Below are 71,729 nucleotides of genomic sequence, written 5' to 3'. Positions count from 1 at the left end.
CTAAAAAATTTGCAGCCATCACCTTTTTATTCTACGGGGCCTCTGCTTTCAGAAAATTGATAATGTTCGGGGGTGGGGGGGGGGGGGGGGCCGGGGTGTAAATAATTTGATTGCCAAAAATTAAGATTTTTTTTTAAAGTATGCGCAAAAATGTAAATAAAAATTGCTCTGGAGCCAAACTGGTTAATAAGTTGTTGGCTGAGAGTGGAAGATCTTCATTGCTGAGAGTTGGCGGCGGATCTGGAGCAGCGGATCTGGAGGAGCGGATCTGGAGGAGCGGATCTCGTAAGACGCGCAGCAATGAGATTTTCATGAAGTTGTGCGATTCTGACCTCTGCTTTTGTTTGTAGTACTAAATTGTCTCTCTATTTATTAACACCTTACGGACCGCCCGCCACAGTTTCACAGTGGCAGGTTGGCTCTCCTGCGTGAATTGCCGTCATTATACATCAGGCGTGTACATGGCGATTTGTGGGCTCACACACCGCCGGAGGCGCGCCCAATTCGCGAGCAGGGAAGCCAACCAGTGGGTTCGGCAGACTCAATGTCTGCTGGCCACCCACGATTGTTCCAGAAACAGGCAGAACGGTGATCTCTCAGTGTAAACAGACATATCCCCGTTCTGTCAGGGGAGGAGAGACAGATCTGCTGTTCCTAGTGGTTAGGAACAGCGATCTTTCTCCTCCTTCAGTCAGCCCCCCCACATTTAGAAACACCTCCCAAGGTAACACAGTTAACCCCTTGATCGCCCCCTAGTGGTAACCCCTTCCCTGCCAGTGACATTTATACAGTAATCAGTGGCTATTTTTAGCTCTGATCGCTGTATAAATGTCAATGGTTCAAAAAAAGTGTCAAAAGTGTTCAATCTGTCCGCCGCAATGTCGCAGTCCCACTAAAAATCGCAGATCGCTGCCATTACTAGTAAAAAATAAATAATAAAAATGCCATAAATCTATCCCCTATTTTGTAGATATAACTTTCGTGCAAACCAATCAATATACGCTTTTTGCGTTTTGGTTTTTTTTTACCAAAAATATGTAGCAGAATACATACCGGCCTAAACTGATGAAGAAATTTGTTTTTTTTTGCATTTTTTTTGTAGCAAAAAAGTAAAAAAATATTGTTTTTTTCTTTTCAAAATTGTCACTCTTTTTTTGTTTATAGCTCAAAAAAATAAAGTGAGGTGATCAAATACCACCAAAAGAAATCTCTATTTGTGGGGAAAAAAGGACATCAATTTTGTTTGTGTACAACGTTGCACGAACGCGCAATTGTCAAAGCGACGCAGTGCCGAATCATAAAGAATGGCCTGGTCAGGAAAGGGGTCAAATCCTTCCAGTCCTTAAGTGGTTAAAGCGGAGATCTACCCAAAAATGGAACTTCCGCTTATTCGTCTCCCCCCCCTCCGGTGCCACATTTGGCACCTTTCAGAGAGGGAGGGGGAACAGGGACCGGTTTTTCACAGGTCCCCTTCCACACTTCTGGAGACGGTGCTGCAGCGAAGCTCAGCCCCCCCCTCTCCCGCTGGACCAATTAGAAAGCACAGCGAATCACGGTAAGGAACCAGCTGTGAAGCAGAAAGACTTCACTGCCGGGTTCCCTTACCGGCAATGGGGGTGGCTGCACCCGACCTGAAGATCGGCTTCGGGTGCCGACATCGCGGGTTCCCTGGACAGGTAAGTGTCCGATTATTAAAAGGCAGCAGCTGCAGTATTTTTGTAGCTGCTGACTTTTAATTTTTTGCGTGGGGTGGGTGGACCTCCACCTTAAGCTCATGAAATCCCTTTAATGCTTCCTGTGACTCTTCAGTGTTGTTCCCCTTTAAGAGTTCAGAATAGTTAAGGCGTGGCCATCGATAAGTCCCACAGGTAGCAATGAACTGTTGGAGAGCGCCCTCTAGTTGCCGTCCCTAAGGCGTGATTGTACAAAAAAAAAAAAAAAGGGGTTTTGGACCAAAACTGATTGACACCAGCCGTTCTTTATTCACTTCATAATTCTGCTGAACCTTCCACGTTCCCCTTTGTGAATGGAACGTTTCCCTTGTCTGCTGACTTCCTGATCTGGAAGAATTCTGTCTCTTGCTGTGCCCCAACCTCCACAGAAAATGTCACGTCTTACTGTGACATTGTTATGAATGAATTAACTGGGGAACGCAGAACTCAGAACGGCACGGCACTTTGTTCCCCAGTTCACTCCCTTCTTCAAGAAATTCCGCACATTGTTCCTTCACCAGAATTTCATGTACTGAAGTGACTCACTTGCTGAGGAAGTTCCTCGGTTGTTAATCAGAGAACAATGCCGAAGTTTTGTCCCGTTCATATTTCTAATACTGCGGTACACGGACCTTTCTATCCTTCGTGCTTCATGCTGGGTACAGATTCAGTACCATATCAGCGTCCCGTCACATGATAACCCCAAGCTTGGTAAACGACATCTTCCTGTGTATGACCACACTCCCTTCTACAGACCACCAGGCCCGAACCCCTCTCAATGCCACATGCAGGAGGAAGGCACCCAACATTGACCACCCCCGAGTCACAAAACATTCATCATGTCACTAGAAATACAATGAACATTTATACATCTGTCTGCAGAGCGAACGAATGTAATACCGACCATCCGGACACCGGCAACACAAAGCACCACGCTCACTAGGGTAGCTTAATACACTGAAGACACTTAGACGGAAAGTAGTTCCTCCTCCTCCCCTCAGACGGTCGGTAGTTCCCCTCCTCCTCCTCCCCTCAGACGGTCGGTAGTTCCCCTCCTCCTCCTCCCCTCAGACGGTCGGTAGTTCTCCTCCTCCTCCTCCCCTCAGACGGTCGGTAGTTCCCCCCTCCTCCTCCCCCCTCAGACGGTCGGTAGTTCCCCTCCTCCTCCTCCCCTCAGACGGTCGGTAGTTCCCCTCCTCCTCCTCCCCTCAGACGGTCGGTAGTTCTCCTCCTCCTCAGACGGTCGGTAGTTCTCCTCCTCCTCAGACGGTCGGTAGTTCTCCTCCTCCTCCTCCCTCAGACGGTCGGTAGTTCCCCTCCTCCTCCTCCTCCCCTCAGACGGTCGGTAGTTCCCCTCCTCCTCCTCCCCTCAGACGGTCGGTAGTTCTCCTCCTCCTCAGACGGTCGGTAGTTCTCCTCCTCCTCAGACGGTCGGTAGTTCTCCTCCTCCTCAGACGGTCGGTAGTTCTCCTCCTCCTCAGACGGTCGGTAGTTCCCCCTCCTCCTCCCCCCTCAGACGGTCGGTAGTTCTCCTCCTCCTCCCCTCAGACGGTCGGTAGTTCCCCTCCTCCTCCTCCCCTCAGACGGTCGGTAGTTCCCCTCCTCCTCCCCTCAGACGGTCAGTAGTTCTCCTCCTCCTCCTCCTCCTCCCCTCAGACGGTCGGTAGTTCCCCTCCTCCTCCCCTCAGACGGTCGGTAGTTCCCCTCCTCCTCCTCCCCTCAGACGGTCGGTAGTTCCCCTCCTCCTCCTCCCCTCAGACGGTCGGTAGTTCCCCTCCTCCTCCTCCCCTCAGACGGTCGGTAGTTCTCCTCCCCCTCCTCCCCTCAGACGGTCGGTAGTTCCCCTCCTCCTCCTCCCCTCAGACGGTCGGTAGTTCTCCTCCTCCTCCTCAGACGGTCGGTAGTTCCCCTCCTCCTCCTCCCCTCAGACGGTCGGTAGTTCTCCTCCTCCTCCTCCCCTCAGACGGTCGGTAGTTCCCCTCCTCCTCCTCCCCTCAGACGGTCGGTAGTTCTCCTCCTCCTCCTCCCCTCAGACGGTCGGTAGTTCCCCTCCTCCTCCCCCCTCAGACGGTCGGTAGTTCCCCTCCTCCTCCTCCCCTCAGACGGTCGGTAGTTCCCCTCCTCCTCCTCCCCTCAGACGGTCGGTAGTTCTCCTCCTCCTCAGACGGTCGGTAGTTCTCCTCCTCCTCAGACGGTCGGTAGTTCTCCTCCTCCTCCTCCTCCTCCTCCTCAGACGGTCGGTAGTTCCCCTCCTCCTCCTCCCCTCAGACGGTCGGTAGTTCCCCCTCCTCCTCCTCCTCCCCTCAGACGGTCGGTAGTTCCCCTCCTCCTCCTCCCCTCAGACGGTCGGTAGTTCTCCTCCTCCTCAGACGGTCGGTAGTTCTCCTCCTCCTCAGACGGTCGGTAGTTCTCCTCCTCCTCCTCAGACGGTCGGTAGTTCCCCTCCTCCTCCTCCCCTCAGACGGTCGGTAGTTCCCCCTCCTCCTCCCCCCCTCAGACGGTCGGTAGTTCTCCTCCTCCTCCCCTCAGACGGTCGGTAGTTCCCCTCCTCCTCCCCCCCTCAGACGGTCGGTAATTCCCCTCCTCCTCCCCTCAGACGGTCGGTAGTTCCCCTCCTCCTCCTCCCCTCAGACGGTCGGTAGTTCCCCTCCTCCTCCCCTCAGACGGTCGGTAGTTCTCCTCCTCCTCCTCCCCTCAGACGGTCGGTAGTTCTCCTCCTCCTCCTCCCCTCAGACGGTCGGTAGTTCCCCTCCTCCTCCTCCCCTCAGACGGTCGGTAGTTCCCCTCCTCCTCCCCTCAGACGGTCAGTAGTTCTCCTCCTCCTCCTCCTCCCCTCAGACGGTCGGTAGTTCCCCTCCTCCTCCCCTCAGACGGTCGGTAGTTCCCCTCCTCCTCCTCCCCTCAGACGGTCGGTAGTTCTCCTCCTCCTCCTCAGACGGTCGGTAGTTCCCCTCCTCCTCCTCCCCTCAGACGGTCGGTAGTTCTCCTCCTCCTCCTCCCCTCAGACGGTCGGTAGTTCCCCTCCTCCTCCTCCCCTCAGACGGTCGGTAGTTCCCCTCCTCCTCCTCCCCTCAGACGGTCGGTAGTTCTCCTCCTCCTCCTCCCCTCAGACGGTCGGTAGTTCCCCCTCCTCCTCCCCCCCTCAGACGGTCGGTAGTTCCCCCTCCTCCTCCCCCCTCAGACGGTCGGTAGTTCCCCTCCTCCTCCTCCCCTCAGACGGTCGGTAGTTCCCCTCCTCCTCCTCAGACGGTCGGTAGTTCTCCTCCTCCTCAGACGGTCGGTAGTTCTCCTCCTCCTCCTCCTCCGACGGTCGGTAGTTCCCCTCCTCCTCCTCCCCTCAGACGGTCGGTAGTTCCCCCTCCTCCTCCTCCTCCCCTCAGACGGTCGGTAGTTCCCCTCCTCCTCCTCCCCTCAGACGGTCGGTAGTTCTCCTCCTCCTCAGACGGTCGGTAGTTCTCCTCCTCCTCAGACGGTCGGTAGTTCTCCTCCTCCTCAGACGGTCGGTAGTTCTCCTCCTCCTCAGACGGTCGGTAGTTCCCCTCCTCCTCAGACGGTCGGTAGTTCCCCTCCTCCTCCTCCCCTCAGACGGTCGGTAGTTCCCCCTCCTCCTCCCCCCCTCAGACGGTCGGTAGTTCTCCTCCTCCTCCCCTCAGACGGTCGGTAGTTCCCCTCCTCCTCCCCCCCCTCAGACGGTCGGTAATTCCCCTCCTCCTCCCCTCAGACGGTCGGTAGTTCCCCTCCTCCTCCTCCCCTCAGACGGTCGGTAGTTCTCCTCCTCCTCCCCTCAGACGGTCGGTAGTTCCCCTCCTCCTCCTCCCCTCAGACGGTCGGTAGTTCTCCTCCTCCTCCTCCCCTCAGACGGTCGGTAGTTCCCCTCCTCCTCCTCCCCTCAGACGGTCGGTAGTTCCCCTCCTCCTCCTCCCCTCAGACGGTCGGTAGTTCCCCTCCTCCTCCTCCCCTCAGACGGTCGGTAGTTCCCCTCCTCCTCCTCCCCTCAGACGGTCGGTAGTTCCCCTCCTCCTCCTCCCCTCAGACGGTCGGTAGTTCCTCCTCCTCCTCCTCCCCTCAGACGGTCGGTAGTTCCCCTCCTCCTCCCCTCAGACGGTCGGTAGTTCCCCTCCTCCTCCTCCCCTCAGACGGTCGGTAGTTCCCCTCCTCCTCCTCCCCTCAGACGGTCGGTAGTTCTCCTCCCCCTCCTCCCCTCAGACGGTCGGTAGTTCCCCTCCTCCTCCTCCCCTCAGACGGTCGGTAGTTCTCCTCCTCCTCCTCAGACGGTCGGTAGTTCCCCTCCTCCTCCTCCCCTCAGACGGTCGGTAGTTCTCCTCCTCCTCCTCAGACGGTCGGTAGTTCCCCTCCTCCTCCCCTCAGACGGTCGGTAGTTCCCCTCCTCCTCCTCCCCTCAGACGGTCGGTAGTTCCCCTCCTCCTCCTCCGACGGTCGGTAGTTCCCCTCCTCCTCCTCCTCCCCTCAGACGGTCGGTAGTTCCCCTCCTCCTCCTCCTCCCCTCAGACGGTCGGTAGTTCCCCTCCTCCTCCTCCCCTCAGACGGTCGGTAGTTCCCCTCCTCCTCCTCCTCCCCTCAGACGGTCGGTAGTTCCCCTCCTCCTCCTCCCCTCAGACGGTCGGTAGTTCCCCTCCTCCTCCTCCCCTCAGACGGTCGGTAGTTCCCCTCCTCCTCCTCCCCTCAGACGGTCGGTAGTTCCCCTCCTCCTCCTCCCCCCCTCAGACGGTCGGTAGTTCCCCTCCTCCTCCCCCCCTCAGACGGTCGGTAGTTCTCCTCCTCCTCCCCTCAGACGGTCGGTAGTTCCCCTCCTCCTCCTCCCCTCAGACGGTCGGTAGTTCCCCTCCTCCTCCTCCCCTCAGACGGTCGGTAGTTCCCCTCCTCCTCCCCTCAGACGGTCGGTAGTTCCCCTCCTCCTCCTCCCCTCAGACGGTCGGTAGTTCCCCTCCTCCTCCTCCCCTCAGACGGTCGGTAGTTCCCCTCCTCCTCCCCTCAGACGGTCGGTAGTTCCCCCTCCTCCTCCCCTCAGACGGTCGGTAGTTCCCCTCCTCCTCCTCCCCTCAGACGGTCGGTAGTTCCCCTCCTCCTCCCCTCAGACGGTCGGTAGTTCCCCCTCCTCCTCCCCTCAGACGGTCGGTAGTTCCCCTCCTCCTCCTCCCCTCAGACGGTCGGTAGTTCCCCTCCTCCTCCCCTCAGACGGTCGGTAGTTCCCCTCCTCCTCCTCCCCTCAGACGGTCGGTAGTTCCCCTCCTCCTCCCCTCAGACGGTCGGTAGTTCCTCCTCCTCCTCCCCTCGGACGGTCGGTAGTTCCCCCTCCTCCTCCCCTCAGACGGTCGGTAGTTCCCCTCCTCCTCCCCTCAGACGGTCGGTAGTTCCCCTCCTCCTCCCCCCTCAGACGGTCGGTAGTTCCCCTCCTCCTCCCCCCCTCAGACGGTCGGTAGTTCTCCTCCTCCTCAGACGGTCGGTAGTTCTCCTCCTCCTCAGACGGTCGGTAGTTCCCCTCCTCCTCCCCCCCTCAGACGGTCGGTAGTTCCCCTCCTCCTCCTCCCCTCAGACGGTCGGTAGTTCCCCTCCTCCTCCCCTCAGACGGTCGGTAGTTCCCCCTCCTCCTCCCCTCAGACGGTCGGTAGTTCCCCTCCTCCTCCTCCCCTCAGACGGTCGGTAGTTCCCCTCCTCCTCCCCTCAGACGGTCGGTAGTTCCTCCTCCTCCCCTCAGACGGTCGGTAGTTCCCCCTCCTCCTCCCCTCAGACGGTCAGTAGTTCCCCTCCTCCTCCTCCCCTCAGACGGTCGGTAGTTCCCCTCCTCCTCCTCCCCTCAGACGGTCGGTAGTTCCCCTCCTCCTCCCCTCAGACGGTCGGTAGTTCCCCTCCTCCTCCTCCCCTCAGACGGTCGGTAGTTCCCCTCCTCCTCCCCTCAGACGGTCAGTAGTTCCCCTCCTCCTCCTCCCCTCAGACGGTCGGTAGTTCCCCTCCTCCTCCTCCCCTCAGACGGTCGGTAGTTCCCCTCCTCCTCCCCTCAGACGGTCGGTAGTTCCCCTCCTCCTCCTCCCCTCAGACGGTCGGTAGTTCCCCTCCTCCTCCTCCCCTCAGACGGTCGGTAGTTCCCCTCCTCCTCCCCTCAGACGGTCGGTAGTTCCTCCTCCTCCTCCCCTCAGACGGTCGGTAGTTCCCCTCCTCCTCCTCCCCTCAGACGGTCGGTAGTTCCCCTCCTCCTCCCCTCAGACGGTCGGTAGTTCCCCTCCTCCTCCTCCCCTCAGACGGTCGGTAGTTCCCCTCCTCCTCCTCCCCTCAGACGGTCGGTAGTTCCTCCTCCTCCCCCCCTCAGACGGTCGGTAGTTCCCCCTCCTCCCCCCCTCAGACGGTCGGTAGTTCCCCTCCTCCTCCCCCCCTCAGACGGTCGGTAGTTCTCCTCCTCCTCAGACGGTCGGTAGTTCCCCTCCTCCTCCTCCCCTCAGACGGTCGGTAGTTCCTCCTCCTCCCCCCCTCAGACGGTCGGTAGTTCCCCTCCTCCTCCTCCCCTCAGATGGTCGGTAGTTCCCCTCCTCCTCCTCCCCTCAGACGGTCGGTAGTTCCCCTCCTCCTCCTCCTCCCCTCAGACGGTCGGTAGTTCCCCTCCTCCTCCTCCCCTCAGACGGTCGGTAGTTCCCCTCCTCCTCCTCCCCTCAGATGGTCGGTAGTTCCCCTCCTCCTCCCCTCAGACGGTCGGTAGTTCCTCCTCCTCCTCCCCTCAGACGGTCGGTAGTTCCCCTCCTCCTCCTCCTCCCCTCAGACGGTCGGTAGTTCCCCTCCTCCTCCTCCCCTCAGACGGTCGGTAGTTCCCCTCCTCCTCCTCCCCTCAGACGGTCGGTAGTTCCTCCTCCTCCTCCCCTCAGACGGTCGGTAGTTCCTCCTCCTCCTCCTCCCCTCAGACGGTCGGTAGTTCCCCTCCTCCTCCTCCCCTCAGACGGTCGGTAGTTCCCCTCCTCCTCCTCCCCTCAGACGGTCGGTAGTTCCCCTCCTCCTCCTCCCCTCAGACGGTCGGTAGTTCCCCTCCTCCTCCTCCCCTCAGACGGTCGGTAGTTCCCCTCCTCCTCCTCCCCTCAGACGGTCGGTAGTTCCCCTCCTCCTCCTCCCCTCAGACGGTCGGTAGTTCCTCCTCCTCCTCCTCCCCTCAGACGGTCGGTAGTTCCCCTCCTCCTCCTCCCCTCAGACGGTCGGTAGTTCCCCTCCTCCTCCCCTCAGACGGTCGGTAGTTCCCCTCCTCCTCCTCCCCTCAGACGGTCGGTAGTTCCCCTCCTCCTCCCCTCAGACGGTCGGTAGTTCCCCTCCTCCTCCTCCCCTCAGACGGTCGGTAGTTCCTCCTCCTCCTCCTCCCTCAGACGGTCGGTAGTTCCCCCTCCTCCTCCCCTCAGACGGTCGGTAGTTCCCCTCCTCCTCCTCCCCTCAGACGGTCGGTAGTTCCCCCTCCTCCTCCCCTCAGACGGTCGGTAGTTCCCCTCCTCCTCCCCTCAGACGGTCGGTAGTTCCCCTCCTCCTCCTCCCCTCAGACGGTCGGTAGTTCCCCTCCTCCTCCCCTCAGACGGTCGGTAGTTCCCCTCCTCCTCCTCCCCTCAGACGGTCGGTAGTTCCTCCTCCTCCTCCTCCCCTCAGACGGTCGGTAGTTCCCCTCCTCCTCCCCTCAGACGGTCGGTAGTTCCCCTCCTCCTCCTCCCCTCAGACGGTCGGTAGTTCCCCTCCTCCTCCCCTCAGACGGTCGGTAGTTCCTCCTCCTCCTCCCCTCAGACGGTCGGTAGTTCCCCTCCTCCTCCTCCTCCCCTCAGACGGTCGGTAGTTCCCCTCCTCCTCCTCCCCTCAGACGGTCGGTAGTTCCCCTCCTCCTCCCCTCAGACGGTCGGTAGTTCCCCTCCTCCTCCTCCCCTCAGACGGTCGGTAGTTCCCCTCCTCCTCCCCTCAGACGGTCGGTAGTTCCCCTCCTCCTCCTCCCCTCAGACGGTCGGTAGTTCCCCTCCTCCTCCCCTCAGACGGTCGGTAGTTCCCCTCCTCCTCCCCTCAGACGGTCGGTAGTTCCCCTCCTCCTCCTCCCCTCAGACGGTCGGTAGTTCCCCTCCTCCTCCCCTCAGACGGTCGGTAGTTCCCCTCCTCCTCCTCCCCTCAGACGGTCGGTAGTTCCCCTCCTCCTCCTCCCCTCAGACGGTCGGTAGTTCCCATCCTCCTCCCCTCAGACGGTCGGTAGTTCCCCCTCCTCCTCCTCCCCTCAGACGGTCGGTAGTTCCTCCTCCTCCCCTCAGACGGTCGGTAGTTCTCCTCCTCCTCCTCCTCCCCTCAGACGGTCGGTAGTTCCCCTCCTCCTCCTCCCCTCAGACGGTCGGTAGTTCCCCTCCTCCTCCTCCCCTCAGACGGTCGGTAGTTCCCCCTCCTCCTCCTCCCCTCAGACGGTCGGTAGTTCCCCTCCTCCTCCCCTCAGACGGTCGGTAGTTCCCCTCCTCCTCCTCCCCTCAGACGGTCGGTAGTTCCCCTCCTCCTCCCCTCAGACGGTCGGTAGTTCCCCTCCTCCTCCTCCCCTCAGACGGTCGGTAGTTCCCCTCCTCCTCCCCTCAGACGGTCGGTAGTTCCCCTCCTCCTCCTCCCCTCAGACGGTCGGTAGTTCCCCTCCTCCTCCTCCCCTCAGACGGTCGGTAGTTCCCCTCCTCCTCCTCCCCTCAGACGGTCGGTAGTTCCCCTCCTCCTCCCCTCAGACGGTCGGTAGTTCCCCTCCTCCTCCTCCCCTCAGACGGTCGGTAGTTCCCCTCCTCCTCCCCTCAGACGGTCGGTAGTTCCCCCTCCTCCTCCTCCCCTCAGACGGTCGGTAGTTCCCCCTCCTCCTCCTCCCCTCAGACGGTCGGTAGTTCCCCTCCTCCTCCTCCCCTCAGACGGTCGGTAGTTCCCCTCCTCCTCCTCCCCTCAGACGGTCGGTAGTTCCCCTCCTCCTCCCCTCAGACGGTCGGTAGTTCCCCTCCTCCTCCTCCCCTCAGACGGTCGGTAGTTCCCCTCCTCCTCCTCCCCTCAGACGGTCGGTAGTTCCCCTCCTCCTCCCCTCAGACGGTCGGTAGTTCCCCTCCTCCCCTCAGACGGTCGGTAGTTCCCCCTCCTCCTCCTCCCCTCAGACGGTCGGTAGTTCCCCTCCTCCTCCCCTCAGACGGTCGGTAGTTCCCCTCCTCCTCCTCCCCTCAGATGGTCGGTAGTTCCTCCTCCTCCTCCTCCCCTCAGACGGTCGGTAGTTCCTCCTCCTCCTCCCCTCAGACGGTCGGTAGTTCCCCTCCTCCTCCTCCCCCCCTCAGACGGTCGGTAGTTCCCCTCCTCCTCCTCCCCTCAGACGGTCGGTAGTTCCCCTCCTCCTCCCCTCAGACGGTCGGTAGTTCCCCTCCTCCTCCTCCCCTCAGATGGTCGGTAGTTCCCCTCCTCCTCCCCTCAGACGGTCGGTAGTTCCCCTCCTCCTCCTCCCCTCAGACGGTCGGTAGTTCCCCCCCTCCTCCTCCCCTCAGACGGTCGGTAGTTCCCCTCCTCCTCCCCTCAGACGGTCGGTAGTTCCCCCTCCTCCTCCTCCCCTCAGACGGTCGGTAGTTCCCCCTCCTCCTCCTCCCCTCAGACGGTCGGTAGTTCCCCTCCTCCTCCTCCCCTCAGACGGTCGGTAGTTCCCCTCCTCCTCCCCTCAGACGGTCGGTAGTTCCTCCTCCTCCCCTCAGACGGTCGGTAGTTCCCCTCCTCCTCCTCCCCTCAGACGGTCGGTAGTTCCCCTCCTCCTCCCCTCAGACGGTCGGTAGTTCCTCCTCCTCCCCTCAGACGGTCGGTAGTTCCCCTCCTCCTCCTCCCCTCAGACGGTCGGTAGTTCCCCTCCTCCTCCTCCCCTCAGACGGTAGTTATCTCATCCCCCTCCCTCTGATTGGCTCCTTCGGATGTCCTCTCTCTGGATTGGTCAGCCCCAGCGATGGGCGTGTCCTGCGGTTGCTAGGAGACTGCATCATGCTCTGGGCGGGAAGCTGTGATGTGCTGGGCGTGGATAGCGGCATGGGGGCGTGGCCCGGCCGTGTCCGGTGATGATCCGCCTCCTCCGTCCGGAGATCCGTCCTTGTCACGTGACCCTCCCTTCCTGATCCCTCCCCATCCCCCCTCCTCACCTACCGGGAGACAGACCCACCTACCACCGGGGAGAGAGAGAGAGAGAGAGACCTACAACCGGGGGAGGAGAGCCCATCATCTCCATCATCTGAGGAGAGAAAGAGAGACTACTACTACCATCATCATCTCCATCCACTGAGGAGACACAAACCACTACTACTATCATCATCTGAGGAGAGAGAGAGACTACTACTACCATCATCATCATCTGAGGAGAGAGAGAGACTACTACTACCATCATCATCATCTGAGGAGAGAGAGAGACTACTACTACCATCATCATCATCTGAGGAGAGAGAGAGACTACTACTACCATCATCATCTCCATCCACTGAGGAGACACAAACCACTACTACTATCATCATCTGAGGAGAGAGAGAGACTACTACTACCATCATCATCATCTGAGGAGAGAGAGAGACTACTACTACCATCATCTGAGGAGAGAGAGACTACTTCCACCACCATCATCTCCTCCATCATTTGAGGAGACACAGACCACTACTACCATCAACTCCATCCACTGAGGAGAGACTACTTCCACCACCATCATCTGAGAACACACAAACTACTACCACCATCATTTAAGGAGAGAGACTACTACCATCATCTTCATTCTCTTATAGAGACTACTACCACCATCATCCCTATGCTCTGAGGGAAAGTCCTGATATCACAATTATCACCATCCTTTGAGAGACTATTACCACCATCATCTCCATCCTCTTGACAATACTGAGACATCTCTGAGAAGAGACAACATCATACCAGAGTCATATCCATCCACAAATAGGACCCCCTAGAAGAGCCTCATAGAGACCCTCCAGAGACATCTTCATCTTCTGCTGACACCTGGCCTTCAAACCTCCCGAGACCATCCTCCACCCAGAGACATCTCCATCTAAAGTAGAGACCTGACCCAGAGTCCTGTCCTCCACCCAGAGACATCTCCATCCAGAGCAGATACCTGACCCAGAGTCTCGTCCTCCACCCAGAGACATCTCCATCCAAAGAGACCTGACCCAGACTCCCATCCTCCACCCAGAGACATCTCCATCTAAAGTAGAGTCCTGACCCAGAGTCCTGTCCTCCACCCAGAGATATCTCCATCTAAAGTAGAGTCCTGACCCAGAGTCCTGTCCTCCACCCAGAGACATCTCCATCCAGAGCAGAGACCTGACCCAGAGTCCCGTCCTCCACCGAGAGACATCTACATCCAAAGAGACCTGACCCAGACTCCCATCCTCCACCGAGAGACATCTCCATCCACAGGAGAGACCTGACCCAGAGTCCTGTCCTCCACCCAGAGACATCTCCATCCAGAGCAGAGACCTGACCCAGACTCCTGTCCTCCACCCAGAGACATCTCCATCCAGAGCAGAGATATGACCCAGAGTCCCGTCCTCCACCCAGAGACATCTCCATCCAAAGAGACCTGACCCAGTGTCCCGTCCTCCACCCAGAGACATCTCCATCCAAAGAGACCTGACCTAGTGTCCCGTCCTGTACCCAGAGACATCTCCATCCAAAGTAGAGACCTGACCCAGAGTCCTGTCCTCTGCCCAGAGACATCTCCATCTAAAGTAGAGACCTGACCCAGACTCCCATCCTCCGCCCAGAGACATCTCCATCTAAAGTAGAGACCTGACCCAGAGTCCTGTCCTCTGCCCAGAGACATCTCCATCCAGAGTAGAGACCTGACCCAGACTCCCGTCCTTCACCCAAAGACATCTCCATCCAAAGAGACCTGACCCAGACTCCTGTGCTCCACCCAGAGACATCTCCATCCACAGGAGAGACCTGACCCAGACTCCCGTCCTCCACCGAGAGACATCTCCATCCAAAGAGACCTGACCCAGACTCCTGTCTTCCACCCAGAGACATCTCCATCCACAGGAGAGACTTGACCCAGACTCCTGTCCTCCACCCAGAGACATCTCCATCCACAGGAGAGACCTGACCCAGACTCCTGTCCTCCACCCAGAGACATCTCCATCCAGAGCAGAGACCTGACCCAGACTCCCGTCCTTCACTGACTGACATCTCCATCCAAAGAGACCTGACCCAGACTCCCGTCCTCCACCCAGAGACATCTCCATCCAAAGTAGAGACCTGACCCAGACTTCTGTCCTCCACCCAGAGACATCTCCATCCAGAAGAGAGACCTGACCCACACTCCCGTCCTCCACCCAGAGACAACTCCATCCAGAGGAGAGACCTGACCCAGACTCCCGTCCTCTGCCCAGAGACATCTCCATCCAGAGGAGAAACCTGACCCAGAATTCCATCCTCTGCCCAAAGACATCCCCATCCAGAGAAGAGACCTGACCCCAAAATCCCTCCCTCCTGCGACAGTCCTCGGCTCAGAGACATATCCATATAGAGGAGTGACTTGACCCAGAATCTTGTTCTGAGACTGTCCTGTGTCCAGAGACATCTCCATCCAGAGGAGAGACCTGACTAAGAATCCTATCTTCTTGAGACGTTCCTCTGCCTAGAGACATTGTGGTAGGATCCACACACCTTCTAGGGACATTCCCCTAGGTAAAATAACATTTCCAGAGAGCTTCAGATTAATCAGAAGTCCTTCCCTAGGAGACATCATAGGTTGCCTCACATATTGTGTCCTGAAATCAGACCCTTCTTCATCCTCTTCCACTAGACATACAGAGATACCGTCTTATCTTGACCCACTAGAAATTTACAGATTGTCCCATAATAAGAGACATACTCATATTGCCCAAGTAGCCATAGCTACATTTTAACCGTCTTATTGTGAAGGTCATCCCCACAATCTTCCCATAGGACAGAGGCATTCACACACTCTCCAGATATATATAGATACCTACTACAGACCATCCTATGGTATGAGACATCTCCACATTCTCCAACTGGACCTTACCAGAGACAGTGAGAAACATCTCCACATTCTCCAACTAGACCTTACTCTAGACAGTCCTATGGTGAGAGACATCCCCACATTTTCCAATTAGACATAGCAACATACCAAAGACCATCCTATGGTGATATACATCCCAACATTCCCTAACAAGACATAGCTACATAACACAAAATATTCTTTGGTCAGAGACATCATTACATTCTAGAATGAGAAATAACTATGTAATAGAGACTGTCCCATGGTAAGATGCATCCCGTCATTCTCCAGTTATCCATTGCTACTTACTAAAGACTGTCCCATGGTGAGAGACATTCCCATATTACCCACCTAGATATAGCTACATACTAGAGGTCATCTGTTGGTGAGAGACGTTCCCACATTCTCAATCTAGACATATCTACATACAAGAGACCCTCCCATGGTGAGACACACCCCCAGGTTCTCCATCTAGACATTACCATGGTTATGGATATCCCCACATTCATCAACTAGACATAGCTACATATTAGTGACCTTTCCATGGTGAGAGACACCCCCAGATTTTACATCTAGACATAGCTAGAGACCTTCCCATGGTGAGTGACACCCCCAAATTCTCCATCTAGACATAGCTACATACAAGAGACCCTCCCATGTTGATAGATATCCCCACATTCACCAACTAGACTTGGCTACATACTAGAGACCTTTTCTATGGTGAGAGACATTCCCACATTTTCCAACTATACATATTTACATCCTAGAGACCGTCCCATGGTGATAGACATTGCATTCTCCAACTAGACATAACCATGTTCCAGAGACTGTCCTATGGTGTGAGACATCCCTACATTCTCCAACTAGATATCTTTACATCCTCCTAGAGACCATCCCATGGGGAGAGACATCCTCACATTCTCCATACAGGCATAGTTTTATGCCAGAAACCATATTCGATGTTTACCCAGAAGACCTCAACCTTCACATTGCCTAAAGATAGCTACATGTTGGAACCTTTGTCTCCTATGGTGAGGGTCATTTCCATCCTCTCCTGACAAATAGCTTCAGATGACCTCAGATGTCACAAATAAGACTGTGGAAGATGTCTCACGGAGACTGCTGCTGATGAACCAGTTCTTTCATATAGAGACTGATCATGTCCTGTACTGGGAGACCTCTTCATGTACCAAGATAGGGTCTTGTCATAGAAAAGCATTCCTATGTGCTGGATCTAAGGTGACTGTGAAGACTAGAAGACACCTTCCTCATGTTTGGATATTATAATAAAGGGTATTCTTACAGTAAGTGAACTCTTTTTACCTCTGAACTCACAGCTGGTCGTAGGGGGACTATGAAGACAAGAAGACACCTTCCTCTTGTCTGGATAGTATAAATTGTATTCCTACAGTTTGAGAACTCTTTCCACCCTTGGCCACAGAGCTGGACATGGGGTGACTGTGAAGACCAGGAGACACGTTCCCCCATTTGGATTGTATTCTTTCAGTTGGAGCACTCTTTCCACCCCCTGAACACACAGGTGGACATGGGGTGACTGTGAAGACCAGGAGACACTTTCCCCTTGTCTGGATATTATTATAACATGTATTTTTATAATTGGAGAACTCTTTTGATCCCCGGAGCATAGAACTGGATATAGGGTGACCATAAAGACCAGGAGACACCTTCCCCTTGTCTAGATATTATTATAACGTCTATTCTTACAATTGGAGAACACTTTCCACCCTTGACCATAGAGCTGAACATAGGGAGACCGTAAGGACCAGCAGACACTTTCCTACTCTCTGGGTAGTTTAAATCGTATTATTTCAGTTGAAGGACTCTCCCCACCCCTGAACACACAGCTGGACATTGGGTGACCATGAAGACCAAAAGACACCTAAGTCTTATCTGAACATTGATATAAAGTGTATTCTTTCAGTTGGAGGACTCTTTCCACCCCTAACCACACAGCTGCACCAGGAGACACCTTCCTACTCTCTGGATTTTATAAAGTTTATTTTTTCAGTTGGAGGACTCTTTCTACCCCTGGACAAAGGGTGACCATGAAGATGAGAAGACACCTTCCTCCTGTCTGGATAGTATTATAAAGTGTATTCTTTCAATCGGAGAACTTTCTCCACCTCTGACCACACAGCAGGACATAGGGGGGCCATGAAGACCAGAAGACACCTAACTCTTATCTAGATATTAATATAAAGTGTATTCTTTCAGTTGGAGGACTCTTTCTACCCCTGAACACACAGCTAGACCAGGAGACACCTTCCAAATCTCTGGATTTTATAAATTGCATGCCTTCAGTTGGAGGACTCTTTCCACCCCTGAACACACAGCTGGACCAGGAGACACCTTCCTACTCTCTGGATTTTATAAATTGCATGCCTTCAGTTGGAGGACTCTTTCCACCCCTGAACACACAGCTGGACCAGGAGACACCTTCCTACTCCCTGGATTTTATAAATTGCACTCCTTCAGTTGGAGGACTCTTTCTACTCCTGGACTTAGGGTGACCATGAAGATATCAAGACCCCTTCCTCCTGTATGGATATTATTGTAAAGGGTATTCTTACTGGAACTTTGTGGAGCTGCCCTCCTGTAAGACGGATAGAGGGTGGGCTCCATTATTTAGGTCAGGCGTCTAGGACAACCTTCTGGATTGTATCTGATCTAAGATGGTGTGTGTAGCTATCAGGTGGAAGTATCTCTGTGTTTGTGGTGGAGAAGGACATGTTACACCTTACAATCACTCGGAGGAGGCAGCAGAAACTTGAATGACAAATTCTCTTAATCTCCAGGAAACGGATTGGCCTCTCATTGTGTGAAGTTGCTTAGCTGCTGGCCGGCCGGAGACTTCCTGGTCCTCCTCTGTTTTTTGCACAGGTTAGAAAGCGAGGAATTGCCCTGTGTGTGGAGCCCCGCTCGTTGATTGGACGCTCGGTGACTAAGGCTTTTCAGGAATTAGCCCCCTCGTGTGACAAGTTTGTCAAATTAAGAAGCCGGCTGGTGGCCAACAGCAACGGGGCGATCGTCTCCGCTAAAGAAAAGTTAACCGTGATGTCACTGGATGGAATGTACCCATGAATGAAGAAGCATGACAAATATTTGTGTGTGTGGAAGAATAGACAAGCTCGCGGCATTCCTGATGACCTCCTCACGGCTTAGTCTCAACTTGCAGCTTGCTAATACCAGCAAACAGACTGCATAGCCTTTTGGGAGTGAGCCTCCTGCCAGAAGTGTCCTCCACACCTTAAACCCCCCACCCACACCGACCCCCGGTACGGACTACTTCACAATGAAACTCCATAGATTCTGCAATGTCACAGCTAGGACATGAATATCTTTACAGGTGGAGAAAGAACTGCTGACATATCTCAAATACTGTTGCATGTGGAGCAGCTGCTGCTCGGACGTTACTCGATAAGCCTGCACTTGTCTGGAAATCCTTTCTGCACGGAGGACGGGCCTATCTCTGCGGAGACCCATGGCGTTCCTGAGTGGCCCCCGGCTGCTGGACTGGGCCAGCTCCCCCCCCCACCTCCAGTTCAATAAGTTTGTGCTGACGGGATACCGTCCTGTGGCCAGCGGAGGGGAATGTATGAGGAGCCTGTTCTACCTCCACAACGAGCTGGGCAACATCTACACACATGGTAAGAGCTGCCCTAGGGCCGTGTTCATTGTCCGTCTACATTGTCCAAGTGTCGTGTACATCATTTATGTCTATTCTTTGCGTGTTGCTGGGTTGCCAGGCTGTGTTCAGTCAGTTGTCAGCATACTGTGTGTTAGGTGGGTTGCCTGGCTGCCGCCTCCTCCTCCTCCTCCTCTGCTGTGTGCGGCAGTGACAGCTCTTCCCTTCAGGTTACCCTTTTCCTGTTTCTGGTGGAGCCGTCATGTAGAAAGACAACTGTTCATGTAAATGTTGCAGCTCCTGTCACCCAGCTTCCCCTTTCAGCGTCGGTGCAGAGTGCGCGTCCTTCCACCTTGTCAGAGCTCTCCATGATCTGGAGGATCTCACAAAAGTCATTTCATTCTTTCTTATTGGTCAGAAGTCTCCGGCATCCCGGTGCTACTGTGAGCTCGTCATCCTCTCTAATCTCATCCTACCGTCCCTTCATTGCTGCAAGATGGTCATCCTCATCGCCCCATTATCATCCCCTCTAATCTCATCCTACCGTCCAGTTCCTCATCCTTGTCCTCCCGACATTGACTCCTTTCAACTAGTTCTTACCGCCTACCATCCAGCCATTGCTGCAAGATGGTCATCCTCATCCCCCCTATTATCATCCCCTCTAATCTCATTCTACCATCCTGTCATCCTCATCCCCCATTATCATCTCTAATCTCATCCTACCGTCCCGTCATTGCTGCAAGATGGTCATCCTCATCCCCCCTATTATCATCCCCTCTAATCTCATTCTACCATCCTGTCATCCTCATCCCCCATTATCATCCTCTAATCTCATTCTTCCATCCCGTCATCCTCATCCCCCATTATCATCTCCAATCTCATCCTACCGTCCCGTCATTGCTGCAAGATGGTCATCCTCATCCCCCCTATTATCATCCCCTCTAATCTCATTCTACCATCCAGTCATCCTCATCCCCCCTATTATCATCCCCTCTAATCTCATTCTACCATCCAGTCATCCTCATCCCCCATTATCATCCCCTCTAATCTCATTCTGTCATCCTCAACCCTCATTATCATCCCCTCTAATCTCATCCTACCGTCCAGTTCCTCATCCTTGTCCTCCCGACATTTACTCCTTTCAACTAATTCTGACCGCCTACCATCCAGTCATTGCTGCAAGATGGTCATCCTCATCCCCCCTATTATCATCCCCTCTAATCTCATTCTACCATCCAGTCATCCTCATCCGCCATTATCATCCCCTCTAATCTCATTCTACCATCCAGTCATTGCTGCAAGATGGTCATCCTCATCCCCCCTATTATCATCCCCTCTAATCTCATTCTACCATCCAGTCATCCTCATCCCCCATTATCATCCCTTCTAATCTCATTCTGTCATCCTCATCCCTCATTATCGTCCCCTCTAATCTCATCCTACCGTCCAGTTCGTCATCCTTGTCCTCCCGACATTGACTCCTTTCAACTAGTTCTGACCACCTACCATCCAGTCATTGCTGCATAATGGTCATTCGCGTCCCCCCATTATCATCTCTAATCTCATTCTTCCATCCCGTCATTGCTACAAGCTTGTCATCCTCATCCCCCATTATCATCCTCTAATCTCATTCTTCCACCCGTCATCCTCATCCCCATTATCATCCCCTCTAATCTCATTCTGTCATCCTCATCCCCCATTATCATCCCCTCTAATCTCATTCTTCCATCCAGTCATTGCTACAAGCTCGTCATCCTCGTCCCCCATTATCATCCCCTCTAATCTCATTCTACCATCCCGTCATTCCTGCAAGATGGTCATCCTCATCCCCCCCATTATCATCCCCTCTAATCTCATTCTGTCATCCTCGTCTCCCATTATCATCCCCTCAAATCTCATTCTACCATCCCGTCATCCTCATCCCCATTATCATCCCCTCTATTCTCATTCTACCATCCCGTCATCCTCATCCCCTATTATCATCCTCTAATCTCATTCTTCCATCTCGTCATTGCTGCAAGATGGTCATCCTCATCCCACCATTATCATCCTCTCTAATCTCATTCTGTCATCTTCATCCCTCATTATCATCCCCTCTAATCTCATCCTACCGTCCAGTTCCTCATCCTTGTCCTCCCGACATTTACTCCTTTCAACTAATTCTGACCGCCTACCATCCAGTCATTGCTGCAAGATGGTCATCCTCATCCCCCCCTATTATCATCCCCTCAAATCTCATTCTACCATCCCGTCATCCTCATCCCCATTATCATCCCCTCTATTCTCATTCTACCATCCCGTCATCCTCATCCCCCATTATCATCCTTTAATCTCATTCTACCATCCCGTCATCCTCATCCCCCATTATCATCCTTTAATCTCATTCTACATCCCGTCATCCTCATCCCCATTATCATATTTTAATCTCATTCTTCCATCCCGTCATCCTCATCCCCATTATCATCCCCTCTAATCTCATCCCGTCATCCTCATCCCCCATTATCATCCCCTCTAATCTCATTCTACCATCCCGTCATTGCTACAAGCTCATCATCCTCATCCCCCATTATCATCTCTAATCTCATTTTACCAGCCCGTCATTGCTGCAAGCTCGTCATCCTCGTCCCCCATTATCGTCTCCTCTAATCTAATTCTGTCATCCTCATCCCCCATTATCATCCCCTCTAATCTCATCCTACCATCCCATCATTGCTGTAAGATGGTCATCCTCATCCCCCATTATCATCTCTAATCTCATTCTACCAGCCCGTCATTGCTGCAGACTCGTCATCCTCTAATCTCATTCTTCCATCCCGTCATCCTCATCCCCCATTATCATCCCCTCTAATCTCATTCTTCCATCCCGTCATTCCTGCAAGATGGTCATCCTCATCCCCCATTATCATCCCCTCTAGTCTCATTCTGTCATCCTCATCCCCCATTATCATCCCCTCTAGACTCATTCTGTCATCCTCATCCCCCATTATCATCCCCTCTAGTCTCATTCTACCATCCCGTCATTGCTGCAAGCTTGCCACCCTTTCAGTACTACAAGCTCGTTCCCCTTGTCCTCCCATTATTTCTCCCCTATAATCTCATTCTACCATCCCGTCATCCTTGTCCTCCCATTATCCTTCCCGATAAGCTCATTCTACTGTCCCATCATTACTGTGAGCTTGACATCCTCATCCTTATAAACTCATTCTATTGGGCACGTCGGTAGCAGTGCGATGCCTAGCGTACACACCGAGAGATATTGGATGGATTTCATGTCTGATGACTTTGTATCAGTTGGTGGACATTGTGTACACTTCCCGAATTCTGAACACCGACCTGAAATATTCTTCTTGGAATATCTACAGAAATTGTTTACATTAACAGATTTTTGGTAGTCCATGGAGGAGATTGTTGTGACTGTCTGTTGTAGATATTGTAGATGGCATATGGATGTTTAGGTACAGCGTGATTGTCTTAAGGTTCAGCTCATCAATAAACATACCGGTCACCCAGAGATCGCTGGTTATATATGATGGTGGACTTCTCTACCACCATCTATAAACATACCGGTCATCCTGGGATCTCTGGTTATATATGATGGTGGACTTCTCTACCACCATCTATAAACATACCGGTCATCCTGGGATCTCTGGTTATATATGATGGTGGACTTCTCTACCACTGTCTATAAACATACCGGTCACCCAGAGATCGCTGGTTATATATGATGGTGGACTTCTCTACTACCATCTATAAACATACCGGTCATCCTGGGATCTCTGGTTATATATGATGGTGGACTTCTCTACCACTGTCTATAAACATACCGGTCATCCTGGGATCTCTGGTTATATATGATGGTGGACTTCTCTACCACTGTCTATAAACATACCGGTCATCCTGGGATCTCTGGTTATGTATGATGGTGGACTTCTCTACTACCATCTGTAAACATACCGGTCACCCTGGGATCTCTGGTTGTATATGATGGTGGACTTCTCTACCACTGTCTATAAACATACCGGTCACCCCGGGATCTCTGGTTATATATGATGGTGGACTTCTCTACCACTGTCTATAAACATACCGGTCATCCTGGGATCTCTGGTTATATATGATGGTGGACTTCTCTACTACCATCTATAAACATACCGGTCACCCTGGGATCTCTGGTTATATATGATGGTGGACTTCTCTACCACTGTCTATAAACATACCGGTCACCCCGGGATCTCTGGTTATATACGATGGTGGACTTCTCTACCACTGTCTATAAACATACCGGTCATCCTGGGATCTCTGGTTATATATGATGGTGGACTTCTCTACCACTGTCTATAAACATACCGGTCACCCCGGGATCTCTGGTTATATACGATGGTGGACTTCTCTACCACTGTCTATAAACATACCGGTCATCCTGGGATCTCTGGTTATATATGATGGTGGACTTCTCTACTACCATCTATAAACATACCGGTCACCCCGGGATCTCTGGTTATATATGATGGTGGACTTCTCTACTACCGTCTATAAACATACCGGTCACCCTGGGATCTCTGGTTATATATGATGGTGGACTTCTCTACCACTGTCTATAAACATACCGGTCACCCCGGGATCTCTGGTTATATATGATGGTGGACTTCTCTACTACTGTCTATAAACATACCGGTCACCCCGGGATCTCTGGTTATATATGATGGTGGACTTCTCTACTACTGTCTATAAACATACCGGTCATCACAGGATCTCTGGGTATGCATAGAGGGTGACTTCTCTTCTACCATCTATAAACATACTGGTTACCCTGGAATCTCTGAGTATGTGTAGAGGGTGACTTCTCTACCATCATCTATAAACATACTGGTAAACCCGGGATCTGTGTGGAGGAGAACTTAAGAACTTATCTACCACCGTCTATAAAGATACTGATCTTCCTGTGTTTGTGGACCTCTCTACTACCATCTATAAACATACCGGTCACCCCAGGATTGCTGGGTATGTGTACAAGGTGACTTCTATACCACTGTGTATAAACATACTGGTCACCCCAGGATTCCTGGTTATGTGTGGAGGACTTCTCTGCCACCGTCTATAAACATACCTGTCACCCCGGGATTTCTGATTATATGTGGAGGTGGACCTCTTATCTCAGGGAAGAACAATCTGATCAGGGTCTCTGTAATGTCCAGTTACTGTTTCCGCCATGATTCTATGGAGGTGTCCATAGGCTGGACCTGGTCTGCCTAATGTACAGTATATGTGGATGGTGGTGTAGGGAAGACTCTGATACACATCGGTGAATCCATACAAGAGTTATTTGTTAGAACGGCCCACATCTCCAAGCACAATGACCATTCTTGTGTGTCTCAGCCTTCATTGTAGCCATGAGTAAGGCCGTAGAGGCTGAAATATGAGAGCATGACCATCGTGTTTGGAGTTGTATGCCGTTTTAATGAATTAACTTTTGTACGGATACACGGCTGTGTGCCGGTATCTTCCCATATCACTTTATGGTGAACAGGAGCTGTCACTGAGCACCATGGTGGCCTAAGTGGAAAGAGGAGGTAGAGGTGTCTTCTGATGGATAGTGTGGATTATGATGTCATTTAGTTAATTGTTATGCCTTTCGCAACTAGAGGTGGACTTCTCTTCCACTGACTATAGACCTACTGGTCATCTGGGGATTGCTGGTTATGTGTAGAGGATCACCAATGTAGCCTGAGTGGAAGGAGGAGGTAGAGGTGTCTTCTGATAGGGCCATTATGGTGTCATTAGTTCACTTCTGAGCCATTCGCAACTACTAAAACATGGTATTGGGTGTGTATGGTCACTTCTCAGTTAGCCACTACAACCAGTTTTCTGAGCAGCCATGTGTAGGAGGTCTAGTTGGATAAATTCTGCAGTTGTACATCTTAGGTGATTGTATGTTCTAAGTCAGTGATGGCGAACCTTGGCACCCCAGATGTTTCGAAACTACATTTCCCATGATGCTCAACTACACTGCAGAGTGCATGAGCATCATGGGAAAACATCTGGGGTGCCAAGGTTCTCCATCATTGTTCTAAGTATATGGGAAAGCTCTTCTAACAGGATCCATCTCAGTCTAAACAACTCCTGGGAATTATGTAGGGTTTTCCTCCCCACCTAAGGTGCCTGCTAAGCATATATGTGTAACCCAGCTAATAGGCTTGCAATGCGGAGTGTAAGCTGACTGCTGCCGACAGGTTTCGTCGTTGTGGCTTGTTGATAGCAGTCAGATGCACCTAGTCCTGGATATGACTTCCATAAGGCCAACATGGAGGAACCAGGACGTGAAAGAAAGCTTCAATCTGCCGCGTTTCAGAACAATCTCCCTCCCTTCATCAGGAATACAATTACAGTGGCACCTCAGTTTTCCTGATGAAGTGTCCATAGGAAGTGTTTTTTCATGTTCTTGCATTATATTGAAGTCATATCCAGGACCAGTTTCATCTGAGTGCTATCAACAAGCAACATTGGTGAAAGTGAAGTGAGCAAAAAGCGCCCCCCCCCCTCAAGCTAAAAGTTCACATTACATGCTGATTTCCAAACATCTCCCAGTCCTCTGTAAACTGAACCATTTTGTTTTTACTTACAATTTTCAGATGGTTACTTCCTGGTTTCCCTGAGGCACTGGTGACGCAACACCAGTCTTACAGATGTGAGGTGTCGCCATGAACGTCAGAGTGAGAGCAATATTTCACGATTGACTCTAAACTGATGATCTGTAAAGGCTTTTAAAGCGTCACCTATGGACTATTTTAGGTATCGTAGTTTGTTGCCATTTCTCAGGGGCACACAGTTTTAGCTCTTGACATGTTTGGTATCTATTTACTCGATGTAACGCCATCTTTTATATTTTACCAAAAAAAAAATGGGGGGCGCTAAAAATCATTTTAGTCTATTGTTTTCTAGAAACTTTGATTTTCAATAAACGCAAATATTATGTGACATAAAAAAAGTTTCCCCAGGGCCTCTTCTTCCAGAAAATATATCATGTTTGGTCATTTTCTAGGAAAAAAATGCTGATAACATAAAAAAATTACAAAAGTGGCCCAGAAGAGTGGTTAAGGAAGGGGGGCTCCATATTCCTATTAACAGTCACCAGGTGAGGATCTCTATTTCTTGGGGTTCTTCACACTAAGAGGGTTGGTTCCCATATACTCTTTTAGATATTTTTCGGTTTGGTTGGAGTAGGGTTATCTGCTCTATGTAACGGTTTTGGTGGCATTAAGGATATACTATGAGAATCCATAAAAATCTGGAGCCCCAACCCCCTCTGACCCGATGACTTTCTGCTCCCTAACTGGAATATTGTATGTGAGGATGTGTATAGATGGCAGGAACTGAAAGTAGGAAAGGTGAACGATCGGTATGCCTGGCTCAGCCAATCAGCTGCTGTACATATGAGAAGAAAGTAGAGCACGGCCTAGTTTTCTCTATACGTGTTTCAGGAATGAAATCTATATGATCATCTATCTCTCTCGGGAACGGTGATTGAACGAGGCTTACGGTACCACTTTTTGTGTGCCGTCATAATCCGCTGCATCTTCGGGGTGGGTGACTATGAAGACCCTTTACAGACAGGATGGCATCAAACAAAACAGATATAAACTTTAGTAATTAAACATGTAGATTCACTAAACGTGAATATTTGGAAGGACAGTGAGTTCAGTTGAGCAGGCCTGATGAATTATAATTGGATAGGTAGGCAGTGGTAAGTCTGTAGACTCCCTCCACCCCAAGGCCCAACATTCTTGATTTGAGTTAGATTTCCTCTGGCAGATTGTTGTCTTCTGCTATTCCCATCCCTCCCCCATAGGCCTTGCTTAATACAAAGATGTTTGTAGGAAAACGTTCATGTTTCACGAGCCGGATCGAATGTTCACAGCTATCTGAAATGTATAGGTGGCTCCACTTCTTCTTGAGTTCTTCCCGCCACCTCGTTCCTCCAGTAGTAGCTCCACTTCTTTCAGAGTTCTTCCTCAACCCATTTCTGACACATTCCACCAATATTAGCTCCACTTCTTCCTGCCCCCTCATTTCTCCAGTATTAGCTCCATTTCTTCCTGTCCCCTCCTTCCTCCAGTAGTAGCTCCACTTCTTCCCAAGTTCTTCCTGCCCCCTCTTTCCTCCAGTAGTAGCTCCACTTCTTCCCAAGTTCTTCCTGCCCCCTCCATTTCTCCAGTAGTAGCTCCACTTCTTCCTGCCCCCTCTTTCCTCCAGTAGTAGCTCCACTTCTTCCTGGGTTCTTCCTGCCCCCTCATTTCTCCAGTAGTAGCTCCACTTCTTCCTGCCCCCTTGTTCCTTTAGTAGTAGCTGTACTTCTTCCTGGGTTCTACCTTTCCCCCCTTTCCTCCAGTAGTAGCTCCACTTCCTCCCGAGTTCTTCCTGCCCCCTTATTCTTCCAGTAGTAGCTCCACTTCTTCCTTAGTTCTCCCTGCCCTCTCGTTTCTCCAGTAGTAGCTCCACTTCTTCCTGAGTTCTCCCTGCCCTCTCGTTTCTCCAGTAGTAGCTCCACTTCTTCCTGAGTTCTCCCTACCCTCTCGTTTCTCCAGTAGTAGCTCCACTTCTTCCTGGGTTCTTCCTCCACCAATTCCTGACTTGTTCCACCAATAGTAGCTCCACTTATTCCTGAGTTCTTCCTGCCCCCTTCTCCCTCCAATAGTAGCTCCACTTCTTCCTGAGTTCTTCCTGCCCCCTTCTCCCTCCAATAGTAGCTCCACTTCTTCCTGAGTTCTCCCTACCCTCTCGTTTCTCCAGTAGTAGCTCCACTTCTTCCTGGGTTCTTCCTCCACCAATTCCTGACTTGTTCCACCAATAGTAGCTCCACTTCTTCCTGAGTTCTTCCTGCCCCCTTCTCCCTCCAATAGTAGCTCCACTTCTTCCTGAGTTCTTCCTGCCCCCTCGTTCCTCCAGTAGTAGCTCCACTTTTTCCTGAGTTCTTCCTGCCCCCTCCTTCCTCCAGTAGTAGCTCCCCTCCTTTTTTTTTTTTGAAATCCCAATACAGTTTAATAACATACATTTCATCACCCAAAGACTTTCTTCTTTACAACTAGATACAAATTGCCTCTAAACTTTTTAACCCCCCCTTTCCCCATACTATCCTCTCCCCTCCCCTGCTCTGAAACCGACTATTGATGTCGCTTACATCTATCTCGGTACCGACTCCTAAACCAATCAGGCTCCTACCATCTCTGCAAACTTCAAAGTAATCTTAAATACGTGCCAGTCCTTCCATTTTCTCTCAAATCCTGCCCGACCCTCTTCTCCACTGAATCTCAAGTACTCCAAATGATAGATATCATCTACTCTATTGCTCCAGTTCCTCAACGTAGGGCTATCTGGATCTTGCCAATGTCTGGGGATTAAACTTTTGGCTGCGTTCAGGAGTGAAGGGACCAGGGTATTCAAATATTGGTTAACTGGTGTTTTCGTCCGGTGGAATAAACACTCTCACGGATCTTCTTGGACTTCCTCTTTTGTTATCTCTTTTATTTTCTGAATTATCTCTCTCCAAAATTGTCTAATTTTAGGACACGTCCACCAAATATGAGTCATGGTTCCCCGTTCTCTGCAACCCATACAGCAGCACTGCGAGGTCTCCGTTTCAAACTTGTGGGCTATTATCTGGAGTTATATACCACCGTGCTAAACATTTAAAACTAACTCCTATCATATTGCTATCCTGTGACGATATAAACACCAAACTCATCATTTTTCTCATCTCTGACTCATTCACTTGTGACCCCAATTCCTCCTCCCACTTGCTGATGTATGGCGGCTTTCCCATCCCAGTTCCCTCTATTAGGATTTTATATAATACCGATATCCCCCTCCTTTTTTTTATACCTCCGTACGTAGTTTCTCCATCGGTAGCAGATTATCTGCTGATCTCACTGGTTGAGGGAGTGAATCAAAAAAGTGTTTTAGATGGGAAAAAACGCCATTCATCTATCACAATTATATTATTTTTTTTGTTTTAACTCTTGAAATGTGCACAACCTTCCCCTTACCATCACATTTTGTAATTGTGCGTTCGGTTCTTTAATCCAATTTCCAAATAAATTACTTTTCCCCAGTGGAAAATACTCCTTGTCCTCTAGTGCAATACATGGGAGTTATAACTCCATTTTTGTTTTTTGTGTATCATATCCCACGTCTCCTAAGGTTTTAAGTGTAATTTTATGTGATTTCTTTCCTAATTTCCTCATATGTGTAGGTACCCAAATCATTTTCCCCAACTCTGTCTTACTAATTGTATTTTGCAGTTCCACCCATCTTTTAATATAATTGTTTTTTGCCCAGTCAATAACCCGCGTGAGGAGAACTGCTTTATAGTAGTTCTTTAAATAGTAGCTCCACTTCTTACTGCCACCTCATTTCTCCCCTCCTTCTTCCAGTAGTAGCTCCACTTCTTCCTCAGTTCTTCCTGCCCCCTCCTTCTTCCAGTAGTAACTCCACTTCTTCCTCAGTTCTTCCTGCCCCCTCCTTCTTCCAGTAGTAACTCCACTTCTTCCTCAGTTCTTCCTGCCCCCTCCTTCCTCCAGTAGTAACTCCACTTCTTCCTGAGTTCTTCCTGCCCCCTCCTTCCAGTATTAACTCCACTTCTTACTCAGTTCTTCCTGCCCCCTCCTTCTTCCAGTAGTAACTCCACTTCTTCCTCAGTTCTTCCTGCCCCCTCCTTCCAGTATTAACTCCACTTCTTACTCAGTTCTTCCTGCCCCCTCCTTCCTCCAGTAGTTGCTCCACTTCTTCCCGAATTCTTCCTGCCCCCTCCTTCTTCCAGTAGTAACTCCACTTCCTCCCGAGTTCTTCCTGCCCCCTCCTTCTTCCAGTAGTCGCTCCACTTCTTCCTGAGTTCTTCCTGCCCCCTGCTTCTTCCAGTAGTAGCTCCACTTCTTCCCGGGTTCTTCCTTCCTCCAGTAGTAACTCCACTTCTTCCCGAGTTCTTCCTGCCCCTTCCTTCCTCCAGTAGTAGCTCCACTTCTTCCCGGGTTCTTCCTTCCTCCAGTAGTAACTCCACTTCTTCCTGAGTTCTTCCTGCCCCCTCCTTCTTCCAGTAGTCGCTCCACTTCTTTCTGAAGTCTTCCTGCCCCCTCCTTCCAGTAGTAGCTCCACTTCTTCCAGAGTTCTTCCTTCCCCCTCCTTCCTCCAGTAGTAACTCCACTTCTTCCTGAGTTCTTCTTGCCCCCTCCTTCTTCCAGTAGTCGCTCCACTTCTTTCTGAAGTCTTCCTGCCCCCTCCTTCCTCCAGTAGTAACTCCGCTTCTTCCTGAGTTCTTCCTGCCCCCTCCTTCCTCCAGTAGTAACTCCACTTCTTCCTGCCCCCTCCTTCTTCCAGTAGTCGCTCCACTTCTTTCCGAGTTCTTCCTGCCCTCTCCTTTCCTCCAGTAGTAACTCCACTTCTTCCTGAGTTCTTCCTTCCCCCTCCTTTCCTCCAGTAGTCGCTCCACTTCTTCCTCAGTTTTTCCTGCCCCCTCCTTCTTCCAGTAGTAGCTCCACTGCTTTCTGAAGTCTTCCTTCCCCCTCCTTCCTCCAGTAGTCGCTCCACTTCTTCCTCAGTTTTTCCTGCCCTCTCCTTTCCTCCAGTAGTAGCTCCACTTCTTTCTGAAGTCTTCCTTCCCCCTCCTTCCTCCAGTAGTAGCTCCACTTCTTCCCGAGTTCTTCCTTCCCCCTTCTTCCTTCAGTAGTAACTCCACTTCTTACTGAGTTCTTCCTGTGCCCTCCTTCTTCCAGTAGTAAATCCACGTCTTCCTCAGTTCTTCCTGCCCCCTCCTTCTTCCAGTAGTAGCTCCACTTTTTTCTGAGTTCTTCCTGCCCCCTCCTTCTTCCAGTAGTAGCTCCACTTCTTTCTGAGTTCTTCCTGCACCCATTCCTGTTCAGAGCTTCCACTCTTATGGTTGTAAAAAATGACTGTACTCAGAGCAAACCGTATGCAAAGAATCTTGTCCATTTTACATGTATAATCCTATCTTTGAGTACAGTACACACCTCATTCTCCTCTCCATTCCTCATGGTCCTACATATATTATGTCATCTCAGAGTAATTTGAAGACCCCACACTCCTCTCCATCTTACCTATTCAGCCTCATCTCCCTTTATTCCCTGAACACTGGCACCGTCTCTGACTCTTCCTCATGTTTAATACTCCTTTACGTTGGTTCTCATAGGGGGTGTTTCTTTCCTCTGCTGACCTTCCATCTTTGTTCTTCATCTTCGTAGCTGAGAACTTTCTTTGGCTGACAAAGTTTTACCTTGACCCTATACTGGTATTATACTCTGAATTGGTACGTGACCTTTCAATGTCTTCTGGGAAGTGACCCGAAAACCATCCGTAGAAGTAATAAAAATCAGATGAAGGAATGCCACCATTACTAGCTGGACCGGGATGAGTGTCACCATTACTAGGTGTACTGTGACTGGGATGAATGTCACCATTACTAGGTGTACTGTGACCGGGATGAATGTCACCATTACTAGGTGTACTGTGACCGGGATGAATGTCACCATTACTAGGTGTACTGTGACCGGGATGAATGTCACCATTACTAGGTGTACTGTGACCGGGATGAATGTCACCATTACTAGGTGTACTGTGACCGGGATGAATGTCACCATTACTAGGTGTACCGTGACTGGGATGAGTGTCACCATTACTAGCTGTACTGTGACCGGGATGAGTATCACCATTACTAGCTGTACTGTGACCGGGATGAATGTCACCATTACTAGCTGTACCGTGACTGGGATGAGTGTCACCATTACTAGCTGTACTGTGACCGGGATGAATGTCACCATTACTAGGTGTACTGTGACTGGGATGAATGTCACCATTACTAGGTGTACTGTGACCGGGATGAGTGTCACCATTACTAGGTGTACTGTGACCGGGATGAATGTCACCATTACTAGGTGTACCGTGATGGGGGTGAGTGTCACCATTACTAGGTGTACTGTGACCGGGATGAATGTCACCATTACTAGGTGTACCGTGATGGGGGTGAGTGTCACCATTACTAGGTGTACTGTGACCGGGATGAATGTCACCATTACTAGGTGTACTGTGACCGGGGTGATTGTCACCATTACTAGCTGTACTGTGACCGGGATGAATGTCACCATTACTAGATGTACCTGGACGGGGATGAGTGTCACCATTACTAGCTGTACCGTGACTGGGATGAGTATCACCATTACTAGCTGTACCGTGACTGGGATGAGTGTCACCATTACTAGCTGTACCGTGACTGGGATGAGTGTCACCATTACTAGGTGTACTGTGACCGGGGTGAGTGTCACCATTACTAGCTGTACTGTGACCGGGGTGAGTGTCACCATTACTAGCTGTACTGTGACTGGGATGAATGTCACCATTACTAGCTGTACCGTGACCGGGATGAGTGTCACCATTACTAGCTGTACCGTGACCGGGATGAGTGTCACCATTACTAGCTGTACCATGACCGGGATGAGTGTCACCATTTCTAGCTGTACCGTGACCGGGGTGAGTGTCACCATTACTAGGTGTACCGTGACCGGGATGAGTGTCACCATTACTAGCTGTACTGTGACCGGGGTGAGTGTCACCATTACTAGCTGTACCGTGACCGGGGTGAGTGTCACCATTACTAGGTGTACCGTGACCGGGATGAGTGTCACCATTACTAGGTGTACTGTGATGGGGGTGAGTGTCACCATTACTAGCTGTACCGTGACCGGGATGAGTGTCACCATTACTAGCTGTACCGTGACCGGGATGAGTGTCACCATTACTAGCTGTACTGTGACCGGGGTGAGTGTCACCATTACTAGCTGTACCGTGACCGGGATGAGTGTCACCATTACTAGCTGTACCGTGACCGGGGTGAGTGTCACCATTTCTAGCTGTACCGTGACCGGGATGAGTGTCACCATTACTAGCTGTACCGTGACTGGGGTGAGTGTCACCATTACTAGCTGTACCGTGACCGGGATGAGTGTCACCATTACTAGCTGTACCGTGACCGGGGTGAGTGTCACCATTACTAGCTGTACCGTGACCGGGGTGAGTGTCACCATTACTAGCTGTACCGTGACTGGGGTGAGTGTCACCATTACTAGCTGTACCGTGACCGGGGTGAGTGTCACCATTACTAGCTGGGATGCTTCTCAGACATATTCCCAGAACTCCTCAGATGTATATAGGTGACGTTCACGTCTGTCCCATATCTGAGGTGTCAGGAATAGGTTAATAAAGGAGTTTAAAGTCCTTAGAAGCTTTGAGACCTGGGCCTATAAGGAGCTCGGAATGGTAATCTCTTTAGTAGTGACCTGAATAGCGGGAACCTGCCAGCACTGTGATGGCACGGCTCTGCCGTTGAGATGGGGTGTCCCAGGACAATGGGATGGTGCAGGTCTGAGGGAAGTGGACATCCCTAGTCTATGTTCAGTGGTCCTGTACTATGGGGCTCCACCACTGAGAAGGATACACATTTCCCAGGTACAGCTGGGCTGTTTTTTGTCATACTCGGCATGCAGCGTGAGCGATTCCTGAAAGCTGAGCTTGTTCCCCTGTCATTGGACAAAGTCTCTAGTTAGCTGCAGAGATGTGGGGGGGGGGTTTGCTTACTCAGCACCCGCACTACAGTCCCGGCTACTGGATGCTCTCCTTGACCTTATACTGGTATTGTACTCTGGAACGTGACCTTTCCACATCTTCTGGGAAATGACCCGAAAACCATCCGTAGAAATCATGAGATATCGGGATCACACCATCTGTGAAATGTGAGGCTCACCACAGATACAAGATTTGGGATAACTCAGATCCCTTCATCGGGATCTATACATCTGGAAATGTAAAGCCTGAAGAAGAGAACCGAGTCATCCCAAAATCTTTTATGTTTAGTAACTTTAAGTTATCCAGTAGAGGGGATCACGTGTACCCCACATCCAGAGATCGCTAATGTCGTGAAACGCGCTACTGATGCCTGTCGCAGAAAGTGACTGAGAAATAAACCAGCTTTGTGTATCCTCTCATTCCTGGAAAAGGAACCTGGGTGACTGACGGCTAAAAGGGTACAGCCGCCCAATCACAGCAGACATCGATCACCCCAATATTAGTACAGCGCAGGAATACCTCAGCAGGTTGGCCGACCTCGTGATGTCACATCTGATAGGGGCAGTTTGGGAGTGCGCAGACAATGCTGCAGGAAAGTCCTTAGTGAATAAAGTGGGCCGTACTGTCCCTGTCCCAGTCCCTGTCCAGTTGTGTCATCGCCCCGTGCCAGGCTGAAGGAGCCTAGGTGTCACAGTCAGGGGTCAGGCTCGGAAACCAGTAGCTATAGCAGTAGAGAGGCAAATAAGTATACAAGCAGGTCACCCTGGCGGATGTTGCGGCTCACCCGAGGTGCGGGGGCCTAAGCACTAACTGGACTTCACCAGAGCTCCTGATGGTGAAGATTGGTTTTGTTGTGTGTTAGTACCAGGTTGCGGTCCTCAGGATTGCCCCACCAGGAGGTGAGCAAGCCGGGGTCCAGGAGCAGATATAGCAGGTTGAGATCAAGCAGAAACCTAGCCGAGGAGCAAGCGAAAGGTCGGTATGGAGTGGTAGTAAAGATATGGACAGCAGAAGAAGTGACAAGAGAGATATCGGCACAATAATCTGGCAAACAGGAAGTGCAAAGCCATGGCTTCAATAAGAAGTTCATGGGAGGAGCAAAGGGTTCAAGGTTCAGGAGAAACAAGGTTCAAGGCAAGATTGTTCAAGGAATTGTCCAGGGAGCTCTCCAGCATCCCAGGTGGCTCAGCTAGAAGAATTCCTGCCAGACACAGCAGAGGTTGCAGAACCAGACCTGGGTCCTGACCCTAGGCCTGATCGCCCCTCGCACCACCAGGCACACTTCTCATTGCCCCTGGTGGGCTGTTCCTCCCCATTCTATGGAGAAAAAGGGAAGGTAGTAACCCTGCCACTGACTTGGCCATTCAAATTTGGCCACATAATGGCGAAAAGCGCATCACCTCCGCATCAAAGCTGCCAGGAAATGCAGAGTTTTAAGTAGCTGAATGTAAAGGCATATCCCTAATTCTCCTTGTCCCCACCTCTAGAGGTTCCCTGTTGATGACTGAGGGAGGCCACCCCTCACATTAATGGTCAAGCACAATTTTAAAAGAAAAGTTAAGATTTGCTTGTAACCTCAGCTGCCAGGTCTGGTGGTCTGAGCTGGGGGGGGGGGGGTTAGTGGTGGTGGGGTTGAAGGAGGTCAGGTGTGGTGACAGCGGAGGAGTATGCAGGCATGGTTATAGGGGAGTCGGTGTGCAGATGCAGTAGGGGTGAGGTGCGGTGGTGAGAGAATGTGGAGAGCTGGTGGTGAAAGGGAGGATGTGGCGGAGGGGAGATAGGGTTCAGATGCCATGGTGCAGAGGTGAGAGACGGGATGAGCAGGCAGGTGAGAATGGATGGAAGTCAAGCCCTGTGGTCAGGGTGGGAGGGGGTGCAGCAGTGAAGGGGGCATGCAGATGGAAGACAAGGTTTAACACAGATGTGGTAAGAATCAGGAGGAATTGGGGGTCAGGCACCCTGGTGGGGTGGGCAGGCCTGCAGGGTAGTTTGATGAGATGGGTTGGCAGCCATGCTGATATATGTAGTATAATGTGTATAATGTATTATCTGTCAATTAAAAATTCCCCTATTATTCATAAAGAAGAAAAACTGGGCTGGAAGTGTTCTGGAAGATGAGGGTGGAAGGGGTGTGAGGACTGCATGTGGCTCAGGAGTCTGAGCCCATTTTATCAGCCTCGGTGGGCAGCTTAGAGGTCATGGCTGCTCTCTGTCCCAGGTACAGGCTCCTTAACTCCAATCTCATTATGTGCTTACACAGATAACCTTCCTGAAGTACGTCAGCACACAAACTCACTTTCACCCCCCCCACCACCACTGAACACCGTCTGGCTGCTCGCAGAAGATTTAGGTCGGAGGACATTGCTTAGTCAGCTTCTTGTAGCCCAATACCGCTGACACAGAAGAAGGGAATGTGGAGGAACATGGCAGCTTCAGCAATGGTGTGTGGTGGACAGGCAGTGATCATAGTCTGGTCAGCCCACCAATTACTCAAGCACTGGGAGGTGAAGGAACATGGCAGCTTCCGCCATGAAGTGTGGTGGACAGGCAGAGATCATAGTCTGGTCAGCCAACCACTTCCTCAAGCACTGGGAGGTGGAGGAACATGGCAGCTTCCTCCTTGCTGTGTGGTGGACAGGCAGAGATCATAGTCTGGTCAGCAAACTGTTTACTCAAGCACTGGGAGGTGGAGGAATGTGTCAGCTTCCGCCATGAAGGTTGGTGGACAGACAGTGAATGTAGCTTGGTAATCTGACCTTCTACACATGAGCTAGGGGGTGGGGGAACATGGCAGCTTTGGTTGTGGTGTGTGGGAGACAGGTTGCAGTTGTGGCTGCATTTCTAGCTCTATCAATCAACCATTTACTCAAGAACGAAGATTTTGGAGGAACATGGCAGCTTCCGCCTTGGTGTGTGGTGGACAGGCAGTAATTTTAGCTCAGTCATTTGACCTTTTACACATAAACTGGGAGGTGGGGGAACATGGCGGCCATCTTGCATTTGTACCTCAGTCAGCCAAACATTTACTCATGAACTGAGAGGTGGAGAAACGTGGTCTGCTGTTTGTGGTGGACAGGCTGTGATTGTAGCTTGGTCAGCTGATCATTTACCCAAGAACTGGGAGGCAGCTTTGGTGGACAGGTTGCGATTGTTGCTCAGTCAGCCGACCGTTTACTCATGAATTGAGAGGGGTTGGCTTGGCACACCACATACAGCTTTTGGTGAATAGCTGTCACCTTCACAGCCATGGCCAAACATTGGAAGCTCCCTGACGTGCACGCCTTGTGTCAATAGCTCGCTCCCAGCCAGGTCAGCTTACTATTGTGTGTGGATACATGTAAATATGGCGTGTCACCTGTGAGGTGTTTGTGCAGTGACGAAGGTATGACAACCTGCCAGGTCCAGATTTGGAGCTCAGTCTGAATTTGTTTAGTTTATCATGATGACATTGGAAAGTTCTTGGTGTAAAAATATTACTCCACCTAGAACAATTTTAGCAATTGATAGAAGCGCGGGCTCCTTATATCGGATGAGGTGATGAGGTCTCTGCAGATTTCCCTGGAGAATATAACAAGAGTGGTAGCACAGGAATGACGGGAGAAGTCCCTCCACTGCCTTCCAGATTCTGTTCCTCCACCGCCTTCCAGACTCCGTCCCTCCACCGCCTTCCAGACTCCGTCACTCCACCGCCTTCCAGACTCTGTCCCTCCACCGCCTTCCAGACTCCGTCCCTCCACCGCCTTCCAGACTCCGTCCCTATATCGCCTTCCAGACTCCGTCCCTCCACCGCCTTCCAGACTCCGTCCCTCCACCGCCTTTCAGACTCCGTCCATCCACCGCCTTCCAGACACCGTCCCTCCACCGCCTTCCAGACTCCGTCCCTCCACCGCCTTCCAGACTCCGTCCCTCCACCGCCTTCCAGACTCCGTCCCTCCACCGCCTTCCAGACTCTGTCCCTCCACCGCCTTCCAGACTCTGTCCCTCCACCGCCTTCCAGACTCTGTCCCTCCACCGCCTTCCAGACTCTGTCCCTCCACCGCCTTCCAGACTCTGTCCCTCCACCGCCTTCCAGACTCCGTCCCTCCACCGTCTTCCAGACTCCGTCCCTCCACCGCCTTCCAGACTCCGTCCCTCCACCGCCTTCCAGACTCCGTCCCTCCACCGCCTTCCAGACTCCGTCCCTCCACCGCCTTCCAGACTCCGTCCCTATATCGCCTTCCAGACTCCGTCCCTCCACCGCCTTCCAGACTCCGTCCCTCCACCGCCTTTCAGACTCCGTCCATCCACCGCCTTCCAGACACCGTCCCTCCACCGCCTTCCAGACTCCGTCCCTCCACCGCCTTCCAGACTCCGTCCCTCCACCGCCTTCCAGACTCCGTCCCTCCACCGCCTTCCAGACTCTGTCCCTCCACCGCCTTCCAGACTCTGTCCCTCCACCGCCTTCCAGACTCTGTCCCTCCACCGCCTTCCAGACTCCGTCCCTCCACCGTCTTCCAGACTCCGTCCCTCCACCGCCTTCCAGACTCCGTCCCTCCACCGCCTTCCAGACTCCGTCCCTCCACCGCCTTTCAGACTCCGTCCATCCACCGCCTTCCAGACACCGTCCCTCCACCGCCTTCCAGACTCCGTCCCTCCACCGCCTTCCAGACTCCGTCCCTCCACCGCCTTCCAGACTCTGTCCCTCCACCGCCTTCCAGACTCTGTCCCTCCACCGCCTTCCAGACTCTGTCCCTCCACCGCCTTCCAGACTCTGTCCCTCCACCGCCTTCCAGACTCCGTCCCTCCACCGCCTTCCAGACTCTGTCCCTCCACCGCCTTCCAGACTCCGTCCCTCCACCGCCTTCCAGACTCCGTCCCTCCACCGCCTTCCAGACTCCGTCCCTCCACCGCCTTCCAGACTCCGTCCCTCCACCGCCTTCCAGACTCCGTCCCTCCACCGCCTTCCAGACTCCGTCCCTCCACCGCCTTCCAGACTCCGTCCCTCCACCGCCTTCCAGACTCCGTCCCACCACCGCCTTCCAGACTCCTTCCCTCCACCGCCTTCCAGACTTTATCCCGAACTGAGATATCACTCTGATGTCTCTCCTGTGTTGTATGTTCTTTGGCTGCCCCGTGTTACAATCTTGAATTACATTTGCCCTCCAGGAATATTCAGAAGTGACTTTGCAGGTTTGAGTCTCTGTGGCCATGTCACGGTAGCGACATTGTTGTGTAGTGAGTGATGCTATATGTCAGACGGTAGAGATTATTACACATAATCTGACGTATCACAGCCTGGAATGTTATAATGCTGCACGGTGGAGTCACACGTGGATTTCCTGGGTGTGGTCTGTGCAGGTATCTCCAGCATGCAGGAATTATTATTATACAGGATTTATATAGCGCCAACAGATTGTGCAGCGTTTTACAACATGGGGCAGACAGTACAGTTACAATACAATTCAATACAGGAGGGATCAGAGGGCCCTGCTCGTTAGAGCTTACAATCTAGAATTACCATTTCCATTCATGAGAAGAGCATCACACAGAATATGGGGCCACCATGCGACAGTCACCCTCCATGGGGTCACCCAAGAGTAACCCCCCCAAATCATCACTCTGATTGTGTCATATAAACCACAACACCGAGAGTCACCCCACCACCAGGACAGAACACAGGTCACCTAAGAATCCCCCCTAAACCATCTGTCTGGATCACAAAAACAATGTGACACCCCACCACCATGACAGAACACGGGGACACCTAAGAGTCCCCCCTAAATCATCAGACTGATTGTATCACATAAACCAGGACCTCATGTGACACCCCACCACCAGGACAGAACATGGGGACATCAAAGCCACCATGTGAGAGTCACTCCACCACCAGGACAGAACACAGCTCACCTAAAGACAGACGGTACGATTGTTGGCAGGGGATTGTCTGTTGACAGACTGTTGTCCTAAAATCTTACCGTTAGTACGCTCCTTTTGACAATTGTTGCCCAATTTTCGGCCAACAAATGTTGGATGGCAGGCTAGTAAATTTTCGGCGGACAACGGTCTGATGATTTTTGTATGGTCAGTATACAAATCCGTCACACAAAAGTCAAAAGTACAAACACGCATGCTCGGAATCAATGCTTACCAAACACGAAATTAACAGAAGGGGCCCGAAAGGTGGCGCTCAAGAGCTGAAATTCCTCGTAGTACGTCACTACGTTCGTGTTTGTGGCACGACAATTGTGTACCGTTAGTATGCAAGACAAGATCCTGGCACACGCCCTTTTGACAAAAATCAGACGCTCGGCTGGCCAACAATCGTACTGCGTGTACGAGGCTTTGGAGTCCCCCCTAAATTATTAATCATATTGTATCACATAAACCAGGGCCCTGTGTGACACCCCACCACCAGGACAGAATGGGGGGTCACCATGTGAGAGCCATTCCTCCACCAGGACAGAATGGGTGGGGGGTCACTGAAGCATCTTCCCTAAATCTTCAGTCTGATTGCATCAAACCATGACACCATGGGAGAGTCACCCCACTATCAGGACAGACGTAGGGCCACCAAAGTCACCCCTCTACCAGGGAAAAATGTGGGGCCATCAAAGAGTCCCACCCCCTAAATCTTCACTTTAATTGCGTCACATAAACCAGGCCACCATGTGAGAGTCACCCCTCCACCAGGACAGAATGTGGGGTCACGGAAAAGTCCCCCCAGATCTTCAGTCTGGTTGTGTTACAAGAACCAGTACACCATGTTAGTGTCATCCCTCCACTAGGACAGAACACGGGGGCAACTGAAGAGTCCTCCTTAAATCTTTGAAAAGAACGCATAGATGGAGGCAGCCAGGCGCTTTTAGTGATGTCACTTCCTCTGTTCTTATTATAGTCAGGGTCACCTGGACTTTATTGTCTGAGTGGTCAATACTCATAAGTAATTATACTGAACCATTTACTGACACGTCGAATCTGGTGTACTGGACTTACCAGCCCAGATCCAGTGTCGGGGCACTTCTCCCAGTGGAGGGACAACAGTCTGTAGATCCAGTTATCAATATGGCAATTAGTAGAGTAGGATTTGGTTCTGCTGATTCTGGATGTGATGGAAGTTCTGATGGTGACTCTTATCAGGAATGCAGAACCAATGTGAAAACGGAGAGTTCGTCATTTATAGAAGACATGCAAATAAAACCTCTTATAAATAGAAGCGTTTCCCTCCAGGTGTGACTTCACTGCTTCTCATCTCTGCTGATTCATAGTGTGTACACAGGGAGGGGATGGAAGTGACAGTTCACGGAGTTCCGGGACTGGCAAAGATCCACCAGACCAACAATACTGTTCATACAGTGTGATCCCAGTCTGTGTACCCAATCCCAATCTCTTGTACCTGACCTGTACAGTGCGCGTTCCAACCTGTGTAGTGATGGTTCACAACCTTCTCACCTCAGATCACCCCAATTCCTACACCTTCACAACTCAGATCAGTCCAATTCCTGAACCTTCATACCTCAAATCACCCCTCAATTCTTACACCTTTAATCACCCCCAATTTCTGAACCTTCTCACCTCAGATCACCCCCCAGTTCCTGAACCTTCACACCTTAGATCACTCCCAATTCCTGAACCTTCACACCTAAAATTCCTGAACCTTCATTTCTCAGATCACCCCCAATTCCTACACCTTCACACCTTAAATCACCCCCAATTCCTGAACCATCACACCTCAGATGACCTCCAATTCCTGAACCTTCACACCTCAGATCACCCCAATTCCTAAACCTTCACAGCTCAGACCACCCCAATTCCTGAAACTTCACACCTCAGATCACCCCCAATTCCTACACCTTCACACCTGAGATCACCCTAATTCCTGCACCTTCACACCTCAGATCATCCCAATTCCTGCACCTCCACACCTCAGTTCCTACACCTTCACACCTAAGATCACCCTAATTTCTGCACCTTCACACCTCGGACCACCTAAATTCCTGCACCTTCACACTTTGGACCACCCAAATTCCTGCACCTTCACACCTCAGATCGTCCCCAATTCATATACTTTCACATCTCAGTTCCTACACCTTCACACCTCAGATCAGCCTAAGTCCTGCACCTTCACACCTCTGATCACCCTCAGTTCCTCAACCTTCCCCTCAGATCACCCCAATTCCTGAAACTTCACACCTCAGTTTACCCCCAATTCATAGACCTTTACCTCCTCAGATCACCCCCAATTCCTGCACTTTCACACCTTAGATCATCCCAGTTCCTACACCATCACACCTCAGATCATCCCAGTTCCTGCACCTTCATACCTCATACCGTCCCAATTCATGCACCTTCACACCTCAGATCAGCTGCAGTTCCTAAAACTGCATATCTCAGGACAGCCTAATTCCTGCACCTTCACACCTCACATCAGTCCCAGTTCCCGCACCCTCAGAGGAGGAAGAGGGTAGGTAGGTGGGCTTCTTCACATAATGTCTGCAGACAAGCTGTCGTTTGTACTGGGTGGAGGGACAGCACCTGAACGTCAGTTACATCATGCAGGCCTGTCTGAAACATCATGGAGGTAGGTGGGCTGTAGGCACAGAGGGTCAGGACCCAGATCAACCCCAATTGCTGCACCTTCATTCTTTGGATTAGTCCCAATTCCTGCACCTCCACACTTCAGTTTAGTTCCAATCCCACACCTTTACATTTCAGATAGTCCCTAATTCTTGCACCACCACACATCATATCAGCCCCATTTCCTGCACCCTCATGCATCAGGTCACCCCCATTCCTGAAAATTCTCATCTTTATTGGTACTAGGAGGAGGGCCGGTACCTGAGCATATTTAACGTCATGGCGGTGGATATGCAGTAGGCGCAGAGCAGAGGCCAGGCATTGTACTTGACAGTTTAGTAAGTTGTCGGTTATAGCCAATGGCAGTAGTGCTGTAGTTTCAGGGAGAAGGGGCCCGCAGGAGGATTCTCCAGTCCCCTAAAGGGCCAATCTGAGCCTGCATATGTGACAATCTTCTGGTCGCCACCAAAAATTAGAGTGTCCAAACTGGCACATGTGCCTTAGGTTGCCTATCCCTGCTCTAGGTGGTCATATTGAGCAAAGCTTACATCCATGGGTATGTTTAGGCGAATAGAGACCTACCTGCAGCCCACCATCCATGGAGAAGTGACCAGCTCTGACATAAGGATGGAACCAGGGATTTTTGTGCGTTTTTTCTGAATAGAGCAGGTTGTTGGGGAGATATACAGTCACCTCCTGTCCCAGAGACATTCATAATCCTTTCTTGCTTTATCCACAGAAATGGTTACACTTTACCTTCTATTATATTAGATGGTTTGGTACCACTGCTTAATACTTTAATCAGTATAAAAATAGGGTGAGCTGGTCTTTTAAGGGTGGATGATATGGGAGTTGATGGGATCAGGAAAGCTTCCCACCCTCCTCTCATTCGGCATAGTTGCCCCGGGGGGGGGGGGGGGTGTTTTGCCTCCTCTGGAGTACGATGATGAAGCTGGCCATAGCCCGGATGTCGTTTTATGCTCCTATGTATTTCTGTGAATATAATCCTCGCTGATCTCATGTAAATACAGCCGAGAACCTGGAATTAAACTTTCATGGAAGTGAATGAAGATTAGAGAGCATGGAACTCCCTGTTGGGTGACTTCCCGCTGCTGTATTTTGATCTCTCAGGAGAGTAAATAAGATGTGGATGAGATTACAGAGGTGATACAAGTACTTCACTTACAGGTATCATGTTCAGCCAACATGGCTCGCTCTCTGCGATTTATCATTCAGGCGCCAGAAATCTCCTCTGTTACTATACAAGTGTGCGCAGTGCCAGTTACCGTAGAAGTGTCTGATCCCCTGTGGGCAGTGCCAGTTACCGTAGAAGTGTCTGATCCCCTGTGGGCAGTGCCAGTTACCATAGAAGTGTCTGATCCCCTGTGGGCAGTGCCAGTTACCATAGAAGTGTCTGATCCCCTGTGGGCAGTGCCAGTTACCGTAGAAGTGTCTGATCCCCTGTGGGCAGTGCCAGTTACCGTAGAAGTGTCTGATCCCCTGTGGGCAGTGCCAGTTATCATAGAAGTGTCTGATCCCCTGTGGGCAGTGCCAGTTACCATAGAAGTGTCTGATCCCCTGTGGGCAGTGCCAGTTACCGTAGAAGTGTCTGATCCCCTGTGGGCAGTGCCAGTTACCATAGAAGTGTCTGATCCCCTGTGGGCAGTGCCAGTTATCATAGAAGTGTCTGATCCCCTGTGGGCAGTGCCAGTTACCATAGAAGTGTCTGATCCCCTGTGGGCAGTGCCAGTTACCATAGAAGTGTCTGATCCCCTGTGGGCAGTGCCAGTTACCGTAGAAGTGTCTGATCCCCTGTGGGCAGTGCCAGTTACCGTAGAAGTGTCTGATCCCCTGTGGGCAGTGCCAGTTACCAATGAAGTGTATAATCCCCTGTGGGCAGTGCCAGTTACCATAGAAGTGTCTGATCCCCTGTGGGCAGTGCCAGTTACCATAGAAGTGTCTGATCCCTTGTAGGCAGTGCCAGTTACCATAGAAGTGTCTGATCCCCTGTGGGCAGTGCCGAGTTGAGCCATGTGTATGTGGAGAGGTGTGTGTGTGCGGTCTGGTGTCACCTGAAAAGTATGTTGGAGTCTCGGACATTAATCACACAGAACCATCTTGTTTCTTTCAGGTATCCCTCTGCTCGGTTTCTTCTTCCTCCTCCCTCTTCAGATTCCTTGGCGCCAGTTGGCTGTACCATGGCTCGGTCTGGTCCATTATCTGGCCTGCCTCAGCCCCCAGTTGGGCAGTGTTCTCTACCACCTCTTCATGAACCACCATGGTGGGGCACCCGTCTACCGCAAGCTGCTCACCCTGGACATGTGCGGGATTTGCCTCGTTAACACATTAGGTAAGTTCTGACAACTGTTACTTCGCTTTGAAACGGAGCTACTCTCATCCCAGTGCGACTATAGCTAGTCACTTCCGCCGTGTACACCTAACAGCGGAGCACAAGAGCCAATGAACAAAAGGCACAAAGCACTTTACTAGTGGATAAAAGATATACTCACAAAACCAGTGTGAATCATAGCATTGCATATAACCGAGGAACCAGAAGCAAGCCCATCATAGAACTCCTCAAGTTCAGAAGGCTGAGAATACCAGGCTGACGTTGTTTGGGGGGGGCATGCCACCTTCACAAACACTAACCTCTGATGAAGGGAGCATGTCCCCCGAAACCCGTCAGCCTGGTATTATCATCCTTCTGAACTTGAGGAGTTGTGTGATGGACTTGCTTCTGGTTTATGGGTCATACACTGTTCATCGCTATGATTCACACTGGTTTTGTGAGTATACCTTGTATCTTTCATCCTCTAATAAAGTGCTTGGGCTAATGCACCAAGCTTTTGCACCCTTTGTTCTTTTTGTGGTTTGTGCAGTATAAGATTCCCCAGTGTTGAGAGGGCTGCAACGCCAGGATCATCCAGTCCGTGTTGTACAGTGGTTATCGTCATCGGGAGTACTGTACCCAGCTTCTTTAGGTACTCTTAGCGCTATGGGGTCAAGTTTTCACTGTCCTTAGTGGGAGCCAATGAAATGAAAGCTGGGCAGAATAGTTAAGAGGCTGAGGGGATCCTCATTCTTGACAACTTCATAGCAGCATACGGGTGGGTGACCTTCTCGCATGTAGCCCCGTAGAACCATGCCCTACATAAGACTGGTGAGGTCCACGTATATAAAGATATTACCACTCGTAGTTTATAGAAACCTAAACTGGGCTTTAGGAAGTAAAAGTTCTGTCTAAGAGTAGGTAATACAGCTAATTGGCAATCTCCTTGTTCAATAAGAGTGCCCTTCCTGGTCATAGAGGAATTCTCATTGGACAGCAGTAGGCCATAGGTGGACCTTCAGGGAAAGTTGGGCTCCTGAAGAGAGATCCTGTAGTTGGCTTAGACCACTTACATTGAAAATGTTTAAGGGCAGAGATTTCATTTGTTACTCACGCTGGTGTTTGTCTTCCCCCAGGTGCTCTCCCCATCATCTATTGTACCTTGCTGTGCTACCCTTCCTCGCGGAGCTTGTGCCTCTTGGTCTACTCTGCCTTGTCAAGTTACGTCATCTTCTGTGCCATCACCGCGCAGAGCAACGTGAGACGACTCTGCTCTTTCACCTGGCAGGCCGCCTTCCGTTTCTTCTTCTTCTACCTGCGCTGGGCCGGGCTGGGCTCTGGACATCCATCCTCCCTACGCTGCTACCTCCTGATGGATACCCTGGCCCTGCTCGGAGGGATTATCAACATCTCCCGCCTCCCTGAGCGCCTGCGGCCAGGAAAGTTCGACTACTGGTGCAACAGCCACCAGATTATGCACGTCCTGGTAGTGATAAGCATCTTATACTTGCACTGGGGAGTAACCTCTGACCTCACGTGGATAAGCAGCTATTCGTGTTCTCCGGAGTGAAGCCGGCAAAAACACTCTAGGCATAGGTAGCTTAGGACCGGCATTAGCCATGGACACGGGACAGGATCTAGTGGACGATATAAGTAGCTGCACACATAACCAGCAAAAACCAGACTTGTTTACAGAAGTAGAACTGGCATTGCAATTCAGGACTTGACACAGTGGCCCTCCGACTTCTGTGGAATAAGGAAGGGGGAGGGGTAATTTAATACAAAGAATGTCTACTTCAATTTGTGTCTTTAGTATGGTCACAAATGTGGGTGAATGTAGTTTTCACATATCAGTATTAGCCAGAGATGAGCCTTTGCACAGACACAACTGTGATCTATTGAATGACCTCCCTTCTCCATCCCATGTCATGGAGACCTGTGGGGTTTCCACATTGAGATCAATAGAATGAACTCTCCCACTCCAGCCTCGTGTTGGGGGAGCCTGTGGTGTTTTTGAATCGTGATTAACAAAATGACCTCTCCATTCTGGCCCCAGCTTAGTTGAGACCTATGGGCTTTCCAAATTGTGATCAATGGCATGACTTCTCCACTCCGACCCCTGGTTAAGGAGACCTATGGCCTTTCCAAATTGTGATAAATGGAATGACTTCTCCACTCCAGCCCCTGGTTAAGGAGACCTATGGGCTTTCAAAATTGTGATTAATGGAATGACTTCTTCACTCCGGCCCCAGGTTAGGGAGACCTATGGCCTTTCAAAATTGTGATCAATGGAATGACTTCTCCACTCCAGCCCCAGGTTAGGGAGACCTATGGCCTTTCAAAATTGTGACCAACGAAATGACCTCTCCGCACTAGTCCCATGTATGGGAGACCTGCAGGATTTATATATTGAGAGCAACGGACTGACCTCTCCAGTCCCATGTTAGGGAGACCAATGGGATTTATATATTGAGAGTAATGGAATGACCTCTCCCCACCAGTCCCATGTTAGGGAGACCAATGGGATTTATATATTGAGAGTAATGGAATGACCTCTCCCCACCAGTCCCATGTTAGGGAGACCAATGGGATTTATATATTGAGAGTAATGGAATGACCTCTCCCCACCAGTCCCATGTTAGGGAGACCAATGGGATTTATATATTGAGAGTAATGGAATGACCTCTCCCCACCAGTCCCATGTTAGGGAGACCAATGGGATTTATATATTGAGAGTAATGGAATGACCTCTCCCCACTCTCCAGTCCCTTGTTACGGAGACCAATGGGCTTTATATATTGAGCGTAATGGAATGACCTCGCCCCACCAGTCCCATGTTAGGGAGACCAATGGGCTTTAAATATTGAGAGTAATGGACTGACCTCTCCAGTCCCATGTTTGGGAGACCAATGGGATGTATATATTGATAGTAATGGAATGACCTCTCCCCACCAGTCCCATGTTAAGGAGACCAATGGAATTTATATATTGAGAGTAATGGAATGACCTCTCCCCACCAGTCCCATGTTAGGGAGACCAATGTGATTTATTTATTGTGAGGAATGGAATGACCTCTCCGTCCCCGTTAGGAAGACCTACAATGTGATCAATGGAATGATCTCTCCGCTCCGGGATAGGGAGACATATTTGGTATCTGAATGGAGATCATTATGCGGAACTCTCCCCTCTGGGGAGACTTGTGGAGTTTCTGAATTGTTATCAATAAGAGAACTTCTCCACTCCCACCCAGGGTTAGGGAAACCTACAAGATTTATATAGTGTGATTAGTGGAATGGCCTCTACACACTGGCCACGGGTTAGGGAGACCTGCAGGATTTCTGTATTCTGATCAATGGAATGACCTCTCTACCCCTGCCCCAATAGGGAGACTTGTGGGGTTTCTGAACTGTGATCTACTGAATGACCTCGGCCTCGTGTGAGACTTGCCGGGTTTTCCGAATATTTTCTATATTACCATACACAGATGGCCAGTTGGCTGTAACATGGTGCAGAACGTAGCCGAATGGCCGCAGAGCCCAGAAGACACAGTGACGTCTATGTATGGATGGACAGGTATATACGTCTTCTGTATGGAGTCTATAACGTTCATGTACAAGTCGATCTCCGGTGCAGCTGACCATAGCGTTGTTTTTTGACCTTGTGTCGTTGGGTTGTGCTAATTCTGTTACACTTTAGTCTTATAATGATATGCTCCAGCCATAGGATCCGCGCTCCTCGCATCCACCAGTGACAAGCGGGTGTCATGGCTGCTTTCTAAAGGGAAACCAAACTCTACCGTCCTATTTAAAAGTTCACCTAACATAAAGGTCCATAGATGACCAGCCAGTCAGAAGAACATTGCATTTTTTTTTTTTTTTGCCAATGTGGAGCAGTTGCTGCTAAAATTTTGGCATTGTTCAGGTGCTGGAATTTGCTCTACGCTGTGCCAGGCTGAGGTCTCCACTAACCCGTCTCCCCATAGAAGCTCTTGCAAGCTCCTAGCCCTCTACCTTTTAGCCAATAGCCAAGGAGAAGGTTCAAGACATGACGTTTTTGCCTCATGGCAACTAGTCTTCTGGAACGAGGCTTGGATTCACTCTGCCAGATTCAGTAATAATGGTGGCGACTCCTACTGATAAGGGAGTGGAATGCTGGAATTGAGCCAAATTAGTACCAGCGTCAGGGGGCAGCATAGCCAGCTGGTGAGAAAACTCATGCCAAGAGCTTGGAGTCCAGACTCCTCCATGGGACGTGTATTGGGGAATGTTGAAGATTTTTGGGGGTGTAGAACGGAGTTTATTTCCACTTTTATAGTTGCACATGGGGAACAGCCAGTCAGGGCCATGTAGACAGTAGGTCTCCTGTCAGAGGGGCCCTTAAATCAGCAGTTCTCAACTCCAGTCCTCAGGACCCACTAACAGGCCAGGTTTGAAAGATAACTGAAATACATCCCAGGTGATATAATTTGCTGCTCAGTGATAGCCGTATTCTAGTCTGCATCTCCCCAAAGGTAATACTTAAAATCTGGCCTGTTAGTGGGTCCTGAGGACAGGAGTTGAGAATCACTGCCTTAAATGAAGGCTAGGTGCATCATGGCTGCTTCCAAAAGGTAATAGCCCCGTTCATCCCAGTGTTTCTCAACTCCAGTCCTCAAGGCGCCCCAACAGGTCATGTTTTCAGGATTTCCCTCAGATGAAACAGCTGTGGTAATTACTAAGGCAGAGACACTGATCAAATCATCTGTGAAAAATAATGGGAAGCCTGAAAACATGACCTGTTGGGGCGCTTTGAGGACTGGAGTTGAGAAACACTGCCTTAAACTAAGGGGCCAGTCAGTGCCGGTCAGATGGTAGCAGGGTTTCATGGCTGCTTCCATAGTTCCCTCAGAGGGGCCAGTCGGTGCCGGGTAGATGGAAGCCAGTTTCCGTGGCTATTCCTGAGGGGGGGGGGGGGTTAGTAAATGAAGAGAAGGGAAAGACATATTTGTCATTTTGCTGCTAAACCCGATTAGGGCTTTTGCTCCAGATCTTTAAAAAAAAAAATATTGGACATTGAAATTTGGAAAGGGAGCAAATTGTTAATTTTTACAATCCACCCTCACAGGCTGAACAGCAGCTATTGTCTCTATCCACAGACACAACCTCTGTACTACACACCTATCCATGTCAGAACCACGTAGGGAGGTTGGTTACTTGTAAATCTGGGAAACCTCACTCGCACCTTCTGCTGTTGGTGGAGTCGCCTTACACCCCATGCTGCACCCTCTTCTCTAGAATAAAAAGGGACCTTTTTCTGGGAGCGGAGGATGGCTGGAGCATATCCCACAGGGCTTTGCCCGAGGCCAGTATTACTGATGCAATAATAAAAATTCTTTTATGACGCTGAAGTCCTTCTTGTATTTTTTTGTGTGTGTTATGGATCTGTGATGGCGCTCACATACTAGCTCCACTTCTGCTACAAGAGGTTCCTCAGACACAACGCACATAGTTCTCACACACGAGCTCCACAGGAACAGACCACTTCTGCTACAAGAGGTTCCTCAGACACAACGCACATAGTTCTCACACACGAGCTCCACAGGAACAGACCACTTCTGCTACAAGAGGTTCCTCAGACACAACGCACATAGTTCTCACACACAAGCTCCACAGGGACAGATCACCTCTGCTACAAGAGGTTCCTCAGATACAACACACATAGTTCTCACACGAAACTCCACAGGGACAGACCGCCTCTGCTACAAGAGGTTCCTCAGACACAACACACATATTTCTCACACGAAACTCCACAGGGACAGACCACCTCTGCTACAAGAGGTTCCTCAGATACAACACACTGTTCTCACACACAAGCTCCACAGGGACAGACCACCTCTGCTACAAGAGGTTCCTCAGACACAACACACATACTTCTCACACACGAAACTCCACAGGGACAGAACGCCTCTGCTACAAGAGGTTCCTCAGACACAACACACACACACAAGCTCTGCAGGGACAGACCACTTCTGCTACAAGAGGTTCCTCAGACACAACACAACACACACACACACACACACACAAGCTCTGCAGGGACAGACCACTTCTGCTACAAGAGGTTCCTCAGACACAACACACATACTTCTCACACACGAAGCTCCACAGGGACAGACCGCCTCTGCTACAAGAGGTTCCTCAGACATAACACACGCTATTCTCACACATGAGCTCCACAGGGATAGACCACTTCTGCTACAAGAGGTTCCTCAGACACAACACACACACAAGCTCTGCAGGGACAGACCACTTCTGCTACAAGAGGTTCCTCTGACACGACACAACACACACACACACACAAGCTCTGCAGGGACAGACCACTTCTGCTACAAGAGGTTCCTCAGACACAACACACACACAAGCTCTGCAGGGACAGACCACTTCTGCTACAAGAGGTTCCTCTGACACGACACAACACACACAAGCTCTGCAGGGACAGACCACTTCTGCTACAAGAGGTTCCTCAGACACAACACACACACAAGCTCTGCAGGGACAGACCACTTCTGCTACAAGAGGTTCCTCTGACACGACACAACACAACACACACACACACACACACACACACACACACACACAAGCTCTGCAGGGACAGACCACTTCTGCTACAAGAGGTTCCTCAGACACAACACACACACAAGCTCTGCAGGGACAGACCACTTCTGCTACAAGAGGTTCCTCAGACACAACGCACATAGTTCTCACACACGAGCTCCACAGGGACAGGCCACTTCTGCTACAAGAGGTTCCTCAGACACAACGCACATAGTTCTCACACACGAGCTCCACAGGGACAGGCCACTTCTGCTACAAGAGGTTCCTCAGACACAACGCACATACTTCTCACACACGAAGCTCCACAGGGACAGACCGCCTCTGCTACAAGAGGTTCCTCAGACACAACACACACACAAGCTCTGCAGGGACAGACCACTTCTGCTACAAGAGGTTCCTCAGACACAACGCACATAGTTCTCACACACGAGCTCCACAGGGACAGGCCACTTCTGCTACAAGAGGTTCCTCAGACACAACGCACATAGTTCTCACACACGAGCTCCACAGGGACAGGCCACTTCTGCTACAAGAGGTTCCTCAGACACAACACACATAGTTCTCACACACACTGTCCACAGGGACAGACCGCCTCTGCTACAAGAGGTTCCTCAGACATAACACACGCTATTCTCACACATGAGCTCCACAGGGATAGACCACTTCTGCTACAAGAGGTTCCTCAGACACGACACAACACACATAGTTCTCACACACAAGCTCCACAGGGACAGGCCACTTCTGCTACAAGAGGTTCCTCAGACATAACACACATTGTTCTCACACACGTCAATAGGGGGCGCTGTCTCACCTCAGAGAAGAAGACACAAAACAGGATGCTGGTCAACGAACATTTGATAAAACCTGAAAGTAATTCTTATTTAATGAACGTAAACAGTCTGTACCACCCACTAACACTTCCCACCCCACCTCTTCCTGTATAAACTTGGAAGTGATTGGCTGTGCGGGTCCTGGCAGTGTCCTCCATATCACACCTTGTGGTGGAACCAGCTTAAAAAAAAAAAAAAAAAAGACAGAAGTGTTGGCAGTTCCTGGCCAAACGGGGTGCCAGGTTTGTGGGTAGGTGGCAAATGAACTGGCTTTATTGCTGCAATAGTCTGCTGACTTCACATAATGGGATTTATTGATCCGACGCATCATCGAACATGGTGAGAAGATTGCGGGGGAGAAATCCAGAGCGCAGCCCTTCCGTGTCTACAAATCCTGAGGAGCTGCCGCTGGTGTCCAGGGTGACAGACTTCACGCTGCGCGGAGAATCCTGGCTGATACGACTGATGTTTGGGGTCAGGGTCAGTGCCGACCTAGGAGAGACAGTAATTAGATATCTGGTCAGAAGATTATTCTAAAATACTAAACCAATACCGTCCCCTCAGTATCGGGAACTCACCATGACCACCTCCCAAACCAATACCGTCCCCTCAGTATCAGGAACTCACCACGACGAGTACATACCTTCCATGCCTCCCAAACCAATACCATCCCCTCAGTATCGGAAACTCACCATGACCACCTCCCAAACCAATACCGTCCCCTCAGTATCAGGAACTCACCACGACGAGTACATACCTTCCATGCCTCCCAAACCAATACCATCCCCTCACTATCGGAAACTCACCATGACCACCTCCCAAACCAATACCATCCCCTCAGTATCGGGAACTCACCAAGACTACCTCCCAAACCAATACCGTCCCCTCAGTATTGGGAGCTCACCAAGACTACCTCCCAAACCAATACCGTCCCCTCAGTATTGGGAGCTCACCAAGACCACCTCCCAAACCAATACATCCCTAAGTATCGGGAACTCACCATGACCACCTCCCAAACCAATACCGTCCCCTCAGTATTGGGAGCTCACCAAGACCACCTCCCAAACCAATACCATCCCCCCAGTATCAGGAACTCACCATGACAAGCACATATCTTCCACACCTCCCAAACTAATACTGGGGAAGGATGACATGGGAAGAAGTATGGAGGGAAGGAGTATAGATGAAAGAAAGCACCTACAGAGAAAAGACTAAGCACTTACCTCTTCCTTGTGCTGTAATCAGGAGACTTGTTGCAAGGAGTAGATGTGCTGCCCAGGGATGGCCGTGACATCAGCTCTGGAGAATGTCTGAAGAGTAAAAACAGAAAGGTAATACAATATGCAAAGATGGACCCAATGACAGCCGAGGAGGGGGGGGGGACCGGGGGCCCAATGAAAGCTGCTGTAGGTATATGGTAGCTTCCCCGTGAGTCTCCACCCTTAGTTGGATCCAGCCTTGGGTGGACTGACCTGTGAAAATCTAAGTGTTCGTTTATGAAGCAATAAAAGAAAATTCACCGCTTTATTCTCCGGCATTCACAGAGGAGATCTCCTCTGGATACCAGTTTATGAAGCTTTGTAGATTGCTTCTCCTTTGGGAGGAGTGAAGAGATCTACAAACACTTCAAACAGTGGAGAACGGCCCCTGATACTGGAATCTCGTGAGACTTTACCAGAAATTCACTAAAACACAGATATGTCCATGTATTAGGCAGTGATAAACTATCACTGATCAGTACACAGACAGACGGCGTGGTTAATGCTAATAAAATAAAGAGTCCCGGATTCTCCGCCTCTGATCTGGTGAATCGGGGAGGTGAATTCTGAGTCAGAACGCCGGTGAAGCACAGAGATCGCAACTTCATAAACTGGCAGTTTCTGTGTCAGTCAATGAGGATTCTCAGTGTGCGGCGCTCATCGGCAGGAGAACATGTCCTCCCCCGATCATCTCTGGTTCATAAACCGTTCATGGACCGATCAGTGGCGATCCTCGGGATCACTGATGTTCAGTTTCATAAACGGACACCCTAGTGTGGGTTCTGTCCTCCACAGAATATGGTTCACGTAATTCTGTCATGGAAGAGGACATCAGGTAGGGGTTACCAGCTGGCAGCAGCTGTACTACCGGCAGGTATAGAGCAGAAAGTCACCATAATAATGTTCTATATTCACCTGAGGGTGAACTCCGGTCCATCGTAGGCGAGTCTCTGGGTGATGCCTAGCGGGCTGGGGGGAACCTCAAACACATCTTCCCCAAAGCTGTCCTCCCAGTCACTGGATAGGCTGCTCTCAGCAAGCAGGTTGGGCGAAGGAGAGGAAGGCGGGGATTGCAATGGAGGGATACCCCTCCCCCTTCGCCACAGCCACATCACTGGGCGCTTCAGGCCATGGAACACCACTGACATGAGCCACATGAGAAGCTGCGAGAGAGAAGAGAGAAATGAAAGTTACACATGTGAAGGACAGCCTCCCAAATAAGAAGAAGGTTAGAGGCTGCACCATGGCCTTCTACTAGGTTGACTTTTGTAGATCAGGGGGATCACTTAACATTATATGGACCAGAATATGGGGGTGGCCACTGCTGACCCCTCCTGAAAGTGTTGCTGTTTAGACTGTGAAAAGATTCCATCCCTCCAAAACAAAAACCATTCACCTGTCCCGCTGATCAAACCGACCAACTCCAATGTGCTGGAAATCTTTCACCAACAATCTCCTTTCAAAATTGGGTAACACTTCTGGGTGTGTCCCAGTCCCCCTCCAGGTACTGTGGTTCCTTCCACTGACCCCCCATGGTGTGCCCTGGTCCCCTGCTGGGCATTGTGGTTCCTTCCACTGACCCCCATGGTGTGTCCTGGTCCCTCACTGGGCCCTATGGTTCCTTACCTTGTCCCCTATGATGTGTCTTGGTCCCTCACTGGGCCATATGGTTCCTTAACTTGTCCCCCTATGGTGTGTCCTGGTCAACTGCTGTGGTCCCTCTCATTGTCCCTATGGTGTGTTCTGGTCCCCCTGCTGGGTCCTGTGGTTCCTTCCATTGTCCCCTTTGGTATGTCTTTATTCCCTGCTGGGCCCTATGGTTCCTTACATTGTCCCCATGGTGTATCTTGGTCCCCATGGCTCCTCACATTGTCCCCTATGGTGTCACCTGGAGAAGTGAGGCACAGCATGAAGACCTGGTAGGCACAGGAGTGATCGTACCTGAAAGACGACAAATATTTTGGAAAGTATTTTTTTGGTTGTCAGAGTGACTTTCCTCCATCGTTCAGCCCTGCTAATTGCAGAAAGGGAGAGTAGCCAGTCCACGGTAGCACGGCAGCGATAGTCCGGCTCCAGCATGCCGCCCAGAACCTTCAGGAAATCCGGCGGTAATTCTAGAAAACAGGTAGAATTATAGAATCAATGTACCAGAATTATTCCAGGATGATGATTGTTTTGGTATCTGGGCTGAAAGATTCCTCCTCACTTCCTGGGACCAGATGTGAGGGGAGCACCCCCCAGCGACAGGCAAAGAGGGTCCATGTGATCTAATCCGAACACGTGGATCCATCTTTCCCTCCGGTCCAGCTTGGGAACTCACCTGAGGTGAACTCTGTGGGAAGGTGACCTCGTCGTAGCTGCTGCCAGCTCTCCCCTCCCTTCGGGAGCTCCATATTACAGGCGACCTCCAGCAGCGTCATGCCAAGACTGGAAGAATGGGGGCACAGATAATAATAGTTAGGTGAAAGAACATATACACCATCAACCTCAACCCAATCAGTGCCTTCAGGCTGGAAGAACATGTACACCATCAACCTCAACCCAATCAATGTCTCCAGGCTGGAAGAACATGTACGCCACCAACCTCAACCCAATCAATGCCTTCAGGCTGGAAGAACATGTACACCATCAACCTCAACCCAATCAGTGCCTTCAGGCTGGAAGAACATGTACACCATCAACCTCAACCCAATCAGTGCCTTCAGGCTGGAAGAACTTGTACACCATCAACCTCAACCCAATCAATGCCTTCAGGCTGGAAGAACATGTACACCATCAAGTTAGCATAGAAAGGGAATTGGGACTTCGTGTGAGGCAAATAAGGTAATATGTGTATAGTAACTGTCATGAAGAGGGTATACATTATAAAGCCATTATTCTATATATATTTATCACACACACAAGGTTGAAGTACAGTACATAAAAAATAAAAGTCGCACATTAGCACTCCTCCATTACATGAGAGCTATTCATAACATATCATTTTTTCCACAGACTCCTTTGGAGCCTTACCCTATGTTACTATTTCAACACCACATGGAGAATCCAATTTCCTGGGGACCTTGTGTTTTGGCGTTCACCCCACCCGCAGTGTAGCATCCTCAGCTCCCGGGACAGACAGCCTACCCCAGAGGCTCCTCCTATTACATACGCCTGAATCCCAGTCCCATGTAAGTAATCAGGTTATAACAACATCTTCCCTCCCTTTCCTTTGATGTTGGAGTCCCAATTAGAGTTGATCAGTGTTTATATATTTCTTGCAGATAAGTGGACGCATCCGCTGCTGCTGGAGTGATTTGATTAACACAAAACGCGTCGAGCATTGACAGGATGCAACCATGTTTTATACAATGATCATTGCATGCATATTTTATAATCTTTGCTACATTTTATTATTTTCTCACACGGAGTGTTTACTCCATACATCGGTAACTGGAACGTGCTGCTAGATCATTTTTAATGATGTGTATGTATATGAACTGTTTGGAATGTTTATTTACACTTATTTTTTATGTGCTTATGAACTGTACTTCATCCAATTGTGTATATATATTTAGTGGATTTATAAATGTACTTCATACTGAGTGTGATTTTATACCCCCTTTATGACAATAAACTTGCTAAGCTACTATACACATATTACTTTATTTGGTTGTCACACAAAGTCCCAATTCTCTATGATCACTTGAATTAGGGATGGAGGCACATAGTACAATGTGTGCGCTTCATGCAAACTTTAACCCCCTCTTCATGCATGTAGATCATCAACCGCAACCCAATCAATGCCTTCAGGCTGGTAGAACATGTACACCATCAACCTCAACCCAATCCATGTTTTCAGGCTGGAAGAACATGTACACCATCAACCTCAACCCAATCCATGTTTTCAGGCTGGAAGAACATGTACACCATCAACCTCAACCCAATCCATGTTTTCAGGCTGGAAGAACATGTACACCATCAACCTCAACCCAATCAATGCCTTCAGACTGGAAGAACATGTACGCCATCAACCCAATCAATGCCTTCAGGCTGGAAGAACATGTACACCATCAACCGCAACCCAATCCATGTTTTCAGGCTGGTAGAACATGTACACCATCAACCTCAACCCAATCCATGTTTTCAGGCTGGAAGAACATGTACACCATCAACCTCAACCCAATCCATGTTTTCAGGCTGGAAGAACATGTACACCATCAACCTCAACCCAATCAATGCCTTCAGACTGGAAGAACATGTACGCCATCAACCCAATCAATGCCTTCAGGCTGGAAGAACATGTACACCATCAACCGCAACCCAATCCATGTTTTCAGGCCGGTAGAACATGTACACCATCAACCTCAACCCAATCAATGCCTTCAGACTGTAAGAACATGTACACCATCAACCTCAACCCAATCAATGCCTTCAGACTGGAAGAACATGTACGCCATCAACCCCAACCCAATCCATGTTTTTCAGACTGGAAGAACATGTACACCATCAACCCCAACCCAATCAAAGCCTTCAGGCTGGAAGAGCATGTATACCATCAACCGCAACCCAATCAATGCCTTCAGGCTGGTAGAACATGTACACCATCAACCTCAACCCAATCCATGTTTTCAGGTTGGTAGAACATGTACACCATCAACCTCAACCCAATCCATGTTTTCAGGCTGGTAGAACATGTACACAATAAACCTCAACCCAATCCATGTTTTCAGGCTGGTAGAACATGTACACCATCAACCTCAACCCAATCCACGTTTTCAGGCTGGTAGAACATGTACACCATCAACCTCAACCCATGTTTTCAGGCTGGTAGAACATGTACACCATCAACCCCAACCCAATCAATGCCTTCAGACTGGAAGAACATGTACACCATCAACCTCAACCCAATCCATGTTTTTCAGACTGGAACAACACGTACACCATCAACCCCAACCCAATCAATGCCTTCAGGCTTAGGAAACATTAAATTGTATAACCCAACTCCACTTGCTAACTCCAGTCTAACAGAACTTCCATCGTATCACAGATCGATGAATACATTTTATCCCTCGTCCATTGAGGGACACAGGAATTCAGATACAGAAGGGATACCCAAAAGCAGCCTAACTGAGGGGTGGCCAACAGACCAGGACAGATTCAGCTATGGACTAGGAACTGCCTGCAACCCAGAACTACATAAAAAAGGACCAACTCCCAAATCTCAACCAGATAAAAGGAGGAAAATATTTTATATATATATATATATATATATATATATATATATATATATATATATATATATATATATATATATATATATATATATATATATATATATATACATATACACACACATACACACTACCGTTCAAAAGTTTGGGGTCACATTGAAATGTCCTTATTTTTGAAGGAAAAGCACTGTACTTTTAAATGAAGCTAACTTTAAACTAGTCCTAACTTTAAACAAATATACTCTATACATTGCTAATGTGGTAAATGACTATTCTAACTGCAAATGTCTAGTTTTTGGTGCAATATCTACATAGGTGTATAGAGGCCCATTTCCAGCAACTATCACTCCAGTGTTCTAATGGTACAATGTGTTTGCTCATTGGCTCAGAAGGCTAATTGATGATTAGCAAACCCTTGTGCAATCATGTTCACACATCTAAAAACAGTCTAGCTCCTTCCAGAAGCTACAAAACTGACCTTCCTGTGAGCAGATTGAGTTTCTGGAGCATCACATTTGTGGGGTCAATTAAACGCTCAAAATGGCCAGAAAAAGAGAACTTTCATCTGAAACTCGACAGTCTATTCTTGTTCTTAGAAATGAAGGCTATTCCATGCGAGAAATTGCAAAGAAATTGAAGATTTCCTACAACGGTGTGTACTACTCCCTTCAGAGGACAGCACAAACAGGCTCTAACCAGAGTAGAAAAAGAAGTGGGAGGCCGCGTTGCACAACTAAGCAAGAAGATAAGCACATTAGAGTCTCTAGTTTGAGAAACAGACGCCTCACAGGTCCCCAACTGGCATCTTCATTAAATAGTACCCGTAAAACACCAGTGTCAACATCTACAGTGAAGAGGCGGCTGCGGGATTTTGGGCTTCAGGGCAGAGTGGCAAAGAAAAAGCCATATCTGAGACTGGCCAATAAAAGAAAAAGATTAAGATGGGCAAAAGAACACAGACATTGGACAGAGGAAGACTGGAAAAAAGTGTTGTGGACGGATGAATCCAAGTTTGAGGTGTTTGGATCACAAAGAAGAACGTTTGTGAGACGCAGAACAAATGAAAAGATGCTGGAAGAATGCCTGACGCCATCTGTTAAGCATGGTGGAGGTAATGTGATGGTCTGGGGTTGCTTTGGTGCTGGTAAGGTGGGAGCTTTGTACAGGGTAAAAGGGATTCTGAATAAGGAAGGCTATCACTCCATTTTGCAACGCCATGCCATACCCAGTGGACAGCGCTTGATTGGAGCCAATTTCATCCTACAACAGGACAATGACCCTAAACACACCTCCAAATTGTGCAAGAACTATTTACAGCAGAAGCAGGCAGCTGGTATTCTATCGGTAATGGAGTGGCCAGCACAGTCACCAGATCTGAACCCCATTGAGCTGTTGTGGGAGCAGCTTGACCGTATGGTACGCCAGAAGTGCCCATCCAACCAATCCAACTTGTGGGAGCTGCTTCTAGAAGCGTGGGGTGCAATTTCTCCAGCTTACCTCAATAAATTAACAGCTAGAATGCCAAAGGTGTGCAATGCTGTAATTGCTGCAAAAGGAGGATTCTTTGATGAAAGCAAAGTTTGATGTAAAAACAATGTTATTTCAAATACAAATCATTATTTCTAACCTTGTCAATGTCTTGACTCTATTTTCTATTCATTTCACAACGTATGGTGGTGAATAAGTGTGACTTTTCATGGAAAACACAAAATTGTTTGGGTGACCCCAAACTTTTGAACGGTAGTATATATATATATTCTAGGTAATTTTCTAGCAAAAGAACCTGTTTTGAACAGGCTCGGTCCTTAAAGCAGAGTTCCGACCAATTTTTTTTTTTTTTTTTTTAAAGTCAGAAGCTACAAATACTGCAGCTGCTGACTTTACCTGTCCAGGGCGCCCGCGATGTCGGCACACGAAGCCGATCCGTCCCTCGGCTCTCAGGTGGAGGCGCCGCCATCTTTGGTAAGGGAATCAAGGCCTAGGGAATTTGGTAAGGGAATCAAGGCCTAGTTCCCTACTGTGCATGCGCAAGTCGTGCTGCACAATCCCACTGGTCCCTGCTGTCTTCTGGGACCCGTATGTCTCCCAGAAGACAGCGGGGGGGGGGGGGGTGGGGGGGGGGGGGGTGTCAATGGAGGAGGCACCGGACATGACAGATATCTGCAGATACTGCAGCTATCTATGCCCGGAAGTGGGAGAAAATACCTGGATTAGACAGGTATCTGCTCCCACCTCCAAGGTGCCGAATGTGACACCGGATGGGGGGAGGATTCCGAAAAACGGAAGTTCCATTTTTGGGTGGAACTCGGCTTTAAGTGGTCAATGACTGAGATTGCAGAGTTTCCCGGTAAAATGGGTGGAGCTACACTCTCTCTGGGTGCTGTCCTGGAAGATGAGTTGGGTAACAGTTCTACATACATGAGAAACCTGGGGGGGAAGGTATATACAGCCTGGGGGGAGGGGGAAGGTATATACAGCCTGGGGGGGGGGAGGGGGAAGGTATATACAGCCTGGGGGGGAGGGGGGAAGGTATATACAGCCTGGGGGGGGGAGGGGGAAGGTATATACAGCCTGGGGGGGGGGAGGGGGAAGGTATATACAGCCTGGGGGGGAGGGGGGGAAGGTATATACAGCCTGGGGGGGAGGGTATATACAGCCTGGGGGGGAGGGGGGATATATACAGCATGGGGGGGAGGGGGGATATATACAGCATGGGGGGGAGGGGGGATATATACAGCGTGTTATAAAGAAAAATGAAACTTTGGTTTCAGAAGAGCTGAAGAAAAGGCCTCCAACCTTCTATGACACCAACAAAACCCCTAGGCATGCTGGGAAGAGGAGGGGCTACGAGGCTGGCTTACAAGTTTTCTGCTTGCCAGTGCCCCACCTGCCTGTAGGCGGCAGTATAACCCGACTGTATCTGAATTCCTGTATCACCCAATGAAGGATGGAGTTGTGTACCGATTATCTGCTCAGCATGCTGGGAAATGTTTTATAGTATAATCTCCACAGAGAGAAAACAGGTGTTGCTCTTCCCCTCACCTAAACACGTCCGCTGCCTTGGTGAACACCCCATCCAGCAACTCCGGAGCCATATACCGGGGGTCCCCCTCCTGAGCATCCTCTTTCCCTTCCGCACAATCCAACTCCACCATCAAACCAAAGTCCCCCAACTTGTAGACCCCAGAGAAGGAGATGAAGACGTTGGCCGGTTTGATGTCCAGGTGCAGTAGGTTGCGGTCGTGGAGATGTTTCAGCCCCCGCAGGAGGTCACAGGAGATGTCCCACACTTGTCGGGGAGGTAGAGGAGCCCCGAAATCCTCAGAATGTTGCTGCAGGCTCCCCATGCACAGCTCCGTCTGTAGATACAACATGCGTTTCTCCTCCCAGGCTCGCACAAATCGCAGGCAGTTGGGGTGCTCTCCCACGCGCTCGTGTTTTCTCACTTCTTCCAGTTTACGTTGGCGGTCAGACTCACCGCGGAACGGAGACACCGATCGCTTCACGGCGTAAAGACATCCGTCCTCGTGACTTCGTACCTTCAAGAGATAGAGAAATTACAACGCTTTACAGAGTGAGAAGAACATATCTACAGTATAGGGAGAGACCCCCCTGTACCCTTATACAGAGACCCCGAGCATGTCATATTATATACAGAGAGACCCCAAGTCATTATATATACACAGAGAGACCCCCTGTACCCTTATACAGAGGCCCTGAGTCATATTATATACAGAGAGACCCCGGGCACCCTTATACAGAGGCCCTGAGTCATATTATATATACAGAGAGACCCCCTGTACCCTTATACAGAGACCCCGAGCATGTCATATTATATACAGAGAGACTCCAAGCACCCCATGTCATTATATATACACACAGAGACCCCGAACATGTCATATTATATATACAGAGAGACCCCGAGCACCCTTATACAGAGACCCCGAGCATGTCATATTATATACAGAGAAACCCCGAGCACCCCATGTCATATTATATATACAGAGACCCCAAGCACCCCATGTCATATTATATACAGAGAGACCCTGGGCACAGTATGTCATATTATATACAGAGACCCCAGGCACCCTATGTCACTATATCCCCCGGGCACCCTATGTCATATATGAGAGAGAGAGAGAGACCGGGCACCCTATGTCACTATATCCCCCGGGCACCCTATGTCATCATATATAGAGAGTCCCCGGGGCACCCTATGTCATCATATATAGAGAGACCCCGGGGCACCCTATGTCATCATATATAGAGAGACCCCGGGGCACCCTATGTCATCATATATCCCCTAACCGGTGCCTGGAGGCAGGTACAGGCCAGCACCGGGCGCGGGGCCTGGAGCCAGGTACGGGCCAGCGCCGGGCCTGGAGCCAGGTACGGGCCAGCGCCGGGCCTGGAGCCAGGTACGGGCCAGCGCCGGGCCTGGAGCCAGGTACGGGCCAGCGCCGGGCCTGGAGCCAGGTACGGGCCAGCGCCGGGCCTGGAGCCAGGTACGGGCCAGCGCCGGGCCTGGAGCCAGGTACGGGCCAGCGCCGGGCCTGGAGCCAAGTACGGGCCAGCGCCGGGCGCGGGGCCTGGAGCCAGGTACGGGCCAGCGCCGGGCGCGGGGCCTGGAGCCAGGTACGGGCCAGCACTGGATCCTCAGTTATCCTAAGAGACCCACTTTAGAAGAAGCCTGCCCAGTGCCTACCACTATGCCATCAGCCTCCACCATTGCTCACCTTATAGACTTCTCCGAAGGAGCCCCGACCCAGTTTGCAGATGCTCTGGAAGCACTGCTTGAAGAAGGTCTCTCCCTTGCTGTGGTCGTACATCTGGCTGTCGGGGGCCTTGGGTTGGGGGCTGCGGAAGGACACGCTCTGGGGACGAGGCTGGCTCCATGATCGCGGCTTGTTGGGGAAGAGTCGGGTGATGGAGGCCACTCTCTTCACAGGAGGACATGGTGGGAGAGAGTAGCAGAGCGAGCGGCCCCTCTTCTTCAGTGAGAAGCTCTCTTCTGCCTGTTGGAAGTAGGCCGGGGCTGGGATGGGAGTGCGACTAAGAGGAGGCTCATCCATCTCATCTCTGGGTAAAGGCATGATTCACCGCCGCTGCCAGGGAGAGGGACTCGTGGTTGGAGAAGGGAATCTGTCAGAAAAAGACAACATAAAGAAATCAGAAAACTGCATGAAACGTGGTCCCTTCCTCCACTTATACCCCCTGCCTGGCGCTATGTACACCTCAGGCTGGTAAGATGGACTACAGACCCGGGTCACTTTACTATAAAACATGGCTGACAGGTACAGGAACTGCCAACTCCAGTGTCAGGGATGTCAGTAACACCGGTCCACCGCCAGCTGGGATCCTAGAGAGGCCACAGGAGAAGAGCAAAAAACACACCCCTACAAGTCCCATCCTCGGGGCAGGGGCTCCTCTAAGCTACTCGCCATCCTCGGGCCAGGGCTCCTCTACGCTACTCCCCATCCTCGGGCCAGGGCTCCTCTACGCTACTCGCCATCCTCGGGCCAGGGCTCCTCTACGCTACTCGCCATCCTCGGGCCAGGGCTCCTCTACGCTACTCGCCATCCTCGGGCCAGGGCTCCTCTGCGCTACTCCCCATCCTCGGGCCAGGGCTCCTCTGCGCTACTCCCCATCCTCGGGCCAGGGCTCCTCTGCGCTACTCCCCATCCTCGGGCCAGGGCTCCTCTACGCTACTCCCCATCCTCGGGCCAGGGCTCCTCTACGCTACTCCCCATCCTCGGGGTAGGGCTCCTCTACGCTACTCCCCATCCTCGGGGCAGGGCTCCTCTATGGTACTCACCATCCTCGGGGCAGAGCTTCTCTATGGTACTCACCATCCTCGGGCCAGGGATCCTCTATGGTACTCACCATCCTCGGGGGAGAGCTTCTCTATGGTACTCACCATCCTCGGGCCAGGGATCCTCTATGGTACTCACCATCCTCGGGGCAGAGCTTCTCTATGGTACTCACCATCCTCTAGCCCAAATTTGGAGCTCGCCCACAGAAGAGAAGGCATACATAAGTCCCACCCACAAATGGAGCTCGCAGACAGAAGAGAACGCACACATAAGTCCCGCCCACAGATGTAGAGGGTTGGGGGGGACATCACACATGTGAGGTGTCCCCGTGATCGTCAGAGTGATCATTCGATCTCTGGACCTCCTTCGGGTGTTTCGGGTCCTCAGGATTTCCCGAGGATCGGAGAAATGGAGATGTTTGTATGGTGAAGTTTGACGTCGTTCCACAAGAGTGCGCAATATTAAAGTGCGAGACGTTTGGTGTCTATTTACTCGCTGTGACTTTTATATTTTTATAAATATTGGGAAAAACTTTACTGGCTTTTTTTTTTTTTTTGGAAAAATACACTTTTTGTGTTTTATATATAAAAAAAAAAAAAATTTAATTTGTAAGATGACTGCGCAAATATTGCGTGACAAAATATCGCAAACAAGGAAGACATTTGGAGGGCACACCCTAAAAAAATGCATTAAAGATGGTGCAGCCATAAGACCAACAACAGAACAAAATATTACAGAGCACACATGGGAAAAAGACATTTATCTCCAGCAAGGCCAATTCACAACACCTGAACATTATCATAAAATAAAGGGATTTGGTCACATCATATTGTTATATGGAGCTAAGCCCACTTACTGCGACAAAGTCCCTCATCAGTGCCTCTCATTGGTGTCCACCTATGTCTTAGGTGGAGACCTCAAGATTCTCCCATATAGAGGAGTGTATTTCTCCCATGGTTCAGAGAAGCAGGATCTCCCAGTCTATGGACAGTGTAGGACCCACCAATCTTAGGTGGAGACCTCAAGATTCTCCCATATAGAGGAGTGTATTTCTCCCATGGTTCAGAGAAGCAGGATCTCCCAGTCTATGGACAGTGTAGGACCCACCAATCATAGGTGGAGACCTCAAGATTCTCCCATATAGAGGAGTGTATTTCTCTCATGGTTCAGAGAAGCAGGATCTCCCAGTCTATGGACAGTGTAGGACCCACCAATCATAGGTGGAGACCTCAAGTTCTCCCATATAGAGGAGTGTATTTCTCTCATGGTTCAGAGAAGCAGGATCTCCCAGTCTATGGACAGTGTAGGACCCACCAATCATAGGTGGAGACCTCAAGTTCTCCCATATAGAGGAGTGTATTTCTCCCATGGATCAGAGAAGCAGGATCTCCCAGTCTATAGACAGTGTAGCACCCACCAATCATAGGTGGAGACCTCAAGTTCTCCCATATAGAGGAGTGTATTTCTCCCATGGATCAGAGAAGCAGGATCTCCCAGTCTATGGATAGTGTAGGAACCACCAATCATAGGTGGAGACCTCAAGTTCTCCCATATAGAGGAGTGTATTTCTCCCATGGTTCAGAGAAGCAGGATCTCCCAGTCTATGGATAGTGTAGGAACCACCAATCATAGGTGGAGACCTCAAGTTCTCCCATATAGAGGAGTGTATTTCTCCCATGGTTCAGAGAAGCAGGATCTCCCAGTCTATGGACAGTGTAGGACCCACCAATCATGGGTGGAGACCTCAAGTTCTCCCATATAGAGGAGTGTATTTCTCCCATGGATCAGAGAAGCAGGATCTCCCAGTCTATGGATAGTGTAGGAACCACCAATCATAGGTGGAGACCTCAAGTTCTCCCATATAGAGGAGTGTATTTCTCCCATGGTTCAGAGAAGCAGGATCTCCCAGTCTATGGACAGTGTAGGACCCACCAATCATGGGTGGAGACCTCAAGTTCTCCCATATAGAGGAGTGTATTTCTCCCATGGTTCAGAGAAGCAGGATCTCCCAGTCTATGGACAGTGTAGGACCCACCAATCATAGGTGAAGACCTCAAGATTCTCCCATATAGAGGAGTGTATTTCTCCCATGGTTCAGAGAAGCAGGATCTCCCAGTCTATGGACAGTGTAGGACCCACCAATCATAGGTGAAGACCTCAAGTTCTCCCATATAGAGGAGTGTATTTCTCTCATGGTTCAGAGAAGCAGGATCTCCCAGTCTATGGACAGTGTAGGACCCACCAATCATGGGTGGAGACCTCAAGTTCTCCCATATAGAGGAGTGTATTTCTCCCATGGTTCAGAGAAGCAGGATCTCCCAGTCTATGGACAGTGTAGGACCCACCAATCATAGGTGAAGACCTCAAGTTCTCCCATATAGAGGAGTGTATTTCTCTCATGGTTCAGAGAAGCAGGATCTCCCAGTCTATGGACAGTGTAGGACCCACCAATCATGGGTGGAGACCTCAAGTTCTCCCATATAGAGGAGTGTATTTCTCCCATGGATCAGAGAAGCAGGAAGTCACTCCGGGATAGATGGTGGGATCGGAGGAGGGGAACGAGGACCGATGCGGGGGCTTCGCTCTCAGGTCGTTCATAATGCGCTAGTATGTTATGTGTGAGCTCTCTATACTAGCACATTATGCTTTTGTCTTACTTGGTATTTAAGCACCATATATAACAACGTGACCAAATCCCCATATCTGATGACAAGGTCTCGATGTTTTCAATAAGTCTTGATGGAGATAAATCTCATTTTCTATCTGCTCTGTAATATTTTGTTCTGTAAGATATCACAACACTCGTCATTTTATTCTCCGGGGTCTCTACTCAGAGGTCATGTTTGGGGTTCTGAGGAGAGACGTGTCAGAATCGGGGGGGAGGGGTGATTACCGATCATGTATGGGGGGGGGTGATTATTGATTATATAAGGGGTGATTACTAATCATGTATAAGGGGAGGAGTGATTATTGATTATGTAGGGGGGGTGTTTATTGAATATATAGGGGGTGTTTACCGATCCTGTATAGGGGGAGGTGATTATTGATTATGTAGAGGGGGAGGGGTGATTACTGATCATACATAGGGAAAAGGGGTGATTATTGATTATATAAGGGGTGATTACTGATCATGTATGGGGGGAGGGGTGATTATTGATTATGTAGGGGGAAGGGGTGATTACCGATCATGTATGGGGGGAGGTGATTATTGATTATGTAGGGGGGGGAGGGGTGATTACTGATTATATAGGGGATAATTACTAATCATGTATAGGGGGAGGGGTGATTATGTATGGGGGGGAGGGGTGATTACTGATCATATATAGTGGGAGGGGTGATAATTGATTATGTAGGGGATAATTACTAATCATGTAGGGGGGAGGGGTGATTATTGATCATATATAGGGGGAAGGGATGATTACCGATCATGTATAGGGGGAAGGGATGTTTATTGATTATATAGGGGATAATTACTAATCATGTAGGGGGGGAGGGGTGATTATTGATTATGGAGGGGGGGAGGGGTGATTACAGATCTTATATAGGGGGGAGGGGTGATTATTGATCATATATAGGGGGAAGGGATGATTACCGATCATGTATAGGGGGAAGGGATGTTTATTGATTATATAGGGGATAATTACTAATCATGTAGGGGGGGAGGGGTGATTATTGATTATGGAGGGGGGGAGGGGTGATTACAGATCTTATATAGGGGGAAGGGATGATTACCGATCATGTATGGGGGGAAGGGGAGGGGTGTCACTCACCATGGAGGCCCGGGCTCGGTATCGTTCGGTATCTCCGGTGATCCTCCGCTCGGTATTTCTCACTTCCGGTTTTCCTCTGAGGCGAATTTGGCGCCAAATCTTCTCCTCAGCGGCTATGAGGCAGATCAGTCCCCGCCCCCCCCGGCTCGTCACTATAGAGACGCCCCGCCCCCGGAAGTGGGAGTTTTCTGACGGAAGACGCCACACACAAGATGGCGGTGAGTGTGTCGCTGTGGGCGGGGCTGTGTACGCGGTGCATGCCGGGAGGGAGGTCGCAGTACGGACACAGCACAGGAGGGTGTCGGGTGGTGAGGCCGCTGTACCGCCGCCGGGATGGTGAGAGATTAGAGCGGGTGTACGGAGAGATGGGCCGGGTACACGGGGGCCCCCGGGGGGAGGAGTCACTACAAACACCGATAATACCGGAGAATCCTCCCCCGCCAACCACAACATGGCGGACCGGCCCCGGTGTGGGGGGAGGAGGAGGGGGATAGGGACCGGAGCTGTGTGTGGGGGAGGGGGGACTATCCCGGGATTACCGGAGGAGGGGGGAAGGGCGCCTCATACCGAACATCCCGGACCCCCCAATACCCGCCAATCACAAGATGGCGCCTCAGGAGGAGGAGGGGGATGGTTACCAGGGGAGACCGGCCTTCACTTCCGGGGAGGAGACCTTCTCTGGAGGGTGGAATCTGATTGGCTGCTGAGAGGACACTTCTTATATGTGCAGGGGGCGGGGTAATAACACTGCAGGGAGGGTGGTGGGTGTGACTAAATTAGTAGTGGGAGGGGCTTAAACCATTAGCCTATGAACAGTGTGTGTGGGGGGGGTTGGGGGTATGTAATGTACGGAGTGTGTGTGGGGAGGTTGGGGGTATGTAATGTACGGAGTGTGTGTGTGGGGGGGGGTTGGGGGTATGTAATGTACGGAGTGTGTGTGTGGGGAGGTTGGGGGTATGTAATGTACGGAGTGTGTGTGTGGGGGGAGGGTTGGGGGTATGTAATGTACGGAGTGTGTGTGGGGGGTTGGGGGTATGTAATGTACGGAGTGTGTGTGGGGGGGGTTGGGGGTATGTAATGTACGGAGTGTGTGTGTGGGGGGTTGGGGGTATGTAATGTACGGAGTGTGTGGGGGGGTTGGGGGTATGTAATGTACGGAGTGTGTGTGTGGGGAGGTTGGGGGTATGTAATGTACGGAGTGTGTGTGTGGGGGGGGGTTGGGGGTATGTAATGTACGGAGTGTGTGTGTGGGGAGGTTGGGGGTATGTAATGTACGGAGTGTGTGTGTGGGGGGAGGGTTGGGGGTATGTAATGTACGGAGTGTGTGTGGGGGGTTGGGGGTATGTAATGTACGGAGTGTGTGTGGGGGGGGTTGGGGGTATGTAATGTACGGAGTGTGTGTGGGGGGGGTTGGGGGTATGTAATGTACGGAGTGTGTGTGTGGGGGGTTGGGGGTATGTAATGTACGGAGTGTGTGGGGGGGTTGGGGGTATGTAATGTACGGAGTGTGTGTGTGGGGGGTTGGGGGTATGTAATGTACGGAGTGTGTGTGTGGGGGGGTTGGGGGTATGTAATGTACGGAGTGTGTGTGGGGATGTTGGGGGTATGTAATGTACGGAGTGTGTGTGGGGGGGGTTGGGGGTATGTAATGTACGGAGTGTGTGTGTGGGGGGGGGTTGGGGGTATGTAATGTACGGAGTGTGTGTGTGGGGGGGGAGGTTGGGGGTATGTAATGTACGGAGTGTGTGTGTGGGGGGGGGTTGGGGGTATGTAATGTACGGAGTGTGTGTGTGGGGGGGGGGGTTGGGGGTATGTAATGTACGGAGTGTGTGTGGGGGGGGTTGGGGGTATGTAATGTACGGAGTGTGTGTGTGGGGGGGTTGGGGGTATGTAATGTACGGAGTGTGTGGGGGGGGTTGGGGGTATGTAATGTACGGAGTGTGTGTGTGTGGGGGGTTGGGGTTATGTAATGTACGGAGTGTGTGGGGGGGGAGGTTGGGGGTATGTAATGTACGGAGTGTGTGTGTGGGGGGGGGTTGGGGGTATGTAATGTACGGAGTGTGTGTGTGGGGGGGGGGGTTGGGGGTATGTAATGTACGGAGTGTGTGTGGGGGGGGTTGGGGGTATGTAATGTACGGAGTGTGTGTGTGGGGGGGTTGGGGGTATGTAATGTACGGAGTGTGTGGGGGGGGTTGGGGGTATGTAATGTACGGAGTGTGTGTGTGTGGGGGGTTGGGGTTATGTAATGTACGGAGTGTGTGGGGGGGGAGGTTGGGGGTATGTAATGTACGGAGTGTGTGGGGGATGTTGGGGGTATGTAATGTACGGAGTGTGTGTGGGGGGGTTGGGGTTATGTAATGTACGGAGTGTGTGGGGGGGGTTGGGGGTATGTAATGTACGGAGTGTGTGGGGGAGGGGTTGGGGGTATGTAATGTACGGAGTGTGTGTGTGGGGGGGTTGGGGGTATGTAATGTACGGAGTGTGTGGGGGGGGTTGGGGGTATGTAATGTACGGAGTGTGTGTGTGTGGGGGGGTTGGGGTTATGTAATGTACGGAGTGTGTGGGGGGGGAGGTTGGGGGTATGTAATGTACGGAGTGTGTGTGGGGATGTTGGGGGTATGTAATGTACGGAGTGTGTGGGGGGGGTTGGGGTTATGTAATGTACGGAGTGTGTGTGGGGGAGGTTGGGGGTATGTAATGTACGGAGTGTGTGGGGGGGTTGGGGGTATGTAATGTACGGAGTGTGTGGGGGGGTTGGGGGTATGTAATGTACGGAGTGTGTGGGGGGGTTGGGGGTATGTAATGTACGGAGTGTGTGTGGGGGGAGGTTGGGGGTATGTAATGTACGGAGTGTGTGTGGGGGGTTGGGGGTATGTAATGTACGGAGTGTGTGGGGGGGAGGGTTGGGGGTATGTAATGTACGGAGTGTGTGTGGGGGGGTTGGAGGTATGTAATGTACGGAGTGTGTGGGGGGGAGGGTTGGGGGTATGTAATGTACGGAGTGTGTGTGGGGGGAGGGTTGGGGGTATGTAATGTACGGAGTGTGTGTGGGGGGGTTGGGGTTATGTAATGTACGGAGTGTGTGGGGGGGGTTGGGGGTATGTAATGTACGGAGTGTGTGTGGGGGAGGGGTTGGGGGTATGTAATGTACGGAGTGTGTGTGGGGGAGGTTGGGGGTATGTAATGTACGGAGTGTGTGGGGGGGAGGGTTGGGGGTATGTAATGTACGGAGTGTGTGGGGGGGAGGGTTGGGGGTATGTAATGTACGGAGTGTGTGGGGGGAGGGTTGGGGGGTATGTAATGTACGGAGTGTGTGGGGGGGAGGGTTGGGGGTATGTAATGTACGGAGTGTGTGTGGGGGGGTTGGGGTTATGTAATGTACGGAGTGTGTGGGGGGAGGGTTGGGGGTATGTAATGTACGGAGTGTGTGGGGGGGAGGGTTGGGGGTATGTAATGTACGGAGTGTGTGTGGGGGGGTTGGGGTTATGTAATGTACGGAGTGTGTGGGGGGGGTTGGGGGTATGTAATGTACGGAGTGTGTGTGGGGGGGGTTGGGGGTATGTAATGTACGGAGTGTGTGTGGGGGAGGGGTTGGGGGGTATGTAATGTACGGAGTGTGTGTGGGGGAGGTTGGGGGTATGTAATGTACGGAGTGTGTGGGGGGGGTTGGGGGTATGTAATGTACGGAGTGTGTGGGGGGAGGGTTGGGGGTATGTAATGTACGGAGTGTGTGGGGGGGAGGGTTGGGGGTATGTAATGTACGGAGTGTGTGTGGGGGGGTTGGGGGTATGTAATGTACGGAGTGTGTGGGGGGGGTTGGGGGTATGTAATGTACGGAGTGTGTGTGTGGGGGAGGGGTTGGGGGTATGTAATGTACGGAGTGTGTGTGGGGGAGGTTGGGGGTATGTAATGTACGGAGTGTGTGGGGGGGGTTGGGGGTATGTAATGTACGGAGTGTGTGGGGGGGGTTGGGGGTATGTAATGTACGGAGTGTGTGTGGGGGGGAGGTTGGGGGTATGTAATGTACGGAGTGTGTGTGGGGGGTTGGGGGTATGTAATGTACGGAGTGTGTGGGGGGGAGGGTTGGGGGTATGTAATGTACGGAGTGTGTGTGGGGGGGTTGGAGGTATGTAATGTACGGAGTGTGTGGGGGGGGAGGGTTGGGGGTATGTAATGTACGGAGTGTGTGTGGGGGGGTTGGGGGTATGTAATGTACGGAGTGTGTGTGTGGAGGGGTTGGGGGTATGTAATGTACGGAGTGTGTGTGTTGTGTGGGGGGAGGTTGGGGGTATGTAATGTACGGAGTGTGTGTGGGGGGGTTGGGGGTATGTAATGTACGGAGTGTGTGTGGAGGGGTTGGGGGTATGTAATGTACGGAGTGTG

General features: G+C 51.0%; 2 protein-coding genes across 2 annotated transcripts; one reads left to right on the top strand and one right to left on the bottom strand.

Moving 5' to 3' along the window:
• Positions 1–11,600: 11,600 nt before the first annotated feature.
• PAQR4 (progestin and adipoQ receptor family member 4) lies at positions 11,601–49,250 on the top strand. Its single transcript, XM_073635298.1, has 3 exons — positions 11,601–18,392; positions 43,674–43,892; positions 45,008–49,250. The coding sequence occupies exons 1-3, from the start codon at positions 18,227–18,229 to the stop codon at positions 45,439–45,441; spliced, it is 819 nt and encodes a 272-aa protein (XP_073491399.1). The 5' UTR covers positions 11,601–18,226; the 3' UTR covers positions 45,442–49,250.
• A 2,060-nt stretch (positions 49,251–51,310) lies between these two features.
• Positions 51,311–67,534, bottom strand: PKMYT1 (protein kinase, membrane associated tyrosine/threonine 1). Its single transcript, XM_073635286.1, has 8 exons — positions 67,347–67,534; positions 62,500–62,905; positions 60,806–61,302; positions 54,871–54,977; positions 54,492–54,664; positions 53,466–53,713; positions 52,515–52,601; positions 51,311–51,783 (listed from the first exon to the last, which is right to left on the bottom strand). The coding sequence occupies exons 2-8, from the start codon at positions 62,854–62,856 to the stop codon at positions 51,603–51,605; spliced, it is 1,650 nt and encodes a 549-aa protein (XP_073491387.1). The 5' UTR covers positions 62,857–62,905; positions 67,347–67,534; the 3' UTR covers positions 51,311–51,602.
• Positions 67,535–71,729: the final 4,195 nt, after the last annotated feature.

Source organism: Aquarana catesbeiana, linkage group LG06, assembly GCF_042186555.1.
Source record: "Aquarana catesbeiana isolate 2022-GZ linkage group LG06, ASM4218655v1, whole genome shotgun sequence".
NCBI classification, from domain to species: Eukaryota; Metazoa; Chordata; class Amphibia; order Anura; family Ranidae; genus Aquarana; species Aquarana catesbeiana.
Note: the sequence above shows the minus strand (reverse complement) of the source record. Positions and strands in the feature narration are given on the sequence as shown.

Coding starts and splice junctions, on each gene's coding strand:
- PAQR4 (XM_073635298.1), top strand. CDS start 18,227: ATGGCGTTCCTGAGTGGCCCCCGGCTGCTGGACTGGGCCAGCTCCCCC. Junction 18,393..43,673: donor GGGCAACATCTACACACATG/GTAAGAGCTGCC, acceptor TGTTTCTTTCAG/GTATCCCTCTGCTCGGTTTC. Junction 43,893..45,007: donor TTGCCTCGTTAACACATTAG/GTAAGTTCTGAC, acceptor GTCTTCCCCCAG/GTGCTCTCCCCATCATCTAT.
- PKMYT1 (XM_073635286.1), bottom strand. CDS start 62,856: ATGCCTTTACCCAGAGATGAGATGGATGAGCCTCCTCTTAGTCGCACT. Junction 61,303..62,499: donor CCTTCGGAGAAGTCTATAAG/GTGAGCAATGGT, acceptor TATCTCTTGAAG/GTACGAAGTCACGAGGACGG. Junction 54,978..60,805: donor AAGGCAGCGGACGTGTTTAG/GTGAGGGGAAGA, acceptor CCATTCTTCCAG/TCTTGGCATGACGCTGCTGG.